This window comes from Leptosomus discolor, chromosome 1 (assembly GCF_034619465.1).
Source record: "Leptosomus discolor isolate bLepDis1 chromosome 1, bLepDis1.hap2, whole genome shotgun sequence".
NCBI lineage: Eukaryota > Metazoa > Chordata > Aves > Leptosomiformes > Leptosomidae > Leptosomus > Leptosomus discolor.
The window spans coordinates 77,733,850-77,805,938 of NC_141391.1; the positions used below are offsets into that span (position 1 = coordinate 77,733,850).

At 37.7% G+C, this 72,089-nt stretch overlaps 1 protein-coding gene across 1 annotated transcript; it reads right to left on the reverse strand.

The window, feature by feature from the left end:
• Positions 1-2,969: 2,969 nt before the first annotated feature.
• PRKX (protein kinase cAMP-dependent X-linked catalytic subunit) lies at positions 2,970-60,295 on the reverse strand. The gene is made up of 9 exons (XM_086477828.1): positions 60,109-60,295; positions 30,231-30,399; positions 25,759-26,022; positions 19,266-19,385; positions 13,626-13,721; positions 9,204-9,261; positions 6,708-6,785; positions 3,537-3,685; positions 2,970-3,012 (listed from the first exon to the last, which is right to left on the reverse strand). Exons 1-8 carry the CDS (start codon positions 60,293-60,295, stop codon positions 3,560-3,562), a joined length of 1,098 nt encoding a protein of 365 aa, XP_086333954.1. The 3' UTR covers positions 2,970-3,012; positions 3,537-3,559.
• Between the last annotated feature and the right edge of the window lie 11,794 nt (positions 60,296-72,089).

Below are 72,089 nucleotides of genomic sequence, written 5' to 3' on the forward strand. Positions count from 1 at the left end.
ACAGGAGAGGTGCTTGAGGACTGGAGGAAAGCAAATGTCACTCCAGACTTCAAACAGGGCAAGAAGGAGGACCTGAGTAACTACAGACATCGCGGTCAGCCTCAACTCCTTTCCTGGAAAGGTGATGGAACAACTTATCCCCTGTGCTGTCTCTAGGCATATCAAGGAGAAGAGGGTCATTAGGAGCAGTCGACAAGGCTTTACCAGGGGGACGTCATGTTTGACCAACCTGGTAGCCTTTTAAGAAGACGTAACCAGGTGGATAGATGATGGTAGTGCAGTGGATGTGGTTTATCTTGGTTTCAATAAAGCATTTGACACCGTCTCCCACAGCATCCTCGCAGCTAAACTGAGGAAGTGTGGTCTGGATGATGGTGTAGTGGGGGGGACTGTGAATTGGTTGAAGGAAAGAAGTCAGAGAGTTGTGGTTAATAGGACAGAGTCTAGTTGGAGGCCTGTATCTAGTGGAGTCCCTCAGGGGTCGGTACTGGGACCAGTGCTATTCAATATATTCATCAATGACCTGGACAAGGGAACAGAGTGCACTGTCAGCAAGTTTGCTGATGACACAAAACTGGGGGGAGTGGCTGACACACCAGAAGGCTGCGCTGCCATTCAGAGAGACCTGGACAGGCTGGAGAGCTGGGCGGGGAGAAATTTAATGAAATACAACAAGGGCAAGTGCAGAGTCTTGCATCTGGGAAAGAACAACCCCATGTACCAGTCTAGGTTGGGGACTGAGCTATTAGAGAGTATCGTAGGGGAAAGGGACCTGGGGGTCCTGGTGGACAGCAGGATGACCATGAGCCAGCAAGGGGCCCTCGTGGCCAAGGCGGCCAATAGCAACCAGAGGTGTATTAGAAGGGCTGTGGCCAGTAGGTGGAGAGAGGTTCTGCTTCCCCTCTCCTCTGCCCTGGTGAGACCCCATCTGGAATAGTCCGGTTCTGGGCTTTCAGGGGCCCTTCAAGAAGGAAGGAAGGGAACTGCTTGAATGAGTCCAGCGCAGAGCATCAGAGATTATTAAGGGGGTGGAACATCTCCCTTATGATGAAAGGCTGAAGGAGCTGGGTCTCTTTAGCTTGGAGAAGAGGAGACTGAGGGGTGACCTCATTAATGTTTATAAACAGGTAAAGGGCGAGTGTCAGGAGGATGGAACTGGGCTCTTCTCCGTGATGTCCAATGACAGGACAAGGGGCAGCGGGTGCAAGCTGGAGCATAGGGGGTTCCATACTAAAATGAGGAAAAACTTTTTCACTGTGAGGGTGACAGAGCACTGGAACAGGCTGCCCAGAGAGGTTGTGAAGTCTCCTTCTCTGGAGACATTCAAAACTCACCTGGACGTGTTCCTGTGTGCCCTACTCTAGGTGGTCGTGCGCTGGCAGGGGGGTTGGACTAGATCTTTTGAGGTCCCTTCCAACACCTAACATTCTGTGATTCAGGATTTAGTTCAGAAAAATGAATCTTTGGCCTACATTTCTTATGGCATTTCAGATCAAAAATGTGTAAAGCAGTTTGTGGGAGAATCTGTCTGTATGATCTACTTAAAACAGTTTTATGCAGAGCCATCAGTCATAGTAGTAGAACTCCAGTGAGCTGATGTGCTTCCTAAAAAAATGAATTTTTGGTCTGAATATTATAACGTCACTGAAAGTTTTCTAAAACTACAACATCTGAAAGAATGTAGTTACTTTTTGAAATCAAAGCACTTCAAAATCAATTCGCCTAACACAAGTATCACAATATGTAACAAGAAAAAAACATAAAAAAGGATCCTGACTTGTACACAATCTACCCTCACGTTTATGTGTATTCATATACATAGATACATACATACGCACACACTGATATTTGGTTCTACTTAAAATGAAGCAGTATTGCAAATATTTCCTAAATACAGTGTACTCAAGCTGCTAGAAAGATGTTACTACAGGATGAAAAAACCCCTTACATCGAAGGTTTGAACTCTGGAATTCCTGGCAGCAAAGACTTTAGGACATTTCCAAAAGCAGAAGCAGAAAAATCAGGCTCTGATGTAGACGCAGTCTTCCCTCTGATATTCTGAAGTGCCAAGCATTCAACAACAACAATTTCAATAATGAAAAAAGTCTGTTATGGCTCACACTGTACATTTGGAGAAGACAGCAAGCTTGAGAGAGCACAACTCCTGTAAGAGCCAGTTAGAGCCCTTTTATCAGTATGCACTGAATTGCATGTTTACAGTCAGCCTTCATGTGAGGAATCTCATCTCAGACAGTGTATAATCACTCAATATCCTGGTTTGTAAAGAGACATCACTGTAACAGAACTTCATAAATTAGCCATAAGATTCGTCTTAACGAACAAGAAAACACGCCCTTGTCTTTCTGCTTTCAAGTACTACGGTTGCAAGTGTGAGGCATTGGAAATTTCAGGTACAAATCTTTTTTAAAACTTAATTATTTTCATTTTTTACAAAGAATTATAAAATGTATATAAGATGATGAAAAACTCATTTATCCTTTTAAGATTTTTATTCCTAGAGAACTTCTTGAAAAACATTATTTGAAAAATAAAAATCATAGGCTCTGCAAAGTACAAAAATTTACATCTTTGCACAGTTCCTGTGCTTTAGTTGTATTGTATTCATTATATACATATATACTAATTTGTGCTTTTAATTACACAAGTTTAGTATAAACTTATAAAATTAAATCTATGAGTTAACTATGCAAAAAAGATCTGGGAATAGCAGGAAACTTAACTAAACCATAAGTTAAAAAAAAATCCTAAAATATATAATTTTAGTGAGTCTACTTCAGAGTAGACTATCAATATTACAATTTACTAAATTAATGTCAAATGTTTACAGCAAAAAATTATTCTTGCCTGCCTCTAACTCTTTAGATACTTACTATATACTAATACACATATCTGAATGCAGTATCATGCTTATCCACAAAGAAAGTCTTCATTTACGCATGAACCCCATTCTTCTTCAGACTTGCTCTTAGCACTTCAATTTCCTTCCAGTTTCTAAGACAAAAAATAATGAAAAAAGAACACAAAACACAATGTGGAGGCATGTAAATTGAATGACAAGTATCAACCTATCACAGTTATAAGACAGAATAGAATCCAGGGTACAGAATTAATCTGACAATCTCATTCCTTCAACTAAAGTCCTTGTTCCTAATACAAAAATCTTTCAATCAAGAACAATCACATTTCCTTATCTGTCACATCAATCTAGATGTTTGCTGTTAACATACTATTTTAAAAATTTTAAGGACAGAAGGACATTCTGTACACGAATAACTCTACATCACTGTAGAATAGTGAAAGCCTATGAGATAAATTACCTTTGTCATACCATAAGCCTGCTTTACAAGATTTTATTCCAATAGATTGCTTTATACTATTACTGTGATTCATATTGGTTTTACAAGCTGTAAGGAAGTATTAATCACTGTTACCAATCAGAAGATGTAATTTCTGCCTACAGCTCTCACTCACAGACGTGCAATGTTTTGAGGAGGACTCCTGACATTTGGACATACCTCATCCAGTCTAGATGCTGCATTCAGAAGTTCTTGAAAATTTCTAGATCTTTAGGGGGTACCGGCGGTGTCTTGTTCCAGTCGTCTTCAGGATAAGCTTCAAAATTGGAAGTATCCCCATCACTGGATACTTTCGGTACTATGGGAGGCTAGTCAGAACAAGCACAACAAAAATGTTAGTATAGTTTCCTCAATGAGCTCTTCTCCATCATATTGGAGGAGAAATTCTGTAAAAGACTGATAAAACAAAAGGGGTACATATTTATAAAAATTCACCCTTTTCACTAATAATGAATGGCATGAGAGAGAGAAGCTTGCAGCAACATAGACACGTTCCAAAGCCTTGTCTATACTGAAGTTAAATGTTGTGGTTAAAGGACACTTACAATACAGATAACTATTTTATTTAGCACTCAAGTTCTAGCTGCTTTGCAGACTGAAGGTAAATACTGCAAAAGATTACTACAAATAAGCTTCCAGGCACGTGCTGTTACATCATAATCTGCCATTTTCCTTCCTCACTCCTCCCCTCCTCTGTGGCCTATGGGCAAAAAGGAGTGTAATCACATTAGGTACCTTTCAACTAAGAAACAGTCTTGAGAGCAGTATGGGTAATTGCTTTCCAATTGAAGGAAAAAAGCCTCCTCTTTCCTTCGTTGCTTTCAAACAGATTGATTGCTTTTAAGGAGGCTGAAATGACTAACTTGTGTGTGCTCCACACTCCCTACTACTCTTTCTCCTAGCCTAGCAATAAATGCAAGCAAGTAAAAAAACTGCTGCACTGTAAAAACTTATTTCACAAGGATGTCTGTAAAAGCATATTAATTCAAACAGATCTTTTTAAGAAAACTTGGAGGTGCCAAGAGAAATAACAATGTTCTCTATTTCTTTCCTCAGAGGAACCTCTGAATTTCTAGTATTGCCCATCACCTTCACAGTACCTGTAGTTTTCCCTCGTATTACATCTAGCATTGAGATTACTCTGCCCTTCTGGCCACAGGCTATGAAATAAAGCTCCTTTCTGGAACATTTAATTAATCGCAGGGGTTAATATATGGCAAAACCCTTTTCTTCCCTCATGGGACATTCATCCGTCTATCCCCTTCTCAGTAACAGAGAGCTTAACTATCATTATGAGTCCAGCACTTCAGGATGAGAAAACCTTACAAACGATCACCAAACTGGCTAATAGAAGTCATACCATAGACAGAACTATAAAATACAGCAAAATGTTATTCTGCAGCTCCTCAAAAAGATAAGAGCTAGCAGAAGCCAGACTTTTATCTAATTGTTTGGGCTTCTCAGTTTGAAACAATGCCATCAGCAGGTTTTCAATAGGAAATAAAGGGTTCCTGAGGGATGGTACTTCTAAACTTCAGCCAAAAGCGAAGTCCTACTTTTGCATGTGGCAGTCACAGTACGCTGCCCAGATGCTTAATAAAACGTGCAGAAGCTGCTCTACTCCAGAGGACTATCTTCTCCACTGTGAGCAATGTCTGGTACCCTCACCCCCCTGTAAGCATTTTGGCAGGAAAATCAAAATGATTTTTGGCAGGATCTTTTGTGAAGTGACACACAGAAAGAGAAAAATAAAAAAAAGAAGAGAAAGGAAAAGACTTTAATTTTAGATTAACAGAATTTAAGATCTCATCAGGACCATGAATCAATGCTTTCTAAAATAGGCCAACACACACTTTTTACAGGGTAAATGGAGCACTGTATCCATTATTTCATATTTTTAATCTCTTCATCAGTATGAAATGGAGTGAGATTGTAAAAACTAATTCTGAAGAATTCTTCCTCTAGAAATAACAAGTAAATTTCTGACCCAATTCACATCCTTGCTCTGAAGTATAATTAAGTAGCATCTCATCCTCTAAGAGCTTAATGTAACCATCAGAAAGATTAAGAACAAGTTTTGGATTCTTGGTCCGAATGACATGGTGACTTTTTTTTTTTAAAATAAAAATGCAACACAAAGAATGTTTGGACCCAAAACTTTTGATTTGTACATTCATTTTTTAATACTATTTGTTTGTTATTTATTTGGCAATACAGTACGTTGTCATAAACATGAGAGCTGAAATACTTATAAAACATGTTGTTATCATCCAGTTTGTGTTCTTTGCAGATTTGTGTGATGAGAATTTACAGTAAATAATTTGAAAAATGTGACTTCATTGCACTAGATCTACATAAAACATCAACTGGGTATACTAAGCATCAAAAGAAACCAAACCACCCATTTAAAACTATTTCATACAAGAAAGTTTACAAAGTCACCTACAGCTTTGTGTTAGGATATTGTTTACAAGAATATATCAAGAACATTGTCATCTTTTATTTATTTTGCAAGAGCTCAATTTAAGATATCTAGCCAGAAATTCACTGTAAGAAACTAATGCAAAAAAAGGGAAAACTAAACTTTTAATCAGTATTTGACTGACTGCATATGGCAACCTACGTTACTGAAAAATCACTGCTGTAAGAAATCACTCCAGTTACAACTTTGACGAAGGAAAGTAAAAAGACAGTTTTACTTCCAAAGGACTTTGAAAAGCATTTTGCAGTGTTGATAACTTTTGCAAATATCACCCCTTATATAGTACTAGAATTCAGTGCTGTTAAAAAGTATGTTAGAGTTACATTCATAAATCCTTCTCTCTCACCTTCCCTATTCCTCCTACTCTCATATGCTTTACATTTTATTAAAGCATTTACCTGAATTGAACTTGGCACAAAAATTTAAAGCCCAGAGTAAAATACTTCCACAGATATAAGGGCAAGGCAGGGGAGGGGGGATAAAAACAAATAAAATCAAACTATTAATTGCCCCCATACCCCCTAACAAAAAACAACCAATGACAAGTAATTACATACAAACCCCTAGAACTGAAAATTAAATGTTTTATTAACTAATCAACTTCAGCGAAACAAAGCAGGGATTTTTTTTATAGACATTTTGTATATAGACAAAAATGCAAGTAGACATTCATGTAATTAATTCTGCAGCGTGAAAGAGCAAAAATGCATGTCACTGCTGCGTGCATATACACACATGCTCATACACGCATGAACATGCAGATGCAACAGGCAACAAACCTCAACAGATCAGTTTAAACAAACAAAGATTTCTTGTCAATGTCCTACAGAGTATTTTGCAGAATATACCTTTAGTTTCCTTTGAGGTACAGCGTCCCAATCTACAGACCTGAACCATCGATGTCTCTTCACATCATCTGCTCCATTCTTTAAAGAAAAAAATCAAAATAAGTATTTATTAGGTTATACGTATGTCAAACCATGTATTTCATCATAAGAACTGCGGTATCAAAGGCAGACTAATGGTCCATCAAATCTTTTTTCTTTTCTCAATGATAATCATCAAAACATTCTACAGGATAAATTCATAGTGTTATTTCCATAGCAGATCCTCAGATCCAGCAATAAGAGCCAAAATTATTTTTTTATTTTTTTTTTAAATTTTATTTTTAGCACATTCTTCTGACACAAGGGAGATGAAGAATAAGCTTTAAAATGCCCACAAAACCGTTCACTGCAGTTCTATTCTCTTCTGTTTTCTCCAACAATTTAGAGAATGCTTCTTATTCAGATACACTTTCTAATTCTTACACTAATAAAAAAACCCTAATGGTTGATGGTGTCTTAAATAACAATCATGTCTGGGAAGCAGACAGTTCTCTCAAATATTACAGACATACAGTGCTGAGAAGAAGTTCTCAGCACTGTTACAAAAGTATATGTATACGAAAACATTTGTTTTCATTTTAGATATACGGATTAAAGGCGTATTTGTCTTGTAATGAATATTCTCTCTGGGCTGACTGTTTTGATTATGTACATAAAGAACAAAAATGCTGTCTTTTTTTTTTTTTTCCTCCCCAGGATGAAGCTTGGTTCAGGCATAGACTCATTCTCAAGGCATTAAGCATTGGGGAAAACCCGCTGGTTCTCTGTCTCGGGCCTGATCACAGCACGGTTTTAATGCACAGCACTCAAGCTCATACCACCACATGCAGTTCCATGGAATGAAGCCTACCACACATTTGGTTTTTTCAGGTTTATATGGAGCGGGACTATCCACGCTCATATCCAAAGAGGCAACAAGGACAGTAATTTATCATCCAGTTCCCTCAAAAGCAGATCTGATTGAATGCTTCTCCAGAAAATGCCCAGTGGGATTTAAGTTTTTTTAAACCAACTGATTATGGAAAAGGATCAGACTTAAGACTGACCCAAATCCTGCTTCTAATTAGAACTATTTTCGATTTTGACATTTTAGCCAATTGTAGGGAAAAACCCCAAAACAAACCAAAACAACCACAGACTAAAAAAAAACCTCAAAAGCCAGCCAAACACATTTCCCAAAACCTATGTTTGAATAAACCAAGGTTTGCTCCTGTTTTTGTTTTCCTCCAAAACTGTCAAAAGATATAAAAGTTTTCACTGGTCAATAACTTTCTAAGTTTTCAGCTTATGAAATTTCCTTTTTAATCCTCCTGCTGCCCCCCTGAAAAACACTGCAAAGAATTCTGAAGTAGAAGAAAAACATTTGTTTCCTAACTTTTCTTACCAGTCTAAGTTTGTGCCATAAAAGGCTCTGAAAAGAACTTTGGACAGCGGGTTCTGGCATCTGTACTTATATCACCATGTTCAGGGAACTTGGATGACTGTGCATCTTTTACCTTCTTTGTCTACATGCACTGTAAAGTATGCTTTGTGCAAAAAAGTAAACGTCTACCTCCCCTGCCTGGGGAAATGGAAATTTTAGCTGTCTCTAAAGAACTAAAAGATTACACAAGCTAATCTGCGTATCTGCAACACCTTAATAATAACAAGTCAATGAATATAGGATTAGCTTACTCTGCCAGAAGGGTAAATTAACCTACACTGAGTTTTGCATGGTGCTTTGGCTAATCTGAGTTACTTCACATGCAGCTAACTCCTCACTGTGCTACCAATCATAGCTACTGCACAGCTGTGGAACCAAATAAGCCTGTCATATAGCTGTCATCTTCTTGGCATTACAAATAGTACCACATCAAGACAATCTCACAGAATTCACAGATTCCTTCATGTTCCTCCCTGACATACCACAGGTATAGATGTATTTCTAAGATAGGCTGGAATGCTATCTGAGCATATTTTTGACTAGTAAGCTATTGACTTCAGATGTCTGTTCAGAATAGGATGAATTCTTCTTGGTGGAAGACTATTTGACTGTGCTTTATCAGCCCCACCACCAAACTATCAGGACAATGATCAAACATGGTACTACAATAACCCTTAAATCTTTAAAATAATTTTCAAACTTCAAATTTGATTAGTGTTCCTTCTGGGATTAAATCTTTCTAAAGAAAGAACCAAATCGGATGGTCAGGTGGCACCCTGTCCTACAGGACTTAGCACCATGTTTCTGGTGTAATCTAAATCTTCAAATTAATCACTAAACAGGTAAGGTTTCTTTTTCCTTTTTTTTTCCCCCCATACATTACTTTGGTTGTGCAATCCTAAACACAAAATTTATGTATCTCAATTTCATGCTCATAAAGCCAAAAGCCACAGAAGAACTGTTCTACATCTTTCCTACAGAATTCTTTCAACCTTGTGCTTTGTTCTGTGTTACACCTAACATTTTATACTGACCTTCATATTTCCTAATCGTCTTGTCCTGTCAACCACAAGCAGCTTCTTAATAAGGTCTCTGTAGTAAAGAAAACATGTTCTCTGTTAAAAAAAAAATAATTTATATTTGACTGTCATACAAATTTGGGGCTTGGACTAGATGACCTTTAGAGGCCCCTTCCAACCCAAACTATTCTATGATTCTATGAAATGTTACAGAATATGAGCATACTTCCCTTTAACTAGCTAATACTGTGTATAATTTAACCATTCATTTCCTTCGTATTTTAGGACACTTAAGAGTGAATGATAAAAAGGAATAATCTGTTCTAAGATGAACTTACAGAATTATTGCAAGTTCCTTTTAGACTCTTTCAAGAAACAAAGGAGAAAAACTCTCTCTTCCTCTCCTTCCCTGCCCCCTCAAGTAATACCATATCCTTGTATTTTTGTATTTTGCTGGGCATTCCAAATTTCAAAACTTATCTCAAACCTCTTCGGCAGAACACAACTCTAATATACATTAAAAAAATACGGACGAAGCTGCACCCTCAACTTTATACACTGACATTTAAATTCTGTGGCAGCTAAATACTCAGAGAAACCATGGAAGAGCTAGTCATCTGCTTAAAACTAGTAACATCTATAAGTAACATCTATAAGCTTTGATTTCATTGAAAATGAAAAGCCTGAACTTCTAGTATCTTGAACAGTTCTACATAACGCTAAATCAACATTTTAAAAGGCGAACATAAGTTTAGGGACATAAAGGACTTCTATTTTAATAGCAAAGTACTTTAAATATTAAGCACCAAAAAATTGCAACATAAATCAAAGTGAGTATCACAACTTATTGAGTTACCTTGATTACTTACAAGTTGAGAGAAAAATCTGGCTTCACATTTCTATAAACAGTTATTTTTTATCTCAAAGATTATTTTGCCATTTACTTTTAGAATAGCAGCAGTCTGGTCTCATGGCATAAAGTACCAACGACAGGAAAGAACAAAGGTTTACAACCCTTCTTTCTACAGCCTCAGATAGACCCAAGAGATGCAATACTGCATAAAATGTTTGGGATCTACAGAGTATGGCTAATTCCAATTTTTAACTTTGCAGAACGTTTAAAAGAAAACCAAGACCTTTACTTACAGAAAAGAATGCAAAGATATTAATGACACACCTGCCTCTCCATCCCTAACTGTATCACCTACTATCCCAAAACAAAAAACAATATTTTGCCACCTATCCTTGAAATCACAAAAGTGTGTGCACAACGAATGTATGAACTGAAAGTGAATGTGCGAGACTGAAAAGCTGTTGTACTTGGCAGGGATATAGTTCTAAAATTCAACTGGAAAAATACTCAATTGCCAAATAAAAGGAGAATAAAAAAGTCAAGGTAGAAAGCAATTTCTAAAACTCTCATGATCATTCCAGCCAATCAATGTTTGGATTAGACCAAATCACGTGACTGACTCCATTTACAGTGACCTTCACAGAAATATCTCCTAGTTCTTTGTGGAGAAGACTATTTCTTATGGAGACAACCACAAGAGTGACTATAATCAGACATTAAAACAGAAGTAGGACTGAAAAGAAATCCAGAAACCCAGAACTAGATTCACAGACTATATGTCCAAAGATAAATCATGGAATTTCCTATTTCTATATAACCAGAAAACATTCAATGCATCATTCCCGGCTTTCTTCAAAAATTCATCTTAGAACAGAACAATCAAGGGATGATCTTGCTGTGTGGTCACTAAAGATGAAGACATTTGCTGCACTCAATAGAGCATATATCCATTAAATTGAAACAAGTATAGTTTAGTACTTCTTTATTACATAGTTTCTAAAGAATAATTTAGAAATTATCATGTTAAAGTCAGTCCAATAGATATATATTTGGGGAATGAAATTCTACCTCAAGGTTTTCCAGATCAATAATCATTAAAATGCTGTAGCACTGATGTTTTGTTTGGTATTTTCCAAAACTGTCTTTGCAAGCAAAAGTTTACAAAAGCAAAAAAAAGAAAAATATAAAGAAATGACTTATAAACTCATTAGTGGTCAAAGAAATAGGTGGAGCATAACTAATACTTCATTTCTGATAATACAAAGTAACACAAAACTCTGCTGACACTCTTATTTTGGAATTTCTAGTCACTGAATTTATCATCATCATCACGGCAGAAGCCGGTCTTCAGAAAAGACCTAAACTAATGGTCAAATGTGTCAAGGACTTTGTATATACAGGACAAAGGATTTGAGGAAAACATCTGATCAAATTGTAAGGCAGCTAACAAAAGGGACATAGTAAAGAGCAATGTGAAGAGATGCTACCTCAGGCCAGAAGGAACAGTACTTATACAAGACACACAGCAGTTATACAGCACAGTAGGAGACAGCGAACATCATGCAGCAGGAGGAAAAGCAAAAGGGGTACAAATTCAAACGTAAAAAGTGCTGGAGAATGATAGGTGGGTAAAAAAATGTCAACCAGTAAGTTTGTGTAGTACATCTGGGTAGAAAAGTTTTTGCAGAGTTCAAGAAGGAAAATAGTTTTGCTGCCTAGCAGCAGCAGAGAGTTAAAGTTCAATTGTTATAAACACCGTAGAGCACTAATACTTCAGACACAACCTGGATGTGACAGGACCCAAGATAGTCTTCATCCTTGCTGAGACACCAACTGATAGGAAGAAGAGAGAGAAAGTAAAGGGGATACAGGTGATGTAAGAAGCAGATTGTCTTCTTAAGACAAAATAATCTTGGCCCTTGCTTTAAGCTACTGAGGCAAAGGCTACCCAGTTTCTGCATAGTGTGGTATAAAAAAAAAAAAAAAAAGGAAGAGGGGTTGATGGAACAAGAGATACATTATGCTAACAACTCGCTGCAGAAAGCAGGTAAAGCTATGCAAATGAGTAAGATCAGCCAAAACCAAGGTGTGAAAGGAGGAAAGCTCAAGCTAGAATCCCATGAGAACCCTTAAAGGCAGGAGTGTAACGGGAACGAGCTGTCAAGCACACACTGAAAGAACGCTGGGATAAGAAAAGCTGGGAAAGAGGTGTATCAACAACTAGGTTGATTAATGCATCCTATAATTCATTGGCAGTTACGTCTAGACTGAAGAGCAAATCCTGCAGATGCCTGTTTGCTATCATATCTAGGAAACCTCACAGCATCAGGCATCTTCTGGATAGTAGAAATCAGTGTTGGTCTGTGAATGTTGAGCACAAAGAGAAGCTAACAGCATCTCTACCTTTAAAGGCTTTCACCGTGTTAGACAGGTTGCTAGTGATGATAACCTAATTTGAGCTGTGCATCTTCTGGTCATGCTCTTATACTTTAGTGCACACAATACTATGTGAGTCCTAAGACAGACTGGGTTAGGAAGATCAGACAATGAGACTACACTAAACTCGAAACAGCATCGAGACAGTAATGGAAAACTCTGTTAAGAACAGACACAAATATGAGACACTAATCAATCTAAGGTGATACAGACATGCTTGATTCAGTGTACCTGATGACTCAATGGAGGCTTAAAAAGTCCTCCCCAGATGATTATTTTTGCAAGAGAACTCATAAAAGTTCAGAGAAAGTTGGACACATTTCATTAGATTTACTACACAACATTTTTATCTATTTATCTAGTGGTGACAGCAAGCAATTGCCATCGTTAAGGTCACTTCAAAACACCTTGAATGATTAACCTAGGAATGTAAGAATAACTTCCTTTCCCCACTCATTCAATCATCTCTGCTTCTGAGGAGACACTTGTGTTTAAAATTGCACTTCCTCTATTCTAATGTTCACTAACAATTCTTTCAATTACAGAATTTTTCAATAGGCGGAAAAAAGCATTTAATCTGCAATATACTTGTAATGACTGCAAAATACTATGAGTAAAAACCACACATGTATATATAAGACTGCATATTGAACTGGGGCCCTGCTATCAGAAGAGGAAGTCTATTTCATATAGGACCTTTTGAAGTATCAGAGAGTTCATTCAAACAGTTAGGTTGAGAGTGACAACTGCTACGTATGCACATAAACGAACAGATTAGTGTTCATTTCCTGCACTCTTAATTTTTACTTATATTAAATTATCTCCCCATATTCCTCCTCTTTTCTTTCTTCTAGGCACCAACCTGGTACCGATGAGCTTTGTACAAAGGGTGGAAAAGCATTTAATATTCCAAACATGTAGAAAAGTAAAAGAGGCAGATACTATCTTACAACCATATCTCCAGCTTGAAGTCTACCAAACACATAGTTTTACTTGGACTGCAAGAGTAAACATAATCTAAAATATTTTCCAACATGGTGTTTTGGAAAATCAGAATTTCGTATCTGGTCTTCTATGAAGATCCTTTAGAAAGAGTGCTTAGGAGGTGTTTAGAATATAAAAGACAGTGTTGGGAGTCATGGACTTACTTTACGTATAAATCCAAATGCCTTGGGAAATCTATTTTGCCAGCAAGAATCTTCTGATATATACCAAATGGATTGTCATCAAAAAATGGAGGAAACCTATTTTAATACAGCAAATTTTTAAAGGTTAGAAAAAGAATTTCTAAAAATCTTATAAACAGTATTAAGTTATAGTAATTCCCTTCAGAAATCATTGATTATATAGTTCTTTTTGGTAGGGCATTATCAGTCAAATACTAATTTGAAGAATAACTTAAGTTAAGGCTGCTATTGCAAAACAGAAAACATTTCTGTACGGAACACATTGAATACAGCATTAAAACTGAAATATTACAAGAGAGATTTTTGTTACATTAATACAGTAAAAATATCAATTATTAAACAAATTTTCAGCACTAAAGTAAAAAATGCTTTGCTTTTATCTATAAAACCTAAGGGTATACTTTCCAAAGTCGCATTACTATTTTTGATCTTGTCCTGTAACCGCAGACATAACCTTATTCACCCTTAAGTATCAAAACTGAACTGGACAATATTCATATATTTATTGTACTACTTGAATTCACGTATATGTTTTGTCAGAGAAGGTTTGAAAGAGACAGATTGTTCAGAACCTGAAATTCTCTCAGTGTCCTTCTATGTTGGGCAGATGAAGTACTTATTTCATAATCCTCCCAAGACGATCAGGAAATCAAGATGCAATCAAAATTCTACAGGTCTTGTTTCCTAGAAAGTTCTTCATGAAGAAGTTATGAGCTTTCAGAGAGTCTTACAGCTACAGTAAGAGTAAGTTTTCTGTTGTGCTTCCTTTACCAGCACAACATATACCCTGACTCCCGCAAAAGGCTCAGAGTATGGGTGCATCAGTACAGTCGGTATAAGCAGCTCAGCCCAAGTGCCAACAGGTTTTCAGAGTGGCAGTCACCTTTTTGGAAATTAGCACAGAAAACCTTTTAGGGGAATGGAATAACTAACTACTCATCCACTAATCTTGACTTCTGCAACATGACCAAAGCATCCCTCTTACTATGCTTCAGTCTCAAAACCCCTACAGAATAGAAAAAAAAAAAAGATTTTGAATATCAACCATATTAATAACATCCAACCACTACTACAGTCCAATGTTTAGAATATTTTCATATCTTCCTAATGTTTCACAATTGCTTTTTAAGAGAACTTCACTGCATGCGTACACACAAACACAGTGCCGGTAGCTTTGGAAATCACTGGTAGCACAAACAAGGGTGAAAACAACGTTTCTTCATTTCACATTCTTTCCATTCTATGCTACTCAAACTAGCTTATTCCTCAAGAAGTACTATACATTATTTCCATTACATAAGTGTTTTCAAAAGTACCAATTTCTCTATTCAACTGATGGTCAAGCGGTTTAGCATTTTCTTTGAAATACGGTAAAATTATTCCATCAGAATAGTTAAGTAAAGCTGTCTGTATACATGAGGTAAAAAAAAATAATATTTCAAAGCACAGAAAAGCATGTCAAAACTATCTGGTTAAGGAAAGACAGAAGAACTTTTGCAGTGTTCTTCAGGGAGCCAGTGAAGATTCACTATGAAAAACTGAATAGTCACAGCTAGAAAGAAACCAGAAAACATAAGGATCTCAGGAAAAGAATACTTCTGTTTTTATAAACTCCTGCTTTGACACTAAAGAATAAGCAAAATGTGATAGATATTTAGCATGTATAAAATTTCCCCATACCAGAGAGACTATCATATAAAGTATCTTTTTTAGGCAGGCAACATGTCCTTCACATTCGCCAAAGCAAGCTCACAAACAGTACACTCAATTTCCAATTTTATATTTGTTATTACATATTAGCATCTATAAATGTATAAAGCAATGAGAATGAGACTTTGTAACTATGTATGACAAAGGTGCCAGCTGCAGCACTCTGTACACTACTAAGGTGTGAAATCAAGAATAAGAAGTATGCTTACATATGTTTAAATTGCTCTTTGCTTTCCCACTTTGAAAATCCAAAATTACTATGTCTAGAATTCTTGAGAAACTCAAATTGCACTTGGCTATATAACAATTTAATGTCAATACTGCTTAAAGTGCATTTGAACAATACACAAAAGGAGAATAGCTTTGAAAGATTACACAGTTTTCTTACAGACAAACCAAATAACTTGATTTTGATACTACTTGTAAACATCGGTCTTCAACACAGCACAGATTTTAGACAAAACAATGCGAGTATTGTGCTGGAAGCTACCTAATAAATCAACACACCCACCCCACCCTCTCACCCCACCATCTTGAATTTCAGACTGTCTTCACACCATAACACAAATATAAACAGCTGCCGTTTTTCCACCAACTGATAAACAGCTAAAAACACCCCCGAGAACAGCTGCAAACCATTCCTTTTGCTAACTGATGCTTAACAATGGCACTGACATTGGTCTCGAAGATAACAGTTTTAGCACTGAAGAAGAGAAGTTGTAAAGCCTCAAGGGAAAACAGACGTCTGAGAATATGAAACTGTAGACAGGAACCATTAGCTACCCAAAACGATAGAGCATATCACATATGACCATGAAAGCAAAAACGAAAAACTCAAAGCCCTCATTAAATGAGAAAAATTCAGTTAGCTACACTTCTGATGACAGTACAATTATGACCTAACATATCTAACGTTAAATAACAAGTATATTTTCCCTAAGGTAGATCGCAGCAGAACACATTTAGTCAAAATAAATATATCTTTCAACTCTTCCTATTGACAGCTTCTTTAGCTTGTTTAGATTAACTCTGAATTCCATATTACTAATCTGTTCTGTAAAGATTTCTTCTCACCCCTAGTTCTTCCTATTCTTTCCCCTTCCTATATTTTACTATCTTAAACCTAAATGGGAGCTTGCCTTAAATCTAGTATGCGCAGAACTAGAATTCCATTGGCCTCTAGAGATTAAGTTAGAGAAATAAGATACTGCAGAACAGGAAAGTGTGGTTTTGTTTGTTTGTTTTAAGAGAGACCACTTCCTTACACACACATCTACCAATTCTTTTCAATTGCTTTTGGAGTTCTGAGAGAGTAACTTCAAGAAATAACTACCAAATATCTTGCTTGCAGACAATAACTTAGTCTTGAAGTCAGATTTTGTTCACCTTCATGTAATTTTTGTATTTCTTCTTTGAATTTCAAGGCATAAAAGTTACCTAGGACTGTTTTTGCATTAAAAGCCTTGATAATAAATATCACGCTACATCTTGAATTGGTTAGGCAAAGATTTTTAAAACACTACTGCCAACAACAGTGAAAAGCTGATAAAATGCTAAAAGCATATGCCCTGTGTGACAATCTGCCCTCCTAAAGAAAACACAAACCACAATCCTTGCTCCCTTCAACCCTCCAAACCCCAGAATTTTATCCTAGTACCATAGTACCTACCTATGCCCCCCCATCAAAAAAAAACCAAACCAAAAGCAAAACAAATGCTGTAGTAAAAACCATTACAAAATCACTTGTAGCAGACAGCTGCTCTATCATTCAGCCTTTATAAGACCTCAGCTGCCTTTCAGAAATGTGTAATTTATCACTATTGGTTAAGAGTTTCTATAGCTGAAGTGTTTATATTAAGCTTGGAGGAATCCAGAGCTCATCCCTTGAGCCAGATAATGTCAGGACACAGAAGATCCCACATAGAAGTGACAGCAGCTGCTCCCGTTTTTTTTTTTTTTAATGAAGGGATTTTATACTAGTCATACGCCAGTAGAATATATAGCAGTCATATGTCAGCACCCTGCAGTCTTGAGGTCTCACTGGCTCCAGAGATGAGATCTTACTTGATTAACACCTGTAGTCAGTATGTTAACTTTGGAAACCACGTTTCTATTACTGCTCTAGTAGACAGAATCCTATCGACATCTCTAAAGCACAGAAAGGAAAAATGCCCAATATCCACTTACACTGAGACCACACCGACCACACAGAGTGGTCCCACTGAAACCTGTGGCAGGGAGGTAAATCACTCAGACAACAGCTGGAAGACTGCAGCACCTGCACTCATGTTACAGCACCAGACACTTCTATCTACAGTCTTCATGCTGTCTAGGACTAAGATTAGTGGTAACAAGGCTGCTGGGAATCTCTTGCTCCCTTCATCCCTCAGAGAAGGACTCCCTTGACCAATCTAGGCTGCTTACCCTTACAGGGAACAGTGGAATAAAGGTAAAGCCTGGCTGCTGCACACATCAGCCTACACAAACAACGACTTTGTATTAGACAAGTCAGCCAAGCCTGCCTGGGTCAGTAGGGAAATGTCAGTATATTTTCACGCTGCTTCTGTCCAGAAATTGTCTTGAGATTCAAAGTAAACGCCCATGCAAGCCTTCAGGACATTAAGAAAGGAAGCAATGGGCAGCAATGCAGTCCTGGGATACAGTTTTGATGCTACTGGGTGGACCTCTTCACAGCCAACACACATGACAGACGAGCTCTGAAGTGTTCGTCCATCAGAGGAACTGTCTGCTCTGGCAATCTCATAAGCTTGTCCAAACACCCAAAGAGTCTCCACAGTTACTCTGAACTGACAGTACCGTATACAGAAAAGGAAAAATAAATCCATGTGAGGATGTTTTTGTTCTGACCAGTCTACAGGGCTGCAGATCCAGAATGAAAGGCCATAGAGGCAACGTGACTCACACTCAGGGAGCGGGAAGGCACAGAGCACACTGGGCCAGGTACTGAAAACAAGTTCTAACGACTATGAAACCAAAACTGAAGAAGTACACTGTTTCTTCCAAAGCGATGAAAGCCTTGCTTTCATCCACATTTGCTCTACCACACCAACCATGGAAAAAACTGCATTCTTTAAGGAAAAAAAAAAAAAAAAGTGGGAAGTTTGAAAGTAGCTTTGAAAGGTACAGACAAGATAAAAAACAAGGAAAGACATGCAGATTCCTTGTTCAGTACACAAGCAGAATCTATTTAATACTTAAAGTCAGAAACAATTATATTAATTCCAGAAAGTCCCTCTTTAGTTTAAATTTGTATCTTTTGGAAACACTGCTTATCAACCAAATGCCGAAACATCAAAACTATTATTCGAGCAAACTGATTTCCAAATACACCTTTAAGCTTTTCCCTGTCCTTTTTTCTTGGTTTAAAAGAAAAACAGTGCTTAATAGCAATACAAGCTGTACTAATAAAAGTCTTCCTACTTGCCATTATGCATTTTCACAGGCTAAAGCTCCCACTGCAAATGTTATTTCACTATGCTAGCAATTAATCACATAAGTTTCAAAGAAAACTGGTAGTCCTCTTCTTCACCCTTTAAATAAACAGGATTTTATGTATAAAAATCTAAACCTCAATGAAACCTGAATTTCCAAAACAGATAAGGAAAAAAGCAGCTTTTTAAAGTCTTAAGTAAAAAACCAAACCAAACCAAACCAACTCAAGAAATTAAAAACTCCGCACAACGACAGTAATTTATGGTTTGTTTTTTTTTTTTTGTACAGCTTCCCAATCCCTTTCTTCAGAGGCACAAGTGTCTGGTGTATCAATAATAAATTTAGCCCAAATTTGCTATTCCAAATATTGTAAACAGAACTAGTAAAGAATTCTGTATTACATCCTATTGCTGTGATATAGTAACAATTATCACTTACCCGGACAACATCTCAAATATAAGAATTCCTAGGGCCCACCAATCCACAGCTCTTCCATGGCCTTTGCTTTGTATAACTTCTGGTGCAAGGTACTCAGGAGTGCCACAGAGTGTCCATGTCCTGGGAGGAAAAGAATTAAAAAAAAACCCCAAAAACCACAAAACAAACAACAAAACTTGACTGAAGTGAAACTGAGATAACACTAAGACAAAAAAAAAAAAAACAAACCACCAAACAGACACAGAGGAACTATCCAACATATATCTATGTATTTATTGTATATAGAAAGAAGAGAAAACCGAAAGACCTCTATAAGATCTAAGACTGTTTTGACGATGCACTCCAATTCTCCTGTAACAGTTATATGGAAGTTAGGAAAATTCTTGGCTGCAGAAAGTATCTGTGCACATACTGACTGCTGGTATGATACTCTATCCATTAGACTATACGTTGCTTTGAAATTATTAATAGTGGTTTTTACCCTGCAAGCTGCAGACTCTGGAAGTTCACAGTCTACCTCTGACAGGCCCAGCAAAAGGCAAGCTTATTAGCCTTTTCCATTAAAAGGAAAAATTTGGTTTTAGAAAAAACAAAGGGAAGAGTGGGAGATAAAAAAGTAGTAGTTTAAATCAGTAAATAGCTGCAGACATAATTAATATTCCTTTTACAATCTAAGTGACGTTTTTCAAATAGTATCGAGATGTAACCTGTCTTCACTTCCACAATATCATTAGAAGCAAAATACTTTGTATTGTTAATTACTCAAAATATTTACAAGGTGTAGTTATGCAAGTAAGTAATACTATTTTTGATGTATTTTAAGTGTCATTTTTACACATAGCTTTCTTTATATAAGCTAAGGAGTGTTATATTGCTACTTAATTGAAATATATATTTAAAGTTCTATAAATTCATTAAATAAATTGAAGCTAAGCAGTTAGTGTTTAAAAAGACCAAATTACTATTTGAAACAAATAATATTCTAAACCCATTCCTTTCAGAGATGTGAACCCTTCTTTGTAAAAATATCCATGTAGAATTTGCCTGGCTTTACTACCTTGACTTATGTTTAAATACAGGCTCGAGAAAAAAAATGTGTTTTCTTTCTGAATAAATGATACTTCCCTGATGGCAAGTCAGAAGATGAAACTGAAAAAAGTGCTCACCAGTCCAAGACAGAATGAAATAACAGCACAGAATAAGAAAGAAAAAGGCATATTGCATTTTAAGGAGAGTTGTAGTAAGATACAACAAAGAATATAGTCACAAAATTAATGGACACTGAATGCAATTTCTAGCTTGCAGCAAAAGAAACTAATTGCTTTACTTGTAAGTGCAGGAAGAATCTTCTCCAATCAAACTGATAATATGGTCCTGAACAAATGCAATAAGATGGACAGCGATCACCTTTAAAAGTAATAAATACTCCTTTCAACTTCTAGATTTTTCTACCACTGTTCTGCTAAATTTCACAAACCTTCTTTTTTCCTAATCATAAATGGATATTCAAGATGCACCTTATGGAATCTCAAGCTGCCAACATATTTTTTTTTTTTTAAGATTAAATAATATATTTTTCTGAGATTAGAGAATTATTTTAAACAGAGCTTTTGGGTAGATTTTTCCTTAGCCTTAGCCTTCATTCATAAAAATACTGATCATCAAGAAAGATGCATCAAGAGGAGCTGTACAGCCAGTCAAGACTTTATTTAAAGATTTACAATACACAGAGTTGAATTTCTTTAAGCTTGATTTTAATATGGCAAAAACTAAATTATGCCAGCTAAACTGTCAGAATGAGTTAGACACACTATGCACGCACATGCTCCATAGTTCTTGAAACTATATTCTCAGTGTAAAGAAAACCTCTTTAATTTTTACCATAAAAGGGTGACATAATTCTTATTGCTAGAAAATATAAACTCAATTTCCAAATCAAGCATACTCAAGGAAACTCCTACGCGCAGCACTGCTTTACGCACTGCTGCCATCTAGCAGTTGCCTGTATGAGGACTACGTAATTAAGAAAACCAGCAAAGCTTTGTTGTCTTTTAAAACAAAATAGTCCCCCCCCTCCTAAATTCAAAAAGCCGTATTACAATCCACCGCATAAACTTTTATGCATACTGATTTAGCCAGGTCTGCAAATGAAGTGGCTGCCAGTTTTACTGTACTTGGGAAAGAGGGCTGTACAAATAAAGCAGGTAGGGCAGGCACATTCGTTTCAAAGGACAAGCTAGACAGTTTGCAGGACAATGCCCCACATGGTCGTCCTTTCCTCCCCAAAAATTGCCAACACTATGAATGCACAAATTCAGCAAAGAGGCAGCCTTTGGCTGTTTACATCCCTTATCAAGGTTATTTACACACAAATCAGTCTTAACACCTGACCATGACTTCCAGGACCCACATCATTTGCTGGTGACAATGTAACTAAAATGACCCTCAATTACCATACAGGTTAATAACAAGAACTTTTTTATTCAAGCAAAAGGAAAACCACAAATTAAGGAAAGGGCAACATAACCTGAAGTCCCCTAGCTGCACTAGGAAATAAAATTTATTATCACCAGCAGGTCAGCTACTTCTCTTAATTTCAATCAAGAAATTTATGTTTACCACCTACACAAAAACTTGTAGAAAGCTCAAACTCTTTGTCAAGCTGTGTATTTGTGCTGTAAGATCATGACTTCTATTTCCTCTTTTGTTGGTCATGAAACAAACTATTTAATGTTTTGGAAAATGCATCAAATGATATAAAAAAGATCAAATAGTCTTAACTATTCTTTTTATCATTACTATTTCATGACTGTTGCAAATTAATCGGAAAACCCAGATCATCCTTTTGAAGACAAAGCAGAAAAATAACAATGCACTATTTCCTTCAAACTGCTACAAAGAGTGCACTGTTCTGGCTTTTCAAGATAAAAGCTGAAATACAGGTAAGCAACAGCTGATCAGGTTGAACATGCAATTTTAAAACAGGAATATATGAATCTACTCTGGTCAAAAAAGATATGCTATAAAATAATATTTGCAGGACTTGTTAACAGTATTATTTCAAGAAGCTGAGTCTTGATGGCTAATATATTTTAGTGTTCTACTCCATTCAGCATCCACTTCTGTACTCCCTGACAGCTTTCCTGCATAGGAGGCCAGAGATAACAACAATGTCCTTTCTGGTGTCCTCTTCTGGAAGTTTCTCCATAATTATATTCAATGGAGATTGCTTTGTTTCCAGCCCACAAGTTTGTTCTGCAAGACATTCTTGCTTCTACAGTGACAAACAATACACTTTTCAAACAAAACTTGCTGTGTCTTGTTTTGGTTTATTCTCTTTAATCTACTCTGCAGAACAGTCATGAGGCACGTTGAGCTTAAGCCACAGTGCAGAAGTGTCCCCAATACCTTTAAGGTTAATCGCTTCTCAAGTTTCTAGGAAGACTTTCATAGTTTAAAATTACTATTTTTTTTTTTTTTTGAGGAATGTAAACTGAACAAGCTAAAATTAACAGTGAAAAACATTCCTCAAAAAAAAAAAAAAATTACGGAAGTCCTAACTTTACCTACAACTTTCATAACACTCTGAGTGAAATCTGTACATAAAAAAAATAATGTAAATTTCTATGAAAGAACACAAGAATTAAACCAAGCCAAACAAACAAATACCAAAAAAACCCAAGTGAGAAAGATCAGAGACATGTTTAATAGACACACTATACCCAGAAAAAGAAAGGTCTAAAATTGTAATGGCTGTTACATTCAAAGCATATCCTTTCTACATCCTGCAGGTAACTATCCTTTATAAACATCCCCTCCCCATCTTCTTTCTTGACATTGACCTTTTTTTAAAGTAAGGGCATATCTATTTTATGTAACTGTACTTACAAGAAACTGAAGAGCTTATTAAGCCTTTTTAAAATCACACTATGACCAAAGGGGAGGGACAAGGATAAACAGAAAGACCTATCAACAAGGAATAGAAGGAGACAAGAAAACTTCCTCTCTTCTTTCTCTAGAAAAAAAAAAAAAAAATAAGTCTAGCTCTTCAGAAAAAGTACTAATAAGAAGGTAAACATGCAGGCCACTTCCCACGGTGGGAACACGAGCCAGCCATGCCCTCTAAAGAGCCGCTTAATTGTAGATGGATACGGTGAACACTTCACCCTTTCACACACGGCAATGGGAAGAAAAGAAAATGTGTACAGAAAAATATCAGTTAAGCAACTACAGAATCTTTCATGGAAGTATTATGTATCAAGAACATGTAATTGCATTTAAGGTCTTCTGCAGACCATGTTTTATTTTACGTATCACGTCTTTTCTTGTCTAGGAACACATTTGCTGATCCTAGGTGGCAAGCTCCCTCACAGCTGTTTGAAAAACATACATACTTTGTGTTTAACTTTTGCATTTCACATACACTCTCCCTGTATATACACATGTATATATACATACATACACGTAAGGTTCATGTGTACGTTTGCCATGCATAAAAATGACAAAATATCTCCTATAGTTTTGATGAAATAGTCTGTGAAACAAGATAACCTACTGGAGTGCATTAGTGGATAAATGCTGACAACAATGTATTTTTACAGTGACAAAAACAGTGTTGTGGAAATTACTGCAGCTAACGGGGAGAATACTATGTAGTTAAGAACAAACAACCAAACAACAAACCAAACCAAAAACAAAACACAAAACCAAACCAACACAATAAAACCAAACCAGACTTGCATAGGTAACTAACCACCTGTGCTCTAACTGATGAAAGTCCTTGCTCCTTCCAACATTATGTTTGTTTATATTACCTCTTGTACATTTATAGTGAATCAGTTATAAATACAAAACCACTACAGCATTCCATGTTTCAACACAAATTAAGCAACCTCACTGCCTGTCCACCAACCCCCCAGCCCCAGCAACAGAGGATGCAAAAAACAAATTAGAAACAGTAGTGACAACTGGTTTTGATGTCCTAAAATGTATTTGAACAAATTTACTCTTATAGATACATCTTCCAGACTGAAATATATACTGTGATGTAAAGTATTACCCTATTTAATGAAAGATTACTTCTGTGTACCTTAAACATACAGAAATACAAACGAAGAATAACCACTAAGTGGCAGTATCTACATATAAAAAAGATGTCATAAGAATTTGTATGAAAATATCTTATAAAGAGATCTTCCTACTTACATGGAATTAGCCTTACCTCTTCCTGCAAAAAGTTACTTTGATTTAAAAACAAAATATTTTTTAAAAAGCCAACATTTGTAGACCTATCTGCTTGCCCAGTGGAAACTAAATTCAAACACATTGATATTAAAACACTACAGGTTTAAAACAGATTTCTAGACCTTAAAGGTGAATAGAACCAGTGTATTTCCTAGTTGCCAACCATTCATTCCTCTGTGCTGAGGCAACGGTGAGCATGTAACCTTTATGACCTCCCTAACATGATTTGATTTTTCTCCTCTGACTTTTACTTCATAAGGAATCCATTAACAGTAGCTCCCTCAGATCTACCTTCATTTCAAATTGATACTGTAGAATTTCCCCTACACACTGAACTGTTGCAAGTGCAGTATCAAACAGGTAAACAGATGAGTGAGGAGGATGAGCACCCATGTAATGCCTAACTCCCCAGGCAGCCTCAACTAGAAGAACCAGAATCTCCCTCAAGAGGTAGCCCAAGGACATAATACCAAACCTTGTCACGCTGCTTTTTTAATATGACAAGCCAGTTTTTTTCTCCCTATTTTTGAATCCAAATGACATCTCTTGCTTCCTTTTATGAACATGTGTTGTAATCTTGGAACAGTAGTTCAAAGTTCAAAACGCAGAGAACAGACAAATCACTGGGGAAAAACACCTCTGCATTACCAAAAAGTTTGCATACGCTAGTAAAGCAGACATAAAGCTGACAGAATTGTAGAAGTTAGTTAACCAAATCACTTCTGCTGAAGCTGGCTTTATTGTTTCTGTCTAGATTTTGCAGTTTCATTTTAGCAACAGGCTAGAGAAAACATAGTATCCAGTTTTGAAATGTTATTCCCACTTTCCAAAAATCTCTCCCAAAAGAGAGCAGAAGGAAACACGAGTTACAAAACTTTTCCCAATTCAACGCATATGGAGGATTAATGTCCCATTTACATACTGATGTACATCTCAATATTTGCCCATATTGCTTGGCCAAACTTCCTTTTTACAAGATGACTGCTGAAAACGTAAATATACAAAACTACTCATATAAAAATATTTTTCTATGCTAGCTTATCTGTGATACTGCTCCAAGTCATACCTAAGGTGTAATATTGGATTCCATGCAGCCATTTTAAGACCACCATTTCCTTCATATTGAAGGATCTGACATGTGTGAACCACACGGTGTATTAGGTGAAATGCTGAGCTCTGATATAAAATTTTTTTTTCTTCCAACTGTTTAACATGCAAAACGTAATTACCATAACAAAAGCCTACTTACCTATCCACCAGTTTTTTAGCAAATCCAAAATCAGTAAGCTTGATATGTCCTTCTTTGTCTAGTAATATATTTTCAGGTTTTAAGTCTCTGTAAACTATTTCTTTGGAGTGCAGGTATTCTATTGCACAAATAATTTCTGTAGAGTAAAACAGTCCTGTGCTGTTGTTGAAACGCCCCATGTTGCGCAGGTAACTGAAAAGTTCTCCTCCTGGCACGTATTCCATTAACATATATAAAAAACGTTCATCGTGGTTGGTCCAAAATCTGTAATAAAAACATTTTACTGAATAAACAAATTATCTCTGTGATTTGCTTTAAATTTCTGTAAAATTTTATCTATTGCTGCAACTATGTATATAATTAATTGATGGTTCATATTCTGCAAATATTAAAACCCCAAGAAACCAGCAGGATTATGTAACATACATTCAAGTAGCTGACTTAACCCAAAAAGTAAAACCAATGGTTCAGGATGCACACAGCAGAGGCCAAGAAAGAAAATCTAACTGAAAGACTCCATTACATTGTACGAAACAGGCTTCTGCTGAGCACCTCATCACTGACTTGGTATACTGCCAGTCTACTAAGACCAGCCGATTCTTACACACCTTACATTTTATTTAATCAAATATTGCCAAAGGAATGGGGGGTGAGTAGAATCTGGTTTTGTAGAGATGTTTATGACAGCACGTTCAAAACCAGGACACCAGAAAGTTCCCTTTCCCCTCTTAAATCCCTTCCTTCCTCCCCAGAAATAAACAACCCCAACTAAAGCAGCAGATCACAATGCTTGCTCTTCTATGGTATCTTTAACAAAAGCAACAGAACAGCAAAAACGACAGCAAAACAAGATTCATTTCTGTGCCTCAGAATTAATCTAATGATAAGAACCTTCCAGTCCTCAGACTGTTGCCTTTAATTTAAGAACTATTATTGTGGTACAGTCATTACTAGAGTACAGTAAAAAGCAGCTAAGGAAGAAAGAAAATAATTCCATGTGGCTTTCAAATGCTTCATTACAGAATACAGGAATCTTCTCTCCCGCATTCCCCAAAACCAAGCTGTTTTTCTTTCTACCCACATTAAACAACTCATATACCACACACCCAAACGTGACTCAACAGTCAAGAGGAAAATAAATATCTCGTAACGTCTGGAAGAATATTCTACCATTTTAAAACAAACAGCTATCCCTGTTACTATGATAAGACATAAGAACATTGTATCCCTACCTACTTGATTGATACAAGAATAGAAGTTACTTTAGCTTTTAGTAACTGCTTTTGCAGTACCATAAGAATAGAAACATCAAATATCTTTTTCTTTATTTTTTTTTTCTTCATTAGCTGGTTTCTAATCAAGGCATAGAGTCTCAAAAAAGATAAGCAGAGCAAACAGAGCTCCCAAACCCATGAGTAACTTTTGCTTGATAACCAGCACTGAGGCAATGAAGAAAATGAGACAGACTACCAGAAATCAGAAACAGCTCCTCAATTCCTTCAAAGTGATGAAGAGCGAGTCCAGGCTTGCCTTTTGCTTTTATGGCACTACTTCCCAATCACATCATCATCAACATCATTAATTGGCTATTGATGATGTTCATAGTATATTTATTGACTATGTAAAAACACCCTTGAGATGTATTTTAAGCAGTTAGGCAAAGTTGCATCTATAACAAACAAAGAAAGAGGAACAGGAATAGGCAAAAAAAAGCAAATCATTATTTAAAAAACCACCTACAGAGGAGAAGAAGGACAAAATCTGACGAAGAATATGGAGGAAAAAAATGGAAGACCTAGACCATTACACCACAATATTTTTACTGGAATGAATTTCTTCAAGAACTCACTCTTAGAGGTTTGTCTATCCACAGAAAAATGGATACATTATTTAAGTATACATGAAAAATAGTGAAAAAAAGAGATTTAATATTTGTAATACAGATTGCTTTAAGTGGTATTTTAATACAAAAGAGGAAAATACAACAGAAGCTGAGATTAAAATAATACGCACAGTGTCACCTAACTTTACAATCCAGCTTCACTACATGAACTCCAGATGCCACTGTGAACTCTTACAGACAAATAACCTATTTTAGCTTATAGGACTGTAAGACACAGTTGATTTTTATTAATTCTTGTTCTCTTGGAAAAAAAAAAAATAAATCAAAGATGCACGTCAAAAATCACAGCACAGTATGAACTGCTGCACCCACAGAGGAATGAAATGTCACTTGAACATGTCAGAAAACATTGCCTAGGAGTCTCCAGTGACCAACTGGTGCAAGAGCACCAAACAAGCATTTCCAAAAAAACCCACTTAAACACTAAGTAGATAAATAACTTCAGTATCTACAGAAAACCAGGAACTTTATGCAGGAAAGGCATTTTTCAAAACTAAACTTCTTATATAAAAGCCTTTATACACAGGAAGATACAGGAAGGATGAACACCAGAAATAAATTATATGCAGCATCACTTTACAATTCTCCATTATAAAGTGCTAAAAAAAATGCAGTATTATGATGCACTGGCACATATTCCTTGTTTTGCAACCAGAGGAAGACACTACCCATGTTTAAGATGGTGACACTAATTGAAAATAGAAAAACCAGACCATGTAGATAACAGTTCAAAGGCACTGAAGCAGGACTATATATAATTTTTTTTTTCCCTTTTTGTTTATCAATTCTAATCAAAGAATTCACAGGAAAAAAACATGTATTGGGCAGGTGAGGAGGTGGCTGAAAAGAGCTGTTAGCCACACAAAAAGTTGCAGGAAGTCTTATTTGTCAAATAGTCAATGATATTTGTCCATGAAAGCTTGTTTAACCTGAAGTACAGAAATATTAACATCACTTAAAATTAACTACCTCATTTCAACTAGGTTGCTTTGAGTCTCCTTTGCCAAGGGACAAAGGCATCACGCGGACAATTACACGTGCACGGCTGATGCAGCATCTCATTGAACATGTCAACAGGAAAAGGCAGAGAACAAGAAGACATGAAGAATGTTTGCCTTGCACACAAGTGTTCCATTTGAATTGCGTCCCTCCTCGGCGATTTAAAAGAATCTGACATTTTGGAAATAAGACATGAATGAAATCCAAAAAAACTTAGCAGTTTGGATTTTTGACTACTTCTGTATGGACACGAACCCCCACATCCCTATCTCTTGACTTCTCACCCAAGTTTCTCTAATTCCACACTTCCTGCACTGTTCCAGATGCACAGACATACTGGGGCATTTTGTTTGTTCGTTGGTTGGTTTTGGCAGTTGTTTTTTTTTAAGAATATATGTATGTACATATAGATACACATATAAAACCCCGTTCCCCCTGCTCCATCCATATTTTAACCAGTCTAACTAGATGTAGTCAGCCTCTCCATCTTGCTTTCCTGCATGGATCTCGAACACTACACACCCTAGAACTCATCTTCCTGATACTATACTACACACAGATTTCTGAACACTGGCTGGAAACTAATAGTGTCGTGATGCTGGCAAAAGCAACAGCACACCAGGGAAAAAGCCTCCTCCTGCAGGGCTCTTTCAATCTTTCAGATGACTACCACGCTTTTGCCTCTTCTTTTCCCTTTGATATCTTCTCAGCCCTGGGAGAAAGCAGCACTCCCTGCAGCTAGAGATTAACTAAGGTTAACTTTGTCTAACTTTACGTAAAACTGATTAAGGCAGGTAAATCTTGGTCAGCGGCCCTGTATCCATGCATGAGAAAATATAAATGGAAAAATAACTGTGCAATTACCCAGAGGTTTCGTTATCCCATCGATATCGACTCAGATACACAAAAGGCACGGTGGTGCTGTGAACAGAAAAGTATGATGCCTTCTCTCCTTAATAAAAAGATCATTGGGATCACTAGAATCACCACGATTCCACTAAAAAAGAATATTCTTTATGAACTGTGTTTAAATCATGTTTCTCAACAGGTTCCAACACTTAACCTCAAATATGGGAATAACAAAACCCAAGAAGTGCTGCAGTCATTTAAACTCTTTAAGAATAAAGTTTGCAAAAGTAAAGTTTTCAAAAAGCAGATACTTAAATCTAATTATACCTTTATCCAGATATCTACAGGACATACATATGTAGAAATACTTATTTTCTCACCATTCTAACACCAAGAATCATTCTAGAAGACATTTTGATGACCCAATCCTAACATTTCTTCATTACTATTTTCTCCTCACAACTTCTCTTCTGCCCTATGAAACTGAGCAGAGTAAAGCTTAGAATTTAAGCACTCAAGCAAAAACTTATGCCTCTTGATTTTAAATTCTTGATGATTCTTTAATAAATATTTTAGTCTGAAGTTTATTTTAGTCTAGATTACATAATAGAAATTAAATGCTTGGTGTTGGTTAAGTATGTAAGAACTTGCAATGAGACTCTGGAACACTTGAACTGCACTTTATATATGAGTTAAATGTATTTAAAAAAATTCAACTTACAGTCTGATCAAAAAGGGGTGGTTGACTTCTTTCAAGACTGACTTTTCATTGTGCACATGTTGCTCTTGCTTCAATCGAATGACATCAGGAATGCTCATTACTTTCAGTGCAAAGTAACGTTTGGCCATTTTTTCCTTCACCAGATGAACACGTCCAAAGGTACCCGTGCCTGAAAAGTTGAAGAAATGTCAACTTATTATAAAAAAGAAAAAAAGCAAAGACAAATTACTAAATTAAAACCTACAGAAACTCAATTTCTGGTTTGGGTGGGTTTTTTTTCTCATCAAGATATCACTATTACACTTTTTACCTGTTTTCACACAATTTTTTTCTTGGGATTTCTCCATACTTACTGATAATGATTTAATAAAGATAATGGTATTGTGATACTGCCACTGTTTGGATAGATACTGGAAGCATTTCTCACAGAGAGAAGTGGTCCTGAGAAAGGGTAAGGGTGATGTATTTTTTAAAAAAAGTGTATAACATACAAGATTCAAATTAGCCAATATAAATGAAACAAGCAAAACTGTTCTCAAGTGCAGAAGAAAGGCCAGGAAACTCTTAAATTTCAGAGATCAGTTTTAATTCAGAACTGGTGGGGAGGGGCAGGATAAACTCAAAAGCAGCATTGAGCTTATTATATCCACAGTGTCTAACACAAAAGGACAAAAAAATCCCACACCAAAACTCACCGATGAAGAACATTAATGTTCAATTGTAACGGATTTAATGATTCCTCCACACAAAAAACTACTTAACTTTCCATATATTATGTATTAAAGAAAGGTGGCTAAAATTCAGTGTTTAAAATGTAAGAACTCGTAATACAAAGACTACAAAATATACAAAAACTATGTCAACAACAAAAAAATCCAAAATATTAACCTACCAAGGTTCAGTGACTGAGAACAGCTGTCTGCAATTATTCAGGTGAGGAGATTATACCCTTAAATGTGCACAGAGAGGTGAAGTGATTCACTAGGATAAAGGAGTGATGGGAAAAAATACTTAGAAGTTGCTGACCCTTCTAAAAATAAGTTAAAAAAAATCTGCCTATAGTGCTGCACCATTATATCATATGGAAGCAGCAGATCTCAGGCACCCTTTTTTTTTGTAGTTAATGCATTCCTTTTTTAATTCACTCTTAAAAATGTAAAAGGCAAATAAAAACATACTGCCTTTTAAGTAATGTATTATGCATTTCTCTATTCAATACAGTAGTCATTAAAGTTCCTTTTAAGTGCATTGCACTCAAGACAATGATACATAGCTGAACTGAGTATTTCTTTTATTTTGAAATGAAAGTTAAAACCAGCACATTTAGCCCCACTGCTATTTGTACTGCAGCACAGCGTTATTATACATTTGAAGATGAACCCACATTTCAGCTCGTTGGGTGGTTGCTCATTGTTTTTTTGCTCATTAAACAATGCCATGTAGGTTCTGCTAGAACAGTACAACAGATATTTTTAATCCTATTCTCTGACAGAAATATGTGCTGCTATAAAGGACACTTGGCATTCAAACCAATTGCCTAACTTGTAAAAGGTCGTTCTCTTGTTGAGAAACACCTTCCAAAAAAAGTCAGAATCTTATACTGAAGCTCACAGCATCCCTTTCTTTGCACATAGCCCGCTTCAGTATTTTTAACTGGCATGCCAATTGATTTCAGATTGTGCTGACTGGCTATGATCAACCTATATTACAAGACAATTTTCTAAAACGTGTAGCGCATGCAGGGAGATGCATGTGTATGTGAAAGGAAATAGATTTTTGAGAGGCGGGGTGGGGGGCAGCAACAAATGAACTTCCAAAACTGCACGACTTGGGGAGGGGAGAAAATACAAGGGACTTCTTGTCTCTAGTAGGTTCAAGAAACTTGAGAATTCATTAAAAAAAAGGTTTGTTTTCTGTATGTGTCTTCTCACTTAAAACATTTACTTTTTATTCCACAGTTATTCTTTCCAGTCACTTGTAATATTGTTTAAGTGCATGATGTTTACTAAAAACCAAAACAAAATACTCACATTAAGAACTAGAAACTAACAACTTTAGCAGAAGTTTTATGGAACTTGCTGCTCCATTACCAGCACGGCTTTCAAAACCAGCTTTTGAGATAAAACTTCTCACTACACAAACCCACCAAGGATTACAGTTGTCCAAGCACAAAAGATCAATCAAAGCAGTTTTACATTCCCACCTGTCCTGAGTTACAGTTCTTTAACCATGAAAACTGTAAGCAGGTCTCAGATAAAGCCTGTTGTTGTAGTGAAGTAAGACACCAGGTTACCCTGGAAAATTTATCATGCAATTAAATCCTTTAACAATACAGTCACATTACATGACTATACCTGTAAACAACCTTATTTGCACAGCGATAGGCTTCTGCAGTTAAAAAAACCCATACAGAAAAGGCCCAAAAACTCCCAAGCAGAGCCATCTATTCAAGCTACTTAAAAAACGATTATTTACAACTACATCGAATGCACAGACAAAAAAAAATAACTTAGGTTATTTCAGAATTAGGAGCTGAAAATCAAGTTCTGAGTAAAAACACTGTCAAGAATAACTAGTCAGAATCACAGAATAGTTTAGGTTGGGAGGGACCTTAAAGACCATCTAGTTCCAACCCCCCTGCCACGGGCAGGGACACCTCCCACTAGACCAGGTTGCCCAAAGCCCCATCCAGCCTGGCCTTGAACACTGCCAGGGAGGGGGCAGCCACAACTTCTCTGGGCAACCTCTTCCAGTGTCTCACCACCCTCACAGTGAAGAATTTCTTCCTAATATCTAATCTAAATCCACTCTCTTTCAGTTTGAAACTGTTACCCCTCATCCTATCACCACCCTCCCTGGTAGAGTCCACATACCAGTCCAGTATCACACACTGAAACTAAAAATGATCTTAAATTTTTAAGACTTTCAAATGTGGACTCAGGGAAATTCACAGTACCAAACCCGTAAGTAAATGCTGGGTTTATATGCACTTTGATACTTGTATGAACAAAGTGCTTCCACAGACACATTAAAGAGCAAAGTCAGAAATGAACACATACCGAATTGTTCCTAAGTCTCTAGTGATCTCATATTTTATGACTTGTTCTACTCACCCTAAAAATTTTTATTTTAGAATGCTTTATTTTTTCCTTATGCTATTGGTCTAACTATTCAAATGGTGCTGCTCAGAATTAATAACAGTAATAATGTTATCAATCACAAGTTCCATCCATTTTCAAAGAAGGATCTCTCAGGGAATTCTTTAGCAATAGTTCTAACTTTGGAAACACGGCCTCTTTAAAAACATCTCTGCCAGGAACAGCAAGGCCTGGCAGGCTCTTCCAGAACAGTGGCAAGCACCTAATCTAGAGAGCCTCTGGGAAAACCAGAAGACCACACAGACAGGCGAGAACATACAACCTCCCTAACCAGTTTTATTGTTGAACTGATTGCAGGCAGTCTTTTTTCAAAGATCTTTAACCCAATTTCAAGCAACTATGGAAAACAAGAAGACAATACAGACCAAGAAGCCATCTAACATATGTTTTCAGCTGTTTCTTCTCATAATATGAATTTTCTCCCATTCAAGTCTTCTCAGAAAATCCATTAGGCCTACGTCACTTGGTACTGACAGCACCCAGACACAAAACCACCACCCTTCTAGCACTTTTGACAAACAATATGCTCTCTTAAATCCCTAAACAAAAATAATAGTGATGTTCTGGAATTTTTTTACAGCATTTAAGCTGTTCAGTCAAACTTCTCTCACTGCAAAGAGAAGCAAAGAGCGAACATGGCAAGTACTATGTATTTTTTCAACCAAGAAAAAACAGATTTTTTTCATGTGGAGCCATTAACATGGGGGAGCAGGGAAACTTGCTGAAACTTAGAAACAGTTGTATAAAGTACGCCAACAGGGTTTAATTTATGCCTTTGCACAGCACACACTAAGCATTTTTATGCCTATCCAGTCTTCAGACAACCAGATAAAGTTTGCATACAAAGATGACTACAATTCAAGTATCTAGCCATTTCTGCAAAGATTTTAAAAATTCTCTTCCTTGAAAAATGGGGGGAAGGGGAGAGGAACAGCATTGGACATGATGGTCAAGCTGGAAGACTGCAACAAGGGTTGTTACAGTTGTTTAGCACAGTCAAGAAAATCTAGCTGTTTTTTAAAAGCAGGTCTTATTGTTGTGACTAGGTGGAAATTCTGCCCCTCACATTCATGGAAAGAACCAAAAAATTGAAGCAGTAAAGTTGCAGCCTGTAAGATGGAGGCCCAGCTCCGTGAATCTGAGGGAAGGTTTTTGGAAGCAGAAAAAGACAGGGTTACTAGTCTCCTATCACAGCACCACTGCCTTCTGCCCTCCAGGAAGGAGACACTAAGCTCATGGAAGAGTTTCTGTTAATCCCCCATGAAAGAACTATTCATTTTTTTGCCCTCATCACCTCAGAGCTCAACTGTATGGACCAGCTAAATTTGACCTTCTGTGACAGAAAGTAAATGTTCCTTAGGATTACCTCAAATTAGAAATATTCTGACTTGCCCATCTTGCACATAATAATGAAAGGAAATTCAGTGTTCACATGTTTGCGCAATATTCTGCTGACATTCATCTAAAGTTTAGTTCAAACCAAGAGAACTTCAGGGACTGTGTACCATTTCTGGATGAGTCCTATATCTACCAAGTAGGTATGGGCAATGAAGGATGGGCAATGGTTACACAAACACGGGCGTGTGTGTATCCCTACTTGTCTATCACAGCACATAATGCCAGAGTTTTAGCAGAAAAAAATGCATTTACATCAGAAAATTACACCTCACAAAAACAGTTGTTATTAGAGGGTCTGAAGGAGAGTTGTAGTTTATTTGTGCTGTCCCCTTCTCCCTGCTAAGGCACATAGCAAATGAAGGTTTCTGGTCACCAGTGACAAAAGCAAGCAAAGAATGCCTATGCTATTTGCAACATGCAATACAATTCGAGATTTTCAGGACTAAATGGGCAAAGAGAATAAAACATGCAAAATGCTAACCACTAATCCAGTATAATCTGTTTACAACAGAAACAATAAAATTTTTTGATCCCTTTGCAAATTTAACATGGTTGCAGAACCTGACGGAATTCCAGCAATCTTCTCAATTGGGTAACCTTCTCATGTTAAACACACACAAAGGGAGGAGGGCAACATACGCCAAACTGCAGAAGACCAGCCTGGCCTACGTATCAAACGCAAGAAGGGCATTCTCAATCTTACAAAACAAGCTGGATTCCCTAACACCTTGCCAAAATACCATAGCCAGTTTCCGGGATTTTACTCTCTTTGAAGTTTGGTAGAAAAGAATAAAGAATGTGGGAACATTTCTGATGCAATTTTAGATACTTTTCATGCTAGGAAAATCAACCCTGCAACTTTTGATCAGCTAAAACAATTGAGTGAGTAGTCATGTAGTGACTGTTTTGCTGTTGATGTAGGTGACTAATTTAATGCTCAGTTTGCCTCTTGATTTGCTCCCATTAATTAGGCCCAGCTGTTCCAGCATCCCATCCTTTTAATCCCCAGCTCTTTCTTAAAACCAAGTTTGCCTAACTCGGATAGAGACCATCTGTTTTAATGAAGACTAAACTAGGTCATGTGAGATCCACAACCCTGAGGGCTGCTTTCTGAGTCCCAAAGGGGTTGGTCCTGACTTCCACAGATGCCTACAAAAAGCATCAGACGTATTTGCCTGTATTTACAGTTAGAAGAAATATTTTCTACTGTGTCACACATTAGTCTTTATTGGTAGCCACAAGCACAACAGGCTTAATTCTGTTGAATATCAGATACAAACTAAGTGAATTGTATCAGATTACAAACTCACTATTGAATGTCAAATTTGTCTGCCATTTAATCTCTGTCTTATCTTGGGAGGGAACTTGATCAGCCTAGCAATACATGTCTCAAAAGGGGGAGTGGGGGTTGCCAATAATACTTGACAAAGAAGGGGAAGAAGTGGAACAGCAAAGGAAACCAGCCTGCTCAAACAGACTGGTAAACATAAGATTAACACTTGAGAGAAAGATATTGGGAAACTACATGACATGAGCAACCATGGGCTTCTACAACAGAAGATGTGCTTGGCACATGAACAGGGCAAAGGAGAACAAGGATGATGATGATTTTGGACACCATAGTAGCCAGGTTCACTTTTTTTTTTTATTTTTCAACCCATAGCCCAGTGCCAACTGAAAATGCCTAGCAGACTACCACTCACCTTTCTCAAATTCAATGTCTTCATGCTGTTCCATAAACCAGCTGTGGGTTCCTACTGTAACTCTTAGACCACTGCTTCTATACTTCCGTACCACTCTAGAGGGTTCTGATCTAAACCCGAAAAGCATGCCACAGAAATAAATAATTAGAGGAGGTTTTACAAGCTGCCTATTGTTCTGTCTGGAACTGCGTATCTCATACTATTGAATGTAAGAAACAGATGTCAGACAGTACTTTTTGCAAAGATTTTCTATATCCTTCAACAATCTTGTATCTGAGGAGATAGTCTGATTAAAACCATAGAAAAGAGAGATGCCTTGTGTAGTGTTCACGACGTTCAGCTCTGCCAGAGCAACTTGCTTCTACGACTTTGTTCATTCACCCATTGTGCTATGATTCAGTTTACACTAAGAACTCCTTGGATAGAGAAAATGTCTTTCTACTTAGCAATAATGCGAGATATTTCACAGCAAGAAATATGCCCACCACATTACAGGCAAGATTATCACTTTTCAGACTACCTATCCCAGAAATTTTATTGCCAGCGACACACCAGTGGTTCTCTCTTACTTCCATTTTGGATTCTAGATTCATCTCATCAACTGAGAGCTCAGTATTATTAACTCTTTATCCCAGCTCAGTTGAAGTCAAAAAGAAAGTAGCAAAGCATGTTCAAAGTATAGCCTAGCTTTTGACTCAAAGATGCTGTTGTAAAAAAATTCTACCTCTTTGCTGCTTCCAGATTCCGAAGATCTGACCTATTTTCAGAGTCTTTCTTACTTGGTATACAGGGAGTCTATAACAGCACACCACTAAAACTACCTTTAACAATCTGGAATTGGGTACAGTCTCTTTTCAACTTCACAGAAGATTTTATATGCCAAAGAATATCAAGCAATTGGGTCAATAACTCTTGTTGTTGACCCACCCACTTAAATCTTTCTGAATTACAATCCTTAAGAACACAGGAATCACCAGGCTAATTAATACCCATCAGTCAAGCTGCCTGTTTTTCACATGGTTCCCAGACAGGCTACTAATTTCCAAAACATGCCATTCAACAGAGCACCCATGACAGGAGTTCCTTTCTCTAGTTCCAGCTAACTTTTTTTGGCTCACATCTTACTGAGTCTCTATAAAAGCACTGTAAATATTAGAGTGTCTTTAAACAAAATAAGCAGAATCCTTGAAAGTTTCTCCTCTCTCTTTATTCTTCATTTATTTTGAAATACCAGAGGCCAATAAATAAATAGGAACAGAAAGTCACCAGAACAGCCTGCTGGTGATAACCCTTAATCCTTTCCATTTCTAAACAGCTCAGAACACTGAATTTAAATGCACACCCGTGTCCCTTCACAAAACTTTAACATTCACAATCTTCAGAACAATTCCCATAAAACTGGTATTTCCCACTTGATTCTTCAATGGCATTTTTTTAACTCTTCCCATGCCTTCCTCTACTGCGATTCATGACATGTTGATATAAAGAATGGGAACAGCTGAGTGGATGAAAATTTTTTCTTCCATATCAAAAATAGGACATTGCAAAGTCATTATTACTCCTAGTTTTACCTATTTAAATATTACATACAAAGTGCTGATAGACCTCAACAACAAAACTGTTTTTTTTTAATAAAAAAAGCTCAAACAGAAACCTTTAAAGCTGTACTCCTTTTTCACCTAGAAACTAAGCTCTATACCACTTTCACTGAAATAAATTTAGGCCTGTTGAAACAGCATATTTTAAATACCAAACCCCTAATAAAAGTAAAGTGTATCATTCTGTATTGGCCTGTTTTTAAAAAACCTCTACCATGTTTTAGAAGACAAGCGCAGTTAGGCTACAAATCAGGTACCTGGCTGGCTGGCAACACATTCCAAGTTAAAACCCTCGAAAGCATCAAATTATCTATTTAACCTGATAAGAATTTCAGGTAATTAAAGCATTATTAAAAATGTCACTATTTAATAGTTGGAAAAGAATTTGTAAATTAGAAAGTATACTAGCAAGATAGGCCATCTTTGGATTTTTTAAAGTTATAAAACCTCATTCAACTCCTACTCACAGAATTGCTTCTTTCAGGTAAGGTGAGATTAAAACAAGCACATTAACTGAGAGCTTCTTGGAATGCAACTATTAGAGAGACTTTTTGGGGGTTGCTTTTTTTTCCCAAACAAATCTCTCAAACAACAAAAGCCAGACATACCGAACTCAAACATCCAGCCACTGCCTGTCCATTAACTGATGCTCAAAATTCCCATCAAGTTTAGAGTAATTCAGGATTCTTCCCAAATAAATTTGTGCTCAAATTTAATCTTTTATAATTGTTGTAATTATTTTTTCTTTATGTTTTAAAACACTATGAAACAGCTTCCTTAAAATGAAGCCTAAAACAAATTGATGGAAATTTAGGCTAAAAGTTACTATGTTTAATTAATTAAAGTGTGTTACATTTTCACTCACCACAAACAAAATAATACATGAATGCATCACAAAGCAACCAGTTCAGGCAAAGAGAAAGAAAACTAAAAGATGAGTCTGGTATTATTCTAGGTACCATCAAATCCCAGATTTTAGGATACAAGTTTGCTTTTGGTTGTTTAAAAAAAAAAAATAAATTATTAAAACGTGCTATGACAGAAACATTTTATATTATAACCTAAAATTATGAACCCTGATGTCTCTTCAGATACTATTTAATTTTAGGTCTGCTGTTGTGAATACATGGGTCCTACTTCCTGAGTTGGGATTACGACTATATTCAACATTTTGAACTGTATGTCCCAGAAGCAGTCTAAGCCAAAAGGGATTGACTTCTAATTTTCTATAAAGACGATTAACTTGCTGTTTATCTCTGGTAGTACATAAAGAATCATTTCCAGTAAATCATTAATACACAACTCTTCTAGCTCATAACAGAATTGAATAAGTGAAGTGCTTTCCAGTGATTTTCTTCCCCCCTCCCAATGAAGGTAAGAAGAAAGACAGTGAGTAAAACCTATGCAGGGATATACTAAATTGGAAAAAACAGATGTTGCTAAGTTTAATTCCCACAATCAAATCTTTACCCAAGAAGACAGTAAAGCTTTCTCTCTTATTGTTGGTCAGCACTTCTATCCTCACCTTCAGTTTCCCAGTTTACAGGAAGCATTTACAAAACTGATCTGGCTAGTCGCTTTACTCAAATTCAGCATGGAAACATTTAGTTTGGTTTTTCCACAAAAAAAACCCACAACAACAACAAAACACCACCAAAACCCCACAGCAACAAAAAAACCCACCCACCCCACAATTTGCTTTATCACAAAGTCAAGGACAGATTTTAAAACTTTTTCAAGTAACTTCAACTGGAGTAAACAGTCATTAAAGTCTTAAAAGTTTAAAACAGCACCTGTGTAGAAGATACACCACAGTTCAGGTACTTAACAGATTGTTCCAGTAGCTTTTGTTCTGTCAGTTACTACAGTTGAACATGCCAGGTCCTGTATGTTGCTGTGAAACTACTGTATGGACAAAGCTTACAATTATATGCAAAGAAAACAGAAGACCTTAAAATAAAGTTGACCAGCCAAACAACTACAAAACATGGCTGTGCCCAAAACTCATGTTCTCATCTAAGAAAAATAAATAAAAATAACATTTTGATGACTAAGAAACAAACACCTACAAATGCAATAATCAGTGAAGGATTTAAAGAGTCACTTTGTTCCATGGAATTTAAAGACACATGGAGTGTGACAAAGATCAGAGATATGTGCAGCAGCATGGGTCAAAACTTGAACCGCAGCCCCTCTGAACTACGGGGGTACTTAGTAGCTATCTAACACCTGATTAGCTGCTTTCCTTTTCAACACAGAAATATGTGCCTCTACACATTTCTAGGATTTTTACACAACCAGCATACTTTTGTCTGTCCTGAAACTCAGCTCTTGCAAATTTCTTCCTTTGTTTTCTCCAAAAGAACTACTTGATGCAAATCAGTCCCATATTAAGGCAAAGAAAGTATCAGGCTTAATATCCTTGACTGTGTCCTTTTAAAAAGCAAACAAAAAAAAAATCTTGTTAAAGTACAAAGGTTTATTATTGCTGAACAAATGTAATAAAAGCCACATTGTTTGTACTTGACCGATTTCCTCCTTCACCAGTGCTGGACAGAAGCCTTTGAGGGACTGGTACCTTCTATAATACATTCCTTTCAATTACATTTCACTTCCTTCTTCATCTGAAGCAGTGCTAAAGGAGAAACAAGTCAAGGGGGACATTTCACGTAGTGCACAAAAACTGTATTTTTAAATACTTTTGACACATGTTATCTATTTACCACTTAAAATGGTATTTCTATAACGTTTTTCAAGCATAAGATTGAAGAGTAAATTATGTTGAAGAGCTCTTGGATGAAGACAGATCAAAGACTTTGACTTAATTTAAATGCACTCATCACATTTTGGTGTTCTCTCATATGTTTCAGGCAATAGCAAAATAGGCAACTAATAGAAAACTGCTCACGACCTCCTATTCCCCGCTATTTTGTGTTATCACAGAACTAGGCATAGAAGGCCCTAGAAATATATTTGCGTACCTACGCATACCTATACCAGCAAAAAAGAGATTTAGCTAGAAAGGTCAGGTTGAAAACCATATACACGAATGTTCAGAAAGCAACTTCTATAAAATTAGCAGTGAAATTAAAGTTCAGAGGTGGCAAATACCTACTTTTACAGGTTTTTTTAAGGTTTAACCTTTTTTCAGTCAGACTTTTGACTTTCATTTTTAAAATTTCACTGACCTAGAGCTAACTCAGGAGAAGAAAAAAAAAACCCAAACAGCTCTGGACAGTCACATTGAAGACAAAGGCTGTCCACTGAGTCGTAGTTGAAGGCCTCAAAGCATCAGAAAGTTCATGTTCACATTATACCTTCAAACCTCAAGACTAGCATTTTTGAAAAACGACAAAATGAGGTTTGTTGTTCTTTCAAAGATAGAAGATTACCACAGAGGACCACGTAGACCTGTATCATCTCTTTATGGCTGGACATAAAAAGATACAACGGATATATGTCCTGAAAGGCTGCCATTGTTCTTGGCCTGTTGCAATTTATGGTGGGAGTTTATAAAAAGTCTTTTCACAACACAAAAAGCAGAAGTAGTAAAGCTGCAGGCTAACAGTATACAAACAGCAACTGACCAGCTTGTGTGTACCCCAAACACAAGGTTGAGAGACAGAATTGCTCCATCTTTTAGGCAAACAACCAACAGTCTCCCCAGGCACCTTGAGTTGGAACTTCCTCACTTAGTAGAGAGTTTACCTCTGGACCAGCCAGGTGGAATCCTTTCCAAATCAACAGAGAAAAAAAGGCACTTCTATATTCAGTTGAGCAGTTTTACATACCTAATTTATGGACCCAAAAGTACCTATTTCCCTCCGATGATTACAAAGTGATTCTACACATGTAGGTTTGACAGTCATTTACACTGCATAGGGCTGCATTCAGACAAAAGAAACAGACCTCAAAGTTACTTGGCCTGACAAGCACATGTGGGATTTCATGACATAGAAATTATTGACACAAAACATGCTAATTTGTGTAAGGAAGTATACATTTGTGAGGTTTAAAAAAATAAATAAATAAATTGTTAGCAACCCACTAAATTCTTCACACGTCACCAAAACTACGCCAAATACCACCTATACAACTTTATAATCTTCAGCACTGTGACCCAAATAAAACTTACTGGCACAATAACTTGAATCAAAAAGTCAGCCCATTCATCCACCTCTTTTTTTTTTTTTTTTTTTTTTTTTTTTTTTTTTTAATACTGATATAGTCAATAAACAGACACTACACACAAAAAAAAGAAGAGATAAGAGTTTTTACAAATAACCACAGCTTAAACCACATTCAATCTGCAAGGTTGCCTTTACCCACAAAATCTGTAATTTTACATACATTATTCAAGTTTATACAGCACAAAAGAGTCTTAGAAGGTACTTTAAGTTATTGTTATGCTCACCTTACACTTAAGCTGTTACGCAGACAAAAACAGAAAAAGATTTCTGATACAACTAAGCCTTTTTCTGAAAATTTTACTTAGTTGGATCTTTTATTTTGAATGGGTTGTACTGTGTACTAGAGATTTTATTATAATATGCACAAAGGACTTCGTGTTGTAACTACAGCAAAATTAACACCTTCCCAAAAGACTCAACTGATTTATTTGCATCTATAAGCTACGAACAGTGTGTTGGGCCACTGAGACACTATATTCTATCTTTGGTAAATTAAGTTTTACAAAATAAAACAAGCGACAAGCCGGTAAGAACCTTCTCCTAAACACTATTTCAATCTGGAACAAGCACTACAAACGGACTTTTAAAGGGTTAAGACACAGAATTAGTGAGTGGAACAAAGTATTCCGCAAAGGGAAGGCTTTGTTTATATTCAGAAGGCAGTATTAACTGATATTCCTGAGAGACTACAGAGTAAAGATGCATTATTCATCTAGAATTTACTTCACGTGTTCACTACCTTTCCAAATTCTCTCATACACACAAGAAATAGTGTAACACTGTCCAAGGTAAGGTGATGAAATCACTGTTGTTTGGACTAGAACGGACATAATAATATTCTCCACATAAAAAGATATTATGCAAGAAAGAGGAATTAAGTCTAGAATATCCAAATAAAGTTACATCTGATACAGAACTGGAACAAATACACTAACACAAATATCGAGTTTCAAAACCCCAGTCTCCAAACTCCATTCTCAAATATCAATTAAACATTTCAGAAGAAAACCTCTGTAGTGCCTAGGAATTACATTAGATAGAAGTAAAGCCTGAAAATATTCTCTGTATTAATACCTAATGCTACTGAAGACATGCCAATGTTATTTTAACAGTTATATTTAGCATAAACAAATACTGTAGCAGAACAGGACTGTGGTCTTTAAATTTTTCACACTATTCAAGATTGATTGGACCACTACACTGTTTTTTTTTTCCTCTATAATGCAGAAAAATACGTCTAAACTCAATTAGAATTCTGCTCTGTTTTCTAACTTCAGTTCAGCCCACTATGCGACTGAAACACAGAATGGATAGATTAGTTTTTTCTATTTTTACTATGCAGCATCTTAAAAAGAAAGCAAAGCCACTCTACCAGGTTTCCACAGACAGAAACCAATTGCCCTTGTTAGGGCTTAGTTTTATACACACATTTTCCTTCCCTTCCCATCTCCAAACTGGGATCCAGTCTCTCTCCAATACTATACCTCTGAATATCATACCCAAGAAACACATCCAAGACAACAAATCAGACTTCAAATAAAGGTGGTACGTAATTGATAATTATTTAAATGGACAAAGATGAACCAGGATGAGAACAGGAAGGATAGGCTTTGTGGCTGATAAAATATGGCATTTTTGTGCTGGACATTGTTTCTGTACAATTTTTCTCTTTTTTTTTTTTTTTCCAAAGAATAAAATCATCTAAGGTATAATATTTATTTTAACACCATTTCCATTAAATATAGTTTGTGAATTTCATATATCTGAAAACACAGGTGGGAATATGCAGTATATCACAAAGGGGCAACGATATAGATGAATTCCCTATGCAGTAATTTTTTCCCGATCCAAAAGCAAAATTGACATACAAGGTTATGGAAATAAAATCTCATTTACAATGACTATTAGCTGCTCATGAACAAAAACATTTAATGAGTAAAGATATATGTAAATAAAGAATTTATCAGTTTCAAAATTATTCATGAATCACAATATGAAACTGAGAATTTTTCATACAGTCACATGAAGAGCAAAGAGAAGGATAATGTTCAAAGTTAAACACCAATGACATAAGGAAGTAAAAAATCCTACAGTACATATGCTTCAATCACACACAGGCCAAGGCTTTTAAGATTCCCAAAAGGATGTTTTGTTTGGAAAGGTGAGCACAATTTAGGTTACCTCAATTTATGCTTACCAAGCTGCAATGTTCACTCCTAAATTTCCAAGCTAATATAAACACTAGAGAAGAGCTAAGATCATTACTTCTTGGGATATTTATATTAAAATGTGGGCAAGTGATTTCAGACTCATTTGATACTCTTTGATAGCTAGTTTTAGAGAATGACCAACTTAGCCAACTTAAAAGAGTATGTGTAGTGCGGGAAGGCTTAAAGCTAAGAAAATCAAAACTTGTATTGCAGTCCCATCAATGGTGACGTATATGCTTCTTTAAATTGTCTGTCTTTCAAGACACAGATCTCAAGTGTCATTTCTGATGGCAATTGTGTTCAAATTTATGATTTCTAAATTGTTTATGAATAAGGCCTTTTTTAAATATCACCTGCCAATTCAAGCACTGGCTCCATTAAAATAATAATAAAAAAAGAAGTCACCTCTTCCTCACGTTGCAGGATTTGACCACCATAGACAAAAATCCATATAAATCCAGCAGAAGGAAAACAGTAGGCGCACACATGAGCACGTACCCTACATGAACCTTGCCATAAGACCTGTGAACTTGCCATAAAATCTGAAAGCACTTCAAACACTGTCAAACAAGTTTAGTTCAGTTTTTAAATGCATTGAGAAGAAAAGACCACAGAATTCTTCACATATATTCAGCTCGGGCTGATAAAATCTCATACTTATTAGTGACCCAATGTTCAAGACTCATCCCAAATTGTAGAATCTCAGCCTAGCAACTCATTGGATTCACTCACTAACCTGAGGGCAGCTAACCTCAAGGTAGTACAGTGGCAAATCACTTACAATGTGTACACAGGAAAAGTCAACTGAGATGATAAAAACTGCATTTCAGGACAACTGTTTGGACAATACGCTGACTCAATACACATGGACAGCCTCTATCCTAATTGGACTGGCTAATCTGAAGAATGCCTCAAATGGAATACAAAACTTTAACAAGAAAACAAAACAAAAACAATAAAACCCTCCCCATTACCTGTGACAACCAAAAGCATCAAGAGATCAGACCCTTGAGATCTAAAACCTATCTATCTGTGATTAGTGTTACCTGGTTACATCCTTTCTCACAAACCTCCACTCTAGATACAAGAGTTTAACTTTTACATATAGGATATTTAGAACACTGCATGGAAACCAATTCTCAGCACTAAACAAAGATTTATCAATTGCTCTGTTCCACAAGCCATGAGGAGTTATGTCCTGGATCTTAACTCATAATGCTCTGTACGGTCACAAAGAGTATCAAGTATATTATATAGTAGTAATAATAGCGAAGACTACTAGTAGACCTTACTAATAGGAACAGAATTTCTAGTCCATCATGTCACAGCTACAGTTACAAGCTAGTCAGCCATACAGAGCCCTTTCTATATTCCCAGGGTTCTCACTTTCCAGTCACTGAAAGCAGTTAATCACTAATATTGAAATCTTGAAAATAAAACCAAGTTATCTTTTTTCATAAGAATCAATCTTTTTTTTTAATTTTCAGTTATTTCACTCTGCTACCCTATGTATGTATTCATCATACATAAAATTTCTTAGCAACATACACCCATACACATAGATACATTTATATACACGCACACACATTCACCCAACCACAGGTTAATTTATTTTGTTGTTTACTGACATAGTTGCTTCTCACTTCTACCCTCTCCCGTAAACTTTCAGAATTAATTATGGAACCTAGTCTCATGTATTTAAAATCAGGATCACAGTCCACAGTAGAGAGCAATGAATAGCAAACCCAACACTACCTTGATAGGATAGATTAAATTACAGCTACTTGAATTCATGAGCTGTAGTTCACTTGCCAAGAGTACTTGACATGCCCTTGTAGATGATGTTTCTCCAAAATTGTACCATCATTGCTTACTAAGGGGTTCACTCAATATTATAATTAATGTAATACACCTTTTGAGAGAAATGTATTTTAAATTAATCATTTTGAAGAATAAGTATTTCAATATAATTTACAATGCAGGACTTACTCTTAAAGAAATAGTGCACAAGCACAAATTTGCTAAAATCAGACAGCAGGGCCAGATATAAGGATCAGAAATGAACATAAAACCAACCTACCTGGGCCAGGTCATCAATTCATACATAACTCAAAATCAGTTGTAACTGAAAGTTACTGGTATCTGATGGTTAACAGTTTATCATCCATTAAGAATTTTTACAGAAGTTGAAACATGTTAAGTTTTCAGCAGCAAAGGCAAAAGGTATGTGTCTGCCCTGAAGAGAGATGAAAAGTGTCAAACAAGAAAAATTACTAGGCATATTAGATATTTACTGTTCTATGAAATGAACCGCAGTTTCAGATGCTTGCACGTTTCCTAGGAACAAGTAAGAGTCTCAGAAGACAAGGCAGAGACTGATGAAATTATTATTTCATATATAAGAGGTCCTCCTACGTCACTGATGGAAGAGGATATACTAGCATTGCAGTATCCAAAATACACCTGCTCGGGAGGTACCAGAAGAAAGCTGTGCCAGTGACTAATACAAACATCTTACTTGACATAAAAATTAAATGTTATCTTTAATAGGATTTGCCAGTACACAAGTTAAGTACCATCAATGTAGAGTCCCTAAGTACCTGTTTTCACTGTACTGTCCCTTTTTAGTCAAGTCAAATTTACAGAGCTCCTCAGTCTTTAAAATGAGCTCTGTGTACGACATGCAAAACTCTTCAGAGATGACTGTACTTTATGGTAAATTATTCAATAGTTTGCACCAAAAAAACAAAAAAGGGCGATTGCCTTGCTTATAAAACTAAACCAACTGTGCTATGGAAGGATCTCCAAAGCAAAGTGATCAAACAGTACGGCTTTTTTCCTCCACTCTGCTCTCCCCCTCCCCCAAGCATCATCACATTTCTAGGGTTGTTTTTTTTTTTTTTCCTGTTACTACAATCATTGTTTAATTTTATTTCAGGAATCTTATTTCAGAGAACCAAGGGAGGCCAAGCAACAAAGTTGTGTCTATTCTCAAACAATGCAGCTCCTAACTTCTCTATCAAAAATGAAAGCCCATTAGGCTAGAAATCTCACCTAGTCTGGAAGTATCGAGTTCTAAATCTCTCCCTAGCTGTTACATCCAACTGCCAGCAAGAGAATTTTTTTCTCCTACAAATATTTTAAATGCCAGAACACGTGAAAATTAGAGAGAGGTTTCTCAACATATTTTATTACAGCAGATAAACTGGCAATGTTTCACACAAGAGCATCCAACTTCAAGATATCACTGAATCCATAGCTGGCTTGTTTCCAGATGAAGCAATAACATAGAGTTGCTGACATCGCACACTCAGTATTAACTAGCAGCAACTACAAGTTCAGCTACACCTACCAAATCAAGCACTAGTAACACTTATTTCTTCACATACTACCATTCAGAATACCCAACCATGCTCCTAGCCAGACTTTGACTCTGCTCTACTTGTTTTGCTCCCAAAAGAAACAGTATTGAGGGAACACAAACCTGCCTCAACAAAATAGAAGAGTGTCTCAAAACAGCATTAAGTCCCCTTATCCTCCTCTCTTTTTCCAACACAATTTTTTAGTAATAATTCCAACATTCTGCTCTGAACCAAAGGTATAGCCTCACCTATGCATTCATCTCCATTACTGCCTGCCAGCCTTCTCTGACTATTCATCCACTTTGGTAGTCTGCATTTCACTGGGAACCCTCTTTATTAAAATACAAACAGCAACCACGCAAAAAAAAGTCAGTCAAATTCAAAAAGAATATCTAAAATTAACAGAGGTGTGAACCCTTGTCTCCAAATACATAGTGTCAAAGCTTAAGATCAAGGTTGAAAGACAAAATTATTTATATTGCAGGCTTTTAGTACCAAGATACACTCCTAAGAAACTCTTAAAAGAGATGTGAAACAGGCATACTCTAAGCTAGGAAATCAATAACTATGCAACCAACTCCTGCTTTAAAATTAGATGGGTTTACCTGCAGACCTGTCAGAAAAAAAAAAAAGATCGCTGAGAGATTGGCTAATTAGCCACAAAGCCAGTTGTCTTCTACATTTCCCATTTCACATCTATTTACTATTAGCAGGTATCACAAGCTCTTCTCAACAGATAAAGGATTCACTGATAAGTAACAACACCCACAGTATAGTACAATTCATACACATTTCATGTTAGAAGAATATTAAAAAAACCCTTGCTAAACAGGATTTTGAGATTCTATTTCTCAATCCGTCTCTGATGTCAGTCAGGTTGAATATTGAATTACACCATGGTCACATCTTATGCTCAACTTGTGCTCACAAAATTAAATCATGCTGCACTTTTTTTTTTTTTGGGGGGGGGGGCATAATTCTAAAATACCCTTTACATTTCTGATGTCTAATACTGTTATTTTACAACATGCACATGATCCACCACATGATCCACTCAAATTGTCCTACCACAAATTTCCAGTGCATTGTTTTCCCAGAATTACCCCAAATCAAGAGAGCAAGGCTATACTCTTGCCTAACCCATCTCCACTGCCACCAAAATAAATCTTCTCACTTACAATAAGTGTTGCAGACAAAAAGAGTTGAGATAATTCCAGAAACTCTCTTCACTTAGACTTTTAGAACAAAGGATATAGATTATTTTATTAAACACTTTTAAGTGACAGCTCTCCTAGGCTTCACAGCATCAGGAACGGATATGCCCTAATTAGTTTCTACTTTCCAACTAAGGAAGGATGAAACATATACAACTGAAATCCAAAAAATTAACTTTAAAAACCCACTCTTTTTTTTTTTTCCCCCAGTAGAAATATATTTATATGTCTTTTAAAATATTTTGCATTAACTTTGGTGTTAGTTCTTTTTTTTCAGTTTCCTTCCGAATCTCTTCTCAGTTACTTTGTTTTCCTTCTAATGGTTCTGCCTGGTAGGACACATTGTCTTTCTCACAGCTTCTTCCCAGTTGCCTTTTCTAGCAGGAAAAACAAAAGGAACAAAACCAACTTTAATCAAGGAAAAGTTTCCATTAACAGATTCAAGGAATCACTGCTACTCATTGTGAAATTACTAAGAGATGCAGAAAGCTTTCAAACAGAACAATTTGAATTAAGTTGTAATACTGGGAAACTTTTTAGAAATATTTCTAAAAAGTTATTATATCCCAAATGACATTATTTCCAAAGATATTAATGAATGAGCAATTTCTACATATATGGTTGTTAATGTGAATTTATTTCAAGTGGATTGAACTGTGTCGGTCACTAAAAAAAGCAGGAAGAACAATGTTGTTGGTTCAGCATAAACCTCTACATCCATCACTTCCTAGCGTGACAACTGGGTGGGTTAAATAAAGACGGATCGCCGAAGTCTTCACAGGCCTTTGAAAGTCACAGAAGTCAGGGAGATTCTAGCGGCCTCAGAACAGAAATTTAGCATACCGACATGCAACCTGAAACATTTTGATGAAAGAGGGGACAAGAATCCCAGTTTAGAAACAGGCTGGCTAGCATCTGTCCTCATTGTTTGTTCTCCAGGGATAGACAAGGAGTCACCCACTAATCCTCCTGAAAACAAACTAAAACTTTACAATGCGTCCTGTGAAGCTATTTTTGGCAGGCTACGCAAATTAAAACTGTACAAGGCTACCACCTCCTGCACCCAAGGAGCTGTAAGAAGCCAATATCACGCTGGGGGGGAAGAGGTCTGAGGTTAGAAGGCTGTCATCAGTTTTGGGGCAGGTGGCTAGAGGAGTCTGCTATTATAGCACCCAGAAGTCTTACATAAACACACTCAGCTCCCAGCCTCTTGTTTGTTACATTTGCCATCCATATAGCTATTACAGTGCATCCTAATTAGTAGATCAGCAAAGTAAAAATCTTACACCCAGTTTAGCCTGTTTTCTGAATAGCCTATGGAGGGATAGCTCTCTTAACACCTGCCTAAACAATTTTGGAGCGTTTAATTTACTGACTGGAGCGCTACCAGAGAGGCATAAAAAGCAATACTAGCTAGGCATTTTGCTTGAATCCAGAGAGGTCCCTGCACCTTCAACAATAATGGCAGTGTCATTAACATAAATATTTCAGATTGCTCAAAGTTCCCATATTCCTCAATATAAACAGAACAACACTTAAGCAAATGCCATAAATGCTGTGTAAGAAGCTATATTTTAATTAAGAACCATACCAAAACTTGATTACTGCATAGTGGGCACCCTAAATGGTCACTTCATATAATTTTGATAACAAACCATTACCTTCTATGTAAGAATCATGTAAAAAAAGACGAATTAAAAGAAAAAAAACAACATAAACCTTCACTGCTCCACATATTTTCCTCTTGTATTAGACAATGTAAGAGTTCATATAGCTACTTTTTCCCAGGCAAAATAACGTATTGCATTGATAGCTTTAGTGCTTTTTGAAAGTATGTACAAGACAATGTCAAGTATAGACACAAAGAACAAATGCACGTTTAAGTCACTGGTTGCAACTGCCAATAATAGTTTATACTATATAGCTCTTCTGCCCCGAGTTGCCTCTCCCAAGTACTCCAATAAATACAAACCATAAATCATTACACTTGAATTCTTGCAAATTGCATGGTTGAATCAAATTATCAAATACTAGATATGTGACCTTTCATGAAAAATTAGCTCAGAATCAATTCTTCAAGGAAGTAAAAATATCCTAGGTAAAAAAAACAAACAAACAAAAAAACCCAACAAAAAACCCAAGCAAAAAAAATGCTACATGCTGTACACACGGTATGAGTAGTTTGCACAAAGAACTAACAGCCCATTAAGAAATCCTATATATGCTGACAGAGAACAAGCAGATGACTTTTCCCTATTCTCTCTCTTCCTATACCAAGCTGTAGAATTGTATAACGTATGTTTTATGAGTTTATACAAATTTAAATATATATGTGCATATATATATAAGAATCTATAATAGAGAAAGCTATAGGTGATATTCAAGCTGAATATCCAGAAAACAAACAAGAGCAAAGAAGATTTCACATAAAAATTAGTCCGTTTTAGATACCACAACCTGTGGGCATAACGGCTATGAAACACATTGCAAACCAAGTAAAACCATTTAACCAATATACTTTTACTTTGGTATTAAACAAACACTTCCCAACAAATAAATAGTCACAAGACTTGAAATCCAGATACTTCACAAAATATTCAAATTGCCTGAGGGGTACAGTTCAGATTTACTTAAGTATAAGGTAGGTCAAACTGAGCTGGACTTCTCTGGTCCCTCAATAGACTTGAGGGTCAAAGCAAGACTTTGGGAATGGTTCCACTGACCAGATCAATCCAATAGACAAGTCTAACAACCCATCGCCACTGGTACTACACAGAAATATGTTATACCATGCAGTTTAGTCACATGGAAATGATGCTTCCTTCATTAATTTTAACGTGTTTCAGTTATAAATAAACAAATAAATGAACCACACTAGCAATTTGTCTGAGATGAAGCGTATCAAACCAGACCAACTGATTCCCTGGAGAAAAATGACAACACTTCCACACAAAACTTATTGTCAACCAATTAATAGACCAGCTATCAACTGGGGCGGGAGTGAAGAAAGAGGGCAGAAGACAGAGGGCAGCCGAGTGGAAAGTTTTCATTAACAAATGAGACTGATCATCACAATTTAAGACTGGATAGGGCAGCTGTCAGAACTCACCAAAAGAAAATTTGAGCGTCCACACACTCGAAGAGCAACTCTGCAATGCAAACAACCTCCAACTACCTTAAAATAGGTATAGATAGCAATACAAATCCTTCAGCATGAGCATTACAGCAGCTCAGGCAAGCTTATTTCACTAACCCACAAGCACTTTAGTAATGCAACTAGGAGTTGTAGTGAAATTAAGTGAAAATAGTTTCAATACGTCTAAAAAGGAAAACTGTAACTGCATGTTCTACAACGTAGATATGTTCAGAAGAGCACAGCCTGAATACTTCTAGTATGCTAGGACTTACAGTTTCAACACTATTTTCCCTGCTTGGTGAAAGAGCTCAGGTATTTACTTAGAAGAGCTAAGTTGCTTAAATTGAATTGTAAACCCACAAAATTTAGAGTTCAAGTAAGACTGTGGCACTTACACTGGGTAAAAACAAATGCTTAAGTTAATCCTCATAATGAGATTGCTATTTTAATATTTTCAGAATGTTCTTCGGAGTAGAACAAGATGTTTTCTTCCAGTTTAAAGAAGCCTTCCAAAATGATAAATCTGTATTATTCTCAGAATTTTTTTTTTTTTTTACTTTATCAATGGGTTCAGGGCAAAACTGCCCACAGAAGCACTGTATCTATTTTATACTCTGTCCCTCTAAAACTTTAGAAGAAAACAAACATCACTCACTGCTTCAGAGGTAGCATCTTTTCAAACACTGTCCCCTGAAACCACTCAAGAAAGAAGTCTTTTAATTTGCCAACTTACAGTCTTACCATCAGAACTGAAATTATTTCAATATCATTGAAATATGATTTAGCCAAAATAAAAAGGTAAACATAAAACAAAGGGCAAAAATGTGAACACTTCATTTACCAAAATTAACAAAGCAAGAGTACAATTATGCCCTGAAATACAATAATGACACTGACATAAGCGTTTTTTGAATATTCTCTCATTCTGTAACATTTCACTCACTTTCCAAAGACAATGTGTTTTGTTAACTACTTTCACAATTTACTCACCTGTCTCCCAGGGGAATTTCCTCAGCACTCTAAATTTACAGTCTCTATAGTACAGCCTCTTCTTTACTATAGATTTCCCTTAGTACAGCCTCTTCTTTACTAAGAGAAATCTGTAGTAAAGAAGAGGCTGTACTAAGGGAAATCTCTGATCCACCTTCAGTATTAAAAAGGAATAATAATTAAAGCAGTATGTATTTCAAATAAAAACTGAACCACTGCTCTAATGTGAAGTGCAAGCAGTGGTTAAAAGAATGTTATCATACACCTTCCCCCAACATTTTTTTTTTTTTTTTTTTTTTAAAGAAAAAGGACACTCTTGTTCATTCCTTTGAGATAGTCTTCCTGTAGGAAAAAACAAATAGTCTCATTTTGAGAATTGCTCTTCCCTATCACCTGAATATCCCAGGTCCACACTAACACACATTTTACTTACCAACATCTCTGAAGCTGATAAAAAAACCCTCTAAACCTGTGTAGGAATGGAAGGATGCTTTCCCGAGTAAAGACACCGTGTTACAACTACTCTGAGTAGTACAAGCTAATGCTGAAGATGTTTTTCACTGATAAATACCACGAGTAAGGGAATTGTATTGTTTAACTTCAACTAATCTGTTAAGAACAGCTTATGCCTAGACAAGCCCTTGCAAGATAAACACAAAAGTTCCCATCTTTTACCTCACAAAGATTCACTTTGTTGCTGTATACATATCTATGCCTTTCATAACAAACAAAAGTGGTACATAAACTCCACCACCCTTTTCTCTCTTCTGTTATTTACATACTGCGTATCACCCTTAAAGTGGACCAAACCAGGATTAAATGCACTTTATTTTGGGATTTGTTTCCCTAAGTTTTCATGATGTAAAAGCCAAAATACCCAGATACCCATCTCCAAAAGGCTGCTCTCCCTGTCCACTACAAACAGTCCAGACATGCAAACTCAGGAACCTCAACATAGAAAAAGTGAGTCAAGCCCTAAGAGCCTACATGCTGTCAACCACCCGTACTTTACGTTCATATTTCCTCCCTTTGAAGAAGGGGAAAGAAAAAAAAAAAAAAATTAAAATCTATTTCTCTTCTACCTTTTTCAGTTTGGGCTAACACACAACACTTTTAACAGAAGAATTTATCAACGGTATCTTCACCTGGAATATCAGTTTTATTTAAGCATAAACTTGGCAGAGGGAAGGTGTGGCGTTAGATGCTTTTGATTTTGTGGGAGAGGAGTTTTCCACGCTTCTTATTTCTGAAATATTAGCACTAGTTGGGCTCCTGATTATTTGATTATTTGCATTGCAACAGGTGCTTTTGGACACCTCTGAGCTATTTACGGGACTTAACAAATTACTCATCTTCAAGAAGTACATTTGAGTGTCAAAGCCCATACTATCAATTTCACATCTGAGAAAGAGTTCTGAATTTCTTTCCACAATCAGTTAGATATCTGAATAAGATTAAGGCAAAAGAAACAGACAACGGGCAAACACTAGCCATTTACCTCAACCCTGATTTTTAAACACTGAAGATAGAAAAGAAGAAATGTGAACTTTCAGTTTTCACATGTTCAGACTTCTTCCATATACTCTCACTTTTCTGACCTTTATGAAAGATGAAAGAGAATATTTGTTTCAATCCATTTTTTCCAGCCTAATGAAGACAAGAACCTTATGGGAAAGGACCTGTTGCTGCCTACTCCACAATAAACATTATGCTACTGAAATTCACCTCAGCAGTGGCTAACAGGAAAAGCAAGAGAGGAAAGCTGAGTCACACCTGGTCATTTTCTCTCCAGAGCATCAGCTATAACAATACTAAGGTTTTATTTTAGGACAAGTATGATCTTGTGGGAGGCAAAAATGAAGCAAGAAAGACATTCCACAGACAGTGAGTGAAAACAAAATCCAAGTCGTTTAGCTTTATGACTAAAGTCTCAAAGACGTACAAGTGTAATGGCGAATTCAGGTCACCACCACAGTCACAACATTCAGACCGTGTTTACTCTCAAAACTTGTGGTATTTACAGACATTGCCAAGTAAAACCATAGATTGTTATTTATCATTTCAGTATCAAGAAAAGGTGACAAAAAAGGAAAAAAATGCTCACACATCCCTTAGACCATAATATTTTTAAATAGGTGAGGACCTCAGTAGTGAAACTAAAAATAACACTTGGTAAGAAACAGAACTATTTTAAGCCCCTTAAAAAAAAAAAAAAGCCACCAGTGTTCCTCACTAGTAAAGAACTTCGCTATTCTGGCACAGAATTTTTCACTTATACACAGGGAAAATAGCACTGTGATGTCCTAAACAGGAGCAGATTCCTTCTTAGAGCATTAGACTACAGTTTTGTACCTACTGTCCTGCCGATGTAACGCCATTTGAAATATATTTGGCTAGCACATTTTGTGCGCGAACACAGTGAAATTACATATTTAAAAATGCGTTGCACCTCACTTTTCCCATGTGCTTTTTAAAATTTTCCCATGCTCATAAGAATTAAAATACTGGTTTGCCCAATTTTTATTCTGCATTTGTTTAGTGTAAAGCACTTCATGGGAACAGTTGTTTAAAAGAATGTTTTCAAATGAAAGTACTATTATTAAAATATTTCAATCAATTGAATAGATTTACAAAACTCAATTTACATGTATAAAGCCTGCTGTGGAATTCACTGCACTTTGAAAAATGGGCAGGAAACAGATCTCACAGGAGAGAGGGCAAGAATAAGTTTGTCATCTTTCTCCTCCTAGAGTTCTCTTCCTTCCCCTTCCCTATTACCATACATTTAATTTAGGAACATAACGTTTGTTCTCCCAATTTCACCTACCCAAAAGCAAAGAAACACATCCTAGTTTTCCTGTACCTATTATTCTCCTTTGCTACGGCATAATTAAAAATTTAACATCTACATTTCAGGATACATGTCAAGTGTCCAACTGCAGCCCCTCTGGCTACTGGAATAGGAAGGCTGTTCCTGTTAAATTCTCATCAAAACCAAGGATGATTCAGAAACTATGCCAGTGGTGTTCATAGCCTCTTTCTTCTACCGATCAGACCTAAAAAAACTTTGAAATGGGTTCAGATAAGCACAGGTGGGCCATGAACTTTCAGCAGCGAAGTTTCAAGGAACACATTGGTCATGGCATATTAATTTTTGCTTCTCTGCAGCACAGAACTACCTCAGTCTCGGAACAGCCGAGTACACAAATTCAACTGAGATTCACATAGTATTTCAGCCTGGCCTGAGCAGCAGTTTCTGAGCGTGCTGAGCAAACATTCGTATTTTGACCTCCTTTGAAAGGAAAAATAATTCAAAACTAGAAGTAGGCATCCAAGCACCTTTAATAGCTCCAGAGCAAGAGCACTCATCTTTCATAGAAGAGGACTAGTTAAAAAAACATACACCTCAAAGGTTCCTGAGGGGTTGAAGATGCAGCTTTGAAGTACCCTCAAAGAAATACTCTTCCTCTTCAACCTCTCTTCGTATCAGAAACCAGTATGTATCCCACTCCTGTGCCCTCCCCAAACCTGTAAATTCACTTTATTGACTAAATATTAGAGTGCTTCCTCCAAAAGCATACCTGTACTCTCGTCTCCCAATGCCTTTTACCAAATGGCCCACAAACACCGGAACACAGGCTGACTCCGGGGATGTTTGGAGGAGATAAATGCCCTCCCAATCATTACGTTAAACTGTTCTCTCCTTTTGCTCTTTCTTCCCTCACAGTGCGCTCTTTGCTAAACCAGGCAGTTTCCAACTAAGAACATACCCAATCCAGTCTACATTATGGTGGTCGGGTTAACAAGAGATTTTAATCCTCTTAGACTACAAAGGTTATTTAAATCAGTAATTATTATATTCAAAGCAGGTACTGCTTCCTATTACTTTTTTTTAAATTTTTACATGAACTTTATTCCATCCTCCGAGAGCAGGTGCCTGAAGTCAGGGGTGACCATAATCTCACAGAAACCAACGTCATTTTGTTACCTTAAATATTACCTCACAAACAGGTGTAAGAGCATGGAGCTCAACTCCCTATTTTAACACTTGATCTCAAGTTGATAGTTTCCAAGGCTGTACTGTTTCTAAGCCTGGGTATGTCTACAAGCAACAGTGATTCTAGTAGAGAAGATAGCAGAACTTCCTGTCCCAGGTGTCCCCCTCCACAAACATCTTCAAACGTCTCAGCCAGAGCACATGGCTTTCGAGAATATCAGCAGAAAGAAAACAGCTATTCTTATCACAGCAATCAAGCTGCACACGACTCTAAATTGCTGTAGTGAAATTGATGACAATACATTAATTTCATCTATTTGTGCAGGCAGATCAAGATGGAGGATAGGGTAATATTGACTTAAACCACCGCCGAAAAAAAAGTGTAGATATAGTCTTCCAGTACATCTGATGTAAACCTAAACTGTACTTAACTAAGTTAATTAAAAAAGGTTTAAGCCAAGCAAAAATGAGCTTTTCAAGCTAAACTACACAACCACATAGTATTCTGGACTGATTAAACTTGCAGCCCATTTAAGTCAGGAATGCAATGTAGCACGTTAGCAGGTGTGTCCAGAGCAGCCCAACCTCAGGCAGAGCCACTGGCTCAGCTCGCAGATGGACTACAGACACATCAGCAAGGCGCCGCATCTGTTATAAACTCTGCCACTCAGAGGCAGGTACAAATGCGTTGAGTTTCAGTATCACTTTGAGGTGGCTGCAATAGCTTCCTGGTCAGGAGCCAGAGCCCTTCCCTCCTCACAGCCTTCTATTGAGGCGCATAGGCATGTCATAAACTAATTTTAAAACCAACTTAGAATAAGCCAGCTCAGCTTCTTTGATAAGGTAAGGCCTTATGTATTTACCTGTGCACATTTTTATACTCTTCAAGTTTTGTGTTTCGTCTTCCTCCTCCCTACAAAACAACCAATGCCATGGTTCATAAGAGACGCAAATAATGGTCATCTTCGCATATAGAGGTATTTGAGAAAAGAATAAAAGTAAAAAAATAAACAAGCTGGGGAAGACAGAGAAAGGAGGGAGACTGTTGTTTAAGTATCCTGTTGGTGCCCTGATAGGCAGCTATCTGCTCCTTTTACACTTTATTCCCTTCTCTGTGTCTTCATATCAAGCAGTCTCACTTTTTCTCTCTCTATATATACCTTGTGGAATCACAACTTTCCTCTTCCTTAACCTCTAAGGAGGACCTTAAATAACACACTAAAAAGATATGCTGTTTAACACTGACACCAGGACTACTTCCACATTTCTTTATTGGCATCAGAAACATTTCCATGACTATTATGCCTTCTTTAAAAATTACTATTTTTCTGCAGCCTATGCATCACTTGACGTCGTAATCCTCTGTGATGACAACTGTACCCACAGCAACTAGTCATGATGTTACAAACAAGATCAACCACTTCTGCTGGGAAAAAAAACCCATCACAAACCTTTCAAGCAGCCTCTTAACAATCTCAATTAATTTCTCAATAAAACGCCGGTTCACATTTCAAATTGGAAAAATTGTCTCAAAAAACAACGTGCTTTGAGAGAGGATAACGTGGTCTTCACCAAAACCAACATTCTCAGGCCTTCCCAGATCCATTTCTAAAGACCTATTAACACCATCAACTTCACTAACGAAGAGTTCAAATTACACCTCTTTGGCTGAAGGGTGCTTAGGGGCAATTAAGATTTAGAGCACTTACTGGAATAAATCTATTCAAAATCATTTTCACAGTCCTATAAAATAAAAAAAAAAAAACCAAAACCTTCCATATAGTTGAACATACAAGCCTTCAAAGCAGGTGCAAAGCCATATATAACTATATGTACGTACGTCCAAGCAGTGTGCACAGACAGATATAGGGGATACGAACACAATGAACGTCATCGCTGATGTCTGAAATGCCAATTTATTGAACACGTGCATTTACTCTGCAATGCCGCTGATTACAGGCGGATTTAAGTAAATGTGGTAGATGCGAGATGCAGCCTCGCCTCCTACCAAAATTCTACACACGCAAAGCGTCTTTGCATCAATATTCAGGGCAACAGCGTGTTGAGGTTTCGAAATACTCTTGGCTGTACTCAGTCAACCTGCTTGGTCTCTTTGCTTGGCTCGACAACTACGTTTAAACGATGAATTTTTTAGCACGATGCAGGTAAATGAAGTTAAACCAGACAAATCAGGTTCTTTCGGCTTCATCAGTGACTGCCCCCGCCTCACCGACAGGCCGAACCCGGTCAGGGGCTCGTTCAGCCGCAGACCGCGCCAGGGTCCCGCAGGCAGAGCCAAGGGCACCGGCAGCACCGGGGCTCCTCAGCCCTCCCGCACCACCGCGCTAGGGACAGACAATGCCGACAGACTCCCGCACGCAGAGCCAAGGGCACCGGCAGCACCGGGGCTCCTCAGCCCTCCCGCACCACCGCGCTAGGGACAGACAATGCCGACAGCCTCCCGCACGCTCCCAGCGCGGCTCCCAAACGACACCCGGGCTGCGGCGCCTCTCCCCGAGCCGCGCACAGCCACCGCCGGCGGCCCCCCTCTCCAGCGCCGCGGGTGTGTGTGTGTGTGTGGGGGGGGGGGAATCGCCCCCAAAGGCACCTGCCGGCCGTTAAACAGCCGACGGTCCAACCCCGCCGCCTCGGAACGGGCCCACAACACCCAGCGGCCGCGGGTCCGGGGCGCGGCGGGGGAAAGAAAGGAGCGGAAGAAGCGGGGGGCGCCCAAAAAAAAGAGAAGGCGCCCGGAAAGGGAAGGGGGCAGACGGCCGTCAGGGTACCTCCGGGGGCTGCGCCCGGCGGGAGGAGGCGGGAGCGCTGCCTGCCCTCCTCCCGCCGGGCACGGCCGCAGGCAGGCACCTGGGCAGCTCCTTTGTTCCTCCCCGGTCCCGCCGCCTCACCCCTTCCCGCACTCACCCACAGTGGCCAGGGTCTCCAGGTCCTCCAGCTTGTAGGCGGCGGGCTCGGGCGCGGCGGGAGAGCCGGGACCGGCGGGGCTAGGGGCCGGCGCGGAGGGCTGAGGCGCGGCCAGCCCCGCCGCTACCGCCGCCTCGCCGCCGCTCTTCGCCCCCATTTTGGCCTTGGCGGCGCTGAAGGCTTCCATGGGGCCGAGCAGGCGCCCCGCGGCCGCTCAGCGCATGGAGAAGGGCGAGCCGGGCCGGCGAAGGGAAGGGGGAGGAGAGGGAGCGGCGGGGACGCAAAGTTTCAATCTTCAGCAGGCGGGGTGGCTGCTCCCCGGCGCTGGAGCCCGTTCCCGCTGCCGCCTCTGAGGGGGCGCGGAACCCTTCAGCATCGCGGCCAGCCGCCGCGCCGCCCGCCACTCGCAGCAGGGACCGCCGCGCAGGCAGACAATGGCGAGGCTGAGCCCGACCGTGCCGTGCCGTGCCGAGCCGAGCCGAACCGCGCCGCGCCACACGCGGGGTGGAGGGGCGGGGCTTGCCTTCCTGCCGCTGCGGCACGGTCCCGCAGAGGGCTGGCGGGGCGGGGCGGGGGCGGGAAGCGCGGCCCCGCCGCATGGCGGGAGCGCGGAGCTCGGACCCCGCCGCGGGCACAGCCCGGGAGGGGCTGGGGGGTCCCGTTAGCGCCGGTGCCCTTTGCTCGTCCTTCCGCCACCCGGGTCCCGCCGGAGAAGCAGCGCGGAGCTGCTATGGGAGGCGGGGGGGGGGGGGGGGGCATTGGAGGGCTGCCGGGCATTGGAGGGCTGCCGCCCCGGCCCCCGCGCCGCTCCGTGCTGCGGCTACCGGGGGCGAGGGATGGTTCCGTCCGTTCCCCACGGAAAGTTAAAAATGGTTGATGGGGCCCTTGCGAAGCGGCTTCCTGGCCCTCCTGATTTCACGCCGACAGCTCTGGGAAGGGTCAGTGGTTCCCCACGCGTGGGAGCGGGTGTTGGAGTAGCCCGGCTGTGTCAGGGTTGGCGGGTGTCCCTCACCCGCGCGTTTCACAGGATTTCTCACGCGTTGTTTTATTCCCCGCATTCAAGTCGGTGTGGGTACTGCAATGGCCGCAGCCCCTCTGTGTGCCCTGGCCGAGCCTGAAAAATATTGAGGGGGCTGGGGATGGCTGGGGGTGCCCTGGGATGCCCTGGGGTGCGCCGAGCTCATCTGAGAAGGCACCGACTGTAGCAGCACTCGGGGACCGAATATAGCTCCTGCCACAGCCGCCAAGAAACTGTTGACGATTATGGTGAAAGACAGGGAAAATGGGTGTGTGCGCCAAGTCACCGAGAAGCGTTCGTGTCAAAATTGGGAAGGAAATCCTAATTTTTTCCATGCCTTGTTCTGGCCCAGTTTTTTACACTGCAGCTCCTACCTCATGCTCCAATGAGCAGCGTGTGTGTAAAGCTGATGTGTAAATCAAGTCACACAGGTGGCATTCTGCAGCTCCTTTTTGTTAAATATGAAAACATGGGGATATAAGTGCTAGTGGTTTCAGGGGCAGGGGGTAGGTTCAATTATAATGAGAAATAAATATGTGTGTGTGTACCAAAATTGGGTAAAAATATATAAATTATGTAGAGGAATTACAAATTTATGTACATCTTTCCTGAATTTTAAGAGATCCTTACAGTCGTGTTTATAGTCACAATACTCAGAGGATATAACATGCATTTTTATCTTTTAGCTTGTTGACATGAATGGTTATGACTAATTCGGAAAAATGCTAGGTCATCTCTGCTTCCTGTCAGCCTGTGAAAAGAATCACCAGTCAAGGAGGATGACATCACTTTTGCTGCAAAATTTAAAATTTCATTGGTGTACTCTCCAGAATGCAAGCTTTGCACTTCTATTTTGCTTTACTACTTTACTTAATTTCCTTTTGTATTATGTTTTGTAGATTGTTTGCAAAAATTGTCGTGATTCATGCCTTGAATGGAATATTTTAAAGATTCCTTATATTGCAAATTGTAAATGTTCTGGCAGGCTGTTGATTCAGTTCCTGTTTGGTCAAAAGATGAGCAAGCCAACAAACCTCTCTTAACAATAACAGTAAATTTTGTTTAAGATAACAGTTTGAAAAATAAATGTTCATACATTGGAGAAATCTCAGTGTATATAAAATTTTAACTTTGTTTTTTAGCCAAATAATTACAAATTGAGATGATTTTTAGGAAAAGGTACAAGCTAATTGTGATCATCATTTTCAAGAAAGAGTACTCCAACTTCAGTCTGTCCAAGATCAATATGGGATCTTCCTGAAACCTATTGGTTTTGTTTCTGGGTTTTTTTCGTAAAAACTAGGAATTCATTCACTGCTCAGATCTTAAAAAGGATGGAAAATACGTTATGGAAGCTATTGATTACTTTCCACTGATATTTCTACTTATGCTACAAACTTTACTTGGTGATTAAATTACTTGCATTCGGGAACTTAAAACTGCTTTGAAGAGCCTCCTACTGCCATGCTTCAAGTGTTGGTGGCCTGAATGACAGCACACATTCAAAAAGGCCGTGATTCAGCAAGGTTCTTAAGCACTGGACTAGCTCCATGCAATGCAGTGTCTCTTTTCTTATGATTAAAGTTAGCTTCCTACCTTGCTAGGCTGGCATCCGAAGCATTCGCTAGTTGTAGCAATATAATTGCAATGTTTATTTTTAGAATGTCAACATATTATTAGTGTGCTTTACCACCTCTGTATAACCTACTTAGAATTTATCTTGCAGATGCTGATTATTGTTCACAATATTTCACGGAAAGAAAGTGCTGTTCTTTCCAAATACAAGATTAAGAATCAAAACTCGTAACTTCATCAGTTGCATGTGGAAGTAGAGCTGGCCACTGAGTTGCAACAGTGGATATGAAACCTAGTTTCTTGCCCAATTTGGCCACACTTCTTCGGAAAGTCTGCGGCCCTGTTCTCCTTTTTTTCTCTCATTTTTGCCACTATTTTAACTTGATGTGTGAACATTTGGTCAGACGTACTTTTTGAATAATCTTAGCCTTTCTCTTGCCCTCGATAATTCATAGTTCTCATCTTTTTCACTTTCCCCACACATGCAGTAGATGCCTACAGACAGATTCCTTTAGCTTAAAGTATAGTTTAGTGCCTTACATTTCCATTCCTTTACCTTGCAGGTGCTTATAGCAAGGGTTAGCTTTATTTTCATTTTCCCTTAAAAGTACCAGATGTTACAGATGATTCTTTTCAAAGACAGTGAATGCCTTACTAAAAGAGATTTTATTAAAAAAAAAAAAAAAAATAGAGAGTACCATAATTTAAATAGTATTCTCAATACTCAAGATTTTAGGTGAGGGATTTTTTCTTCCATTTCAGCTGCAAAAAGTGTTCATTGTGCTTATATCCCTTTATAAGCTCAGAATTTTGAGGGGCCAAAAGGTTCCCAGGTATCAATTTGGTTATTCCATGCTGCCTTTCATGTGTGTATGTTTGCCAAATGTCAGTTTGCTGTGCATACAGCCACACTGGTAGTTCAACGGGTGCTAAACTACTAACCTACCTCCCATTCCTTCCTTTTAGTTTGTTTGTAGGTTTTTTATTTCCCCCAGGAAACCTTTGGTTAACAATTTTAAACCAATGGAAGGGATTTCAAACTTTCTACCTGTCTATGAATTGACAGAAGAGATCATTTCTTTGTCATTTCGAGGGGATGTTGTGATACACAGATCATGCAAATGGAATATGATTTAAGCACCTAACTCTTGGTCTTTTGGTCCTCTGAGAAAGGAATCCATCATTTAAATGTCTCCATAACTGCAGACAAAAGAGTCTCTCCTGTGGTCTGAGCAGGTTTGCGTTTGTCTACCTGAAAGCGTGCTTTGTTCTTCCCTGCAAATATATAATTTTCCTTACAAATCTTGTTAAAGCATATCTTTACCATCACCATCATAGCCAAACTACTACAACAAGTTTACTAGAGAACCTGTTCCAACCTGCAAGGAGGAAATGGAGAAGTCCTTCAATGGTGGTTATTACTAATAAATAGTTCTGTATCTTCTCCTTTTGTCACGTTGTGTACAATGCCTAACAATGTGGGACTGCTCTGAGGAGGAAGAGTAACTAGTAAAGGTAATTAGTACTGGTATGTGCTTTTCATTTGTTTTGTTTTGCTAAAGAAGCTCATGATCAGGCAAGTTCTGTGAAGTAAACAAGCACCCTTTCGTGCAAGAAATCTCTGCCTGTGTGTGACAAAGGAAGGGGGAAATCGTTTCACCTATCTGAAGTAGTTCCTTCATAGTATGGAAATAAGACCATTTGTATAATGAACAATCACACATCATGTGAATGTATCTGCACATTCATAAGGCAAGTGTCGCACTTGTATTTCAATATGATGGTGTTTAATGTTTTTTAAAGAAACATTTAGATGATTATGAGTATAGTGCCTGAATCCAAATGAGGATTTGAGCACCAAGAATATAGCGTAGATGCCTACATCCAAAACAGTGATTCTGTTGAGTCTTGCCGAGTTGATGCCTCGCTTTGGAAGGGCACCGACTTAGCCAGTTCAAACATGGAAACGCTGTTACTAGGGTGTCTAGACTTCTGCCCAGTCTGAGCAAGTTTCTGCCTAGCGTCTGCCAAAACTAGATTGAGATCTGGAAACAAGATGTTGCTTTGCCTACGTTTGCTGAGGAACTTGTTCTGTTAAGCATTCTGAAAGCGTATCTCACACATATGCAAAACTGCTCTCCTCACAAAATTAAGCCATGCCACCATTTTAGACAAAAATGCTGGAGGAATGCTGTGTTACCTAATAGGAGATGATGACGTACCAGTGTGCTGGACAACCTCTTCGAAGACAGACGGTGGTATTTGCTTCAGATGGAAAAGAGAATAGGGCAGCATTGCACTTGGACATCTTTTTATTCTTTCTTTTCCCCAAAGAACTACTCATGTATATTCATACTAGCACATCTCTTTTTGAATACTTAGGATAGCATGCTGGTTATAGCAGTCACTCAGCAGATGGAATATCCAGCATTTTTGATCTTAGTTGTATGAAAGTTCTCATTCTAGCCTTCTTCCTTTAAATTACTGAAGGCAACTGCAGGACATGTTCTCCCATATTGTTCATTCCTACTTCACAAACACTCCTTTTTCCTGTGCCGATGAGATGAGGGGTTTGGTTCACTGCTCTGTGGAATGGTGCAAAAGTCGTAGAAATTAAATGTATTACAAGTCACATTTGTTTATACAAATTATGGTATGTAAGTGTAGTGTGATTTTACAAATTTTATTAAGGTTCTGCAATGATTACTATAAAATAATTAATTCCACAAATTATTAAGTTGATATGGGCTTTATAATTTTATTTTTTTTTTTACAGCAAGACATGCATTACATGAACTTTATGACATTCAGGTAGTGAAACAGAATAATAAAACCCATCTCTTGCTACCAGCCTCGAGGAACTAAGATATCTCATTGAGAAATCCTCACTTAAATGTAAGATTTCTGTGCCAAACATTTTTTGAAATTCTATTTGGTTTCATGTTGGTATCTTCTTATCCAAGACTAAGGACTTGTGTGAGGAAAAAGCAGCAGCTAAGATCTTCCTTTAGTCACAGGCATCAAAGTGAGAAAGACTTAAAGCTTAAGAGTCCATCATATCTGCACTGGGTTAGGTGTCAAGTTTTCCCCACACCACAATTTATGTGGGCATCAGGCTTGGAAAGGTGTGGTTCATTTCAAGCTGATCCAAAACCATGCTGCCACAATTCTGTCATCCTCCTCCCTCTCTCACACCAGCAGTCCCACCCACGCCCTTGCTTTTGCATTTGACATTTAGGTAGCTCCCTGGTGAGCCAGTTCAGGAATTAGTTCAGGGATTTATTTATAAAATATAGTTATGAGGGGTTTTAGCCAGACCAATTCCCCAAACCATTGCCACGCACAAGGTTTTAAGGCGTTCAGTGCCCTAATCGCTTAGCTGTGGGGAATTCTGAGGCAGGCTGCATTTCCATTAGGCTGGTTCAGCTTTATCCTCTACTTTCTTCTGCTTTGCCTTTGCTGTCCCTCCCATTGCCCCTTGATAGAAAAAAATAGCACTTTGAATTCTCCATGGATGTACATGGCTGTAGCTGAGGTTAGTGTTGCCTGTGAATGGTTTTTAAAGAGATCTTCATTCAGTGTTCTGGGCAAATAAATCACTTCACAGTGGCATTGAGGCTGGCCATAAAACCAGAGGAAAGAAATGGGCACCTCATTTAGATTATCAGGATTTCTTGTATTCTGGAGGTATCTGCCTAGCTCTATCAGGAAATATGTAGTTAGATTCAACCCAAATTAGCTCCAGGCAAGAGGCTGGCATTCTCTCTCTTACTTCTGTAGCACTTAAAATCAGCTAAGCAAAGTCTGACCTTACTTAGTCCAAGTTTAGGCACATCTCTACAAATCTTTGCAGTCTATCTCTAAAACAAAGATGACACCACAGTCTCCAAAGTTTTACAGATACTATGAAAAGATGTTTTATAAATATTTATATTTATAAAATGTAAACAAGTCCTGTTATTTTTTTTTTGAAAGCAAAATGCTTTCATGAGTGGTAGCTACATCTTTACAAATGGAATGAAATTGTGAAAAGAAAGGACATTATCAGCTGAATCCAGCAACATTAATTATGCCTTTATTATCCATAACCGATCTTCTGCTGTGAAGTAATATATTCTTTTCTTAATCTCTTCTCTGGTGTTCTGTATTTCATTAATTTAATTTAATTAAAATACCATAAATTCTGTAAATTCATTCTGTAATGGCACACTTACCACTTTAACACTCCAAGCTGGCCTGATTTCTTTTTTTCTATATAGTTTTATATACTTTTATCTTACTCTATCAGTTAATAACTTTATAGAAACACGAGCTAAAGCAGATAGAAAAGCCTTCAAAATATTTTTGATGATACTTTTACAATCTGATCACTACTGAACGTGAAGAAATAGATTTTAGATTTCTTAGAATTCATTTTTGTATTCTTATATATGAAATAAAACTCATGTGATTTTCGAAACCTTTTTCTGCTAGTCAACAATATATAGTTTGCTGAGCAAATATAAAGTGATATAACTGTGATTCATTCTTTGTTTACGGTTCAGTTCATTAACTGTTCAGTACCTGACAATCATTGCAGACGCATTAAGCAGAATATTTAAGCACCTACTTAATTTCTATTAGTTTTAAGCAAGTGCTTAGATTCTGGTAAAGCAAATGGAATTAGTCACAAGGTGAAATGTTTCAATGACTGTGGTTGAGTTTACATGCATACTTAAAAGTCATGCATGCATTTATGTGTTTTTATGTATAGGAGCATAAAGCAAAAAGCATAAAACTGTTGAAACAACAAAACTGAGAATTAATCTGTTTTCAAATATAAAATGGAAATACATTTTACTCAGGCATCTTGCCCATTTAACTATGATCTTCAGAAAAAAAAAAAAGAGGATTATGGCTTTTTGGAAAAGTTAAGTTAATATATGATCATTACAGGTCTGTGCAAACCCTAGCTTATGCCCAAGCATATATACTATGTAGCTGGTAACATTTAGTCCTGAAGAAGGACGATTGGCCATCAAGGGTTTTGCATGTGAGTTCATTTAGTGCTCTCACATTTTTTGCTAATTTATGGTGCATTTTATTTTTCCTTGTATATTGCTTTCAGTACTGTAAAATCAGCAAAATAGTCAACATAACAAATATATAGTGCAGTAAATGCTGGGCAATAGACAATATGAATGTAGATGAGTTCAGCAACATGTAAGCAGACCAATAGTTCATTCGTCTTGCAAAACACCTAATTACATAACTCCCCTACTATACGTAGCAGCTGATCTCTGGCCTTTGAGCTGATCTTGTTTCCAGTCTTTGTGTTTGTTGGGAGGCAATGGATCATTTCTCTGGACAGCTGGAGTGAATCACTTGTTCATAGTTCTGTTAAGGATGAGAGCTTTTAGAAAGCCAAGGTTTGGTGCACAGCCATTCTATTATCCAGGTTTCAGACTGATGTAATTTTCCAAACTTTATATAGATGAATTTAGGATTATTTAATTAAATGTAAAATCTGATAGCTGGAGTTCAAGCTAATAGCATTTCAGGAGATAGGTAACTGCATTCAACTGACATACTGTCAATGCAATTTACTGCAAGTCTGAGGAGACAGTGGTTTGAATGAGAGGAAAAATTCATTTAGGAGGAAGACATGCTTTAAGTCAGCTAAAGATAAGTAGAAGCACTCTTTGCCAGCTTTGAGCTTAGTGTATCTAGGAATCAGATCATGTCTGTCATGGGGCAGGGAAGTTATTCTCATCATTAACAAGTTCACTTAATCAAGGCTTATACCCAGTGTTTTGGAAAGTTTCTCAACAAGTTTCTCTGGTTTTGCCATGATTATTTTTCTTCATCCACCCATCTACTCCTCACAGGCACAGGGATATTTCTGTGATGACAGGGTCTTTGTATCAGGTATAATCTACATACACTTGGGGTTGGTTGCTCGGTTGGTTGGTTTGTTTGTTTGCTGTGATTAGTTAATAACGACACACTTCAACTATTAAAAGATGGTTGTTTAGATACTGATTCAAACCTAGTGGAAATTAATGTGAGTCTTGCACTTACTGATATCCAAGATTAGCAGATAAAAGAATTTTCTAAAAGAAAAAATTATTTTGGGGGGTCTCAGCTTGCAGGAAAAAGATCTTCAGTTCTGATGTTTCCTTCTCTGCATTTTAGTACATTTCTCAAAATGTATTATGTGCTTATTCACATTTCCTATGATGTGTATATCTGTATACAAAAAAATATGATAACTTTAAGCTGTATTAAAAATTATTTTGATTGTTGTAACTTGGTATCCAATTTTAAACATTACCATTGAAACATACCAAATGTTTTCCTTGCCATTAATATAGGCAATTCTTGTAATACTTTTGTATTTTGTTTGTCTGAGATGCTCTGAATGCCTTTCTGCATGCATGAGGACATTCCTCTTGTGCAGAAGGCTTTTTCTGGCTCTGACTGTAGATTTTTTCCTGTTTTGGTATATTTTCAGGTAAAAGAAACTGCAGGTAGAAGAGATGTTTAGGAGATGGTACTGGAATTGCATATAACCTGTTGTAGCAGCTGCTGTCTTTTATAAATGTGATGGGCAATCCTGCTCATGCTGAAAACAAGAGGCACTTTGCCATCGATTCCGCTGGGCTCACCGTTCGGGACATGGAGCTGACCACTAGTCAGCATACCACAGAGCAAGAGTGCAAACCTCTCCTTAGTTTTCTCTTGGAATGAATTGTGAGGTTTTGTTTCCAGCCATGGCTTGGCTCTTCACAGTCCCCAGCTGCCTCAAACAGGCTTCACAAGGCAAACACTTGAGTCCACAGCCTCTGTTGAACATGCTGCTTCTCCATTTCTAGCCATGCTTGAGAAGGGGACACAGCAATCCCCTAGAACCCCTGTTCCTTTTGATCTGATACTGTGATGCATAAATGGATACAGAAGAATATGGAAATGACCTTTCGTTTAGGTATGGTATAAGGTATGACATTTATTTGTGCACACTTAATATTATGTATTAATTTTTAAAATATGTTTTATATCTGTAAACTATTTTATCTGATATACCTGCGCTCAGTTTTTTTCCACATATAAGTTTAGTTCTTGTTCGTATTCTTCTCTCAGATGTGCCTGTGCACGTCTGCAGCCTATTAACTAGAAATAGAAGGGGAAAAAAAAAGTAGGATTTGGGATGGGGGAGAGGACAAAAACTATAATAATGCTCTTTCCACACCTATTTCAGAAATATTTTTATTTAATGACACTACTTCAATTTGAACAGTTTTATTTTCCTTCTTTCTTTTTCCTGTATATGTGTCATGAAAGCCACACAGATTTATATAATCTATTTTACTAAAAAAACTCTGACTATATATATATTAATAAAATATATATTTTTTTGTTACCTCTGTTTTTAACTTGGGCTGCATTTAACTACTTGGTAGGTCCTGTAGCACAGGGATAAGGTTTTGATGTTTATTTGGTTACTCCTTTTTTGTGACTGTTCTTTAGATATTTACTGCCTTAACCACTTTATCAGTGGTGCTGCTTTCATGTTATAAGAAGCTGTTCTCCTCATGTTTATATACTGTGGGTTTCTTATCTGCTTCTGTTCTTACACACCCTTTCATTAGACAGCCAAGCAGTCTCCTTGCTTAGAACAAGGTTCGTATCTCCCAGTGACACTTACACAGCTGAGAAGGATACTACTCAAAAATGAATAGAAAACTGTGCCAGATGGCTTCGTCTTTTTCACATTCTCTGTTAAAAAGGATAGCCAAACTCACTGTAGAAAAGCATAGTATGTGAAAAATGACAAATGTAAATAATAAATAATAGCAGACATATAGACCAAGGAGAAAGAGTGTTTCTGTTTGAAAACTGAGTGGAATGCAGGGTGGATAGGGTAGTGGGAATCCAGGCAGCACTTTCCAGGTGGCACTGCTGAGGAGGAGAGCTTCCAAGGATTTCTGAGCCCTGGAGGCAACCTCTCGAAGGAGACCGTTAGCAAGGTTTCCTTTTCCAGCTTCTTTCTGACCTTCTAGTGGGGAACGGCAGCTTTACATTTCACTGGGGACTGAGAAGCCCAGTCTATAGAAACTACTGAAGAGATAAATTGGATTCGAACATACCACAGCTCACAACATGACTTTCCTGTCCAGCTCTGTGCATTTCAAATCCCATAGGTGGAATGGGCATTAAATGCGCATATGGTAGCACATGACTTTTTTGTGTGTGTGTCAGGGCATCTGTGCTGCCTGTAGCTTATGTAAGCTTTGGTTGATTTAGACTCCAGATATGAATCTGATTCCAAAGTTAACGGGAAAAAGATGAAGTTCTTTAGTGATGATTTAGCTGGCTTCATCAGTTGTTTTCAGTATCTGAATTTGAACAGCTGGAACTTGGGGAATATTGAGAAGAAAATTACTGTAATTCAGAAAGAAAAGTAGGTAGAGTCATACAGGGATTTCACAAAGAAACAGTGGTGAAGAGACAGAAGAACCTCCCTAAAAATGCAGAGATACAAGTTTTAGGGTACAGGTGACTAGGGGAACACCTGGTGTGGTGTTTCTGAATGAGCATATGCTCTTTAGGCTGGGCAGCTGACCACCTCATTTTTCTGTCAGTGGTAATAGCTGTCTGTGCCAGCCTATGCCCCCACTGGATGTCACATAGGATGAGCAGGGATCTTAACAAAGGGACATGCAGGCAGGTTTTCAGAAGTTAGGAAATCAAAAGCTGAGTGCGTGAAATCATATTATGATGGCGTTACAGATAGTAGACTAACCAGTCTAAATTGGAAGATGGAGACCTGAAATGTTTCTTCAGGTTGGAAAAGACCTTGAGATCATTGAGTCCAACCGTCAACCCTACTTACCAAGTACACCCCTAAGCCATATCTCCAAGCACCACATCTACTCTGCTATATGGGCTGGAGTAACTTTTACCTGACCATTGATAGATATTCCTGTTCACTATAAATATTAAAGATCCTAAGGAGTGTAATCTGCTGTTCTACCAAAATTATTTCATTTATAATATTTGATGGGGAAAAAAAAAGACAGCACAGAGAGGACTTGCACATTTGAGAAGAGATGCAAGAATAATTGGTGATATTATTTCTGAGATTCAGTGAGAAGTGGTTATCACTAGCTAATGTGAAAAACACCACTAGTATGTATTTGGCGATATTACAAATACTGCATATCTTAATCTCATTAACTCATAGATTATTTTTGTTTCTCAGAAGTCAGTAGTTATTTGCTGAACATAATATCACAACTTTGATACTTTTTTAAAGTTTTTTGAAAGAATGGTTTTAACTTTAGATAAGGTTTCAAAGGTTGACAATTTAATCTCCCCAGCTATACTCAGGGATTTTGAGCAGGATAAA

Coding starts and splice junctions, on each gene's coding strand:
- PRKX (XM_086477828.1), bottom strand. CDS start 60,295: ATGGAAGCCTTCAGCGCCGCCAAGGCCAAAATGGGGGCGAAGAGCGGC. Junction 26,023..30,230: donor CACCCCTTTTTGATCAGACT/GTAAGTTGAATT, acceptor TTTTTATTACAG/ATTTTGGACCAACCACGATG. Junction 6,786..9,203: donor GACGATTAGGAAATATGAAG/GTCAGTATAAAA, acceptor TTTTCTTTAAAG/AATGGAGCAGATGATGTGAA.